This window comes from Pseudorasbora parva, chromosome 25 (assembly GCF_024679245.1).
Source record: "Pseudorasbora parva isolate DD20220531a chromosome 25, ASM2467924v1, whole genome shotgun sequence".
Lineage (NCBI taxonomy): Eukaryota > Metazoa > Chordata > Actinopteri > Cypriniformes > Gobionidae > Pseudorasbora > Pseudorasbora parva.
This window is the reverse complement of record NC_090196.1, coordinates 2,865,718-2,937,806: the sequence shown is the minus strand read 5'-3', so window position 1 is coordinate 2,937,806 and position 72,089 is coordinate 2,865,718. Positions and strand designations below refer to the sequence as shown.

At 41.7% G+C, this 72,089-nt stretch overlaps 7 gene segments (V, D, J or C); 2 read left to right on the top strand and 5 right to left on the bottom strand.

Moving 5' to 3' along the window:
• Positions 1 to 19,808: 19,808 nt before the first annotated feature.
• Positions 19,809 to 20,306, bottom strand: LOC137065464 (immunoglobulin kappa variable 3-20-like). The segment is given in 2 exon segments: positions 19,809 to 20,125; positions 20,223 to 20,306. Coding segments are annotated over 2 exon segments (366 nt in total).
• A 17,140-nt stretch (positions 20,307 to 37,446) lies between these two features.
• On the bottom strand, positions 37,447 to 37,936 carry LOC137064417 (immunoglobulin kappa variable 1-9-like). The segment is given in 2 exon segments: positions 37,447 to 37,754; positions 37,852 to 37,936. Coding segments are annotated over 2 exon segments (357 nt in total).
• Positions 37,937 to 43,962: 6,026 nt separating this feature from the next.
• On the bottom strand, positions 43,963 to 44,654 carry LOC137065582 (immunoglobulin kappa variable 3-11-like). The segment is given in 2 exon segments: positions 43,963 to 44,471; positions 44,569 to 44,654. Coding segments are annotated over 2 exon segments (375 nt in total).
• Positions 44,655 to 45,517: 863 nt separating this feature from the next.
• LOC137064385 (immunoglobulin lambda constant 7-like) lies at positions 45,518 to 47,256 on the top strand. The segment is given in 3 exon segments: positions 45,518 to 45,553; positions 45,764 to 45,812; positions 46,934 to 47,256. Coding segments are annotated over 3 exon segments (408 nt in total).
• Positions 47,257 to 63,953: 16,697 nt separating this feature from the next.
• On the bottom strand, positions 63,954 to 64,526 carry LOC137064628 (immunoglobulin kappa variable 1-8-like). The segment is given in 2 exon segments: positions 63,954 to 64,337; positions 64,428 to 64,526. Coding segments are annotated over 2 exon segments (375 nt in total).
• Positions 64,527 to 66,033: 1,507 nt separating this feature from the next.
• Positions 66,034 to 67,761, top strand: LOC137064326 (immunoglobulin lambda constant 7-like). The segment is given in 3 exon segments: positions 66,034 to 66,069; positions 66,280 to 66,328; positions 67,439 to 67,761. Coding segments are annotated over 3 exon segments (408 nt in total).
• A 2,538-nt stretch (positions 67,762 to 70,299) lies between these two features.
• Positions 70,300 to 70,796, bottom strand: LOC137065577 (immunoglobulin kappa variable 1-9-like). The segment is given in 2 exon segments: positions 70,300 to 70,613; positions 70,711 to 70,796. Coding segments are annotated over 2 exon segments (363 nt in total).
• Between the last annotated feature and the right edge of the window lie 1,293 nt (positions 70,797 to 72,089).

Genomic DNA, 72,089 nt, shown 5'->3' with positions numbered 1-72,089 from the left:
GTCTCCACAGAACACAGGAAGGTTATTCAGACCCGTCAGAGAAGCAGCGGCATCGCTCTCTAAGAGATGGTGTGGACTTTAAGGACAACACTCTCCTGGCAGTTGAGTTGTGAATTTGTTTAACTTTATGATGAATTTGAACTGTGCAATCCCCTGGGTACATCGCGAAACAAACACAAATTGTGTAGTGTGTACTGGATTCTGAATAACTTGCCACCAGGCTTATTCAATATACAGTTTGTACAGTATAAAAACTATTACGTCTGCGGAGAGTCCCCACAAATATAGTGAACCAGACGTGTGTGTGTGTGTGTGTGTGTGTGTGTGTGTGTGTGTGTGTGTGTGTGTGTGTGTGTGTGTGAGTGTGTGTGTGTGTGTGTGTGTGTGTGTGTGTATAAGTGTGTGTTTTGTGTTTCTGCTGTTCCCGGTCTTCTCTCACTTTCCTGCTCATTTTCCCCTCTGTCTTGCAGGAACCAGTCTTCATTTTCTCATACTCTATCCCAGCTGCAGATTGGAGGCGGGACAGAATACATAAAGCTTTGCCAGTGTGGTTCTTTATCCCAACTGATCCAGATGGCCAAAAGATTTGCTGCTCAGAGGGCATTGCAATTGATTTTGGAAGAGAGTGAAGCTTTTGGGAATGAAGAGATGGGGTGGCGAACGCTGGTCCTGGAGATCCACAGTCCTGCGTAGTTTTGCTTCAACCCTAATCAAACACACCTGAACAAGCTAAGCAAGGCCTGAAGGGCTACTAGAAAGCTACAGGCAGGTGAGTTTGATCAGGGTTGAGCTGAACTCTTCAGGACTGAGGCTCTCCAGGACCGGCTGTAGAGGAAGAGCTTTCAGAGCGTGAGGATCACATGTCTGAACATTCAGATGGTGCGTCTCAATCAGCTCCCTAGTTCAGTAGTCAGGGCACTGATCAGGAAGTTAGCCCATTGACTTGTGTCCTGATCAGTGCCCTGACTACTGAACTAGGGAGCTGATTGAGACGCACCCAGAGTCTGACAGTGAGTTTGAAGAAGAGGATGAGATTGAGCATCAGCTCGTTCCAAAACCAAGAAGAGCTTCACCTTTCACTCTGTCCTCCTCCTGTCTGGGCCTGCTGTGTGTGTGTGTGTGTGTGTGTGTGTGTGTGTGTGTGTGTGTGGCCTGAATGGGTAACATTTCTAATGAATTTCAAATAAATAATAATAATAGTAGTTAATAATAATAGTTATAAAAAAAACATTGCTTCATTTGTATATTTGTTAAATTATTTCCACAAATATCTTACATTTTATAAATGTTATTAAATATTATAGTTGATTTTCTTGTTTATCACATTTTATAAAAAATAAAATAAAAAAAGTAGCACTTTAATACCTAAATGTGATCTAACAAAGGTAAGGGGCGGATGTTAACCACATATGCTGTTTATATTGCTTGTAATTGGGATGAAGTAAACATCTGTTGAGTATTTTAACATGAAATAGTTTGATTGTGTTGAATTAAATACCCAGAAATGCAGCGGGTCCACCAGACCCACGAACACTGGCTGAAGAACAAAAATATGAACACCACACAAGGGTTAATGAATAAACGGGACTTTTGCAATTTTCAGAGCTTGGGGAATAATTCCGGATTGAAATGATAAAGAGATTACATAAGTAAGAGGTTGAATAATATGATCAATGGTCTCCTTGAGGAGGATACTCTTAATGCCATCGTGGCCACGGGCTGAGTTTTCTAAAGAAAAAATATCTCGGACCTCCTGTGTAGTTGGGTTATCACGATTAGGGAGGGAAGAGTACCGCCCGTTTATTAGGCTACATGGATCATTATCAGTCTTCTGGATATTGTGTGCTAAATCAGAATCAATTTTGGTAAAAAACAATGACTGAAGCCATCAGCTATATGAGTGGGGTCTGATAGACACCTATCATAATCCCTCATCTCTGTGGGTGCAGAGGGCTTCCTATTACCACACAGCACCTGATTTATAAAGTTCCAGGTTGATTTAATGTCATTAGAGACACGATTAAACTGGTCTGCATAAAACTTTTCTTTAGTCGCCTTAATTAAGCTTGTGAATTGGGTCCTACATTTTTTGTATGTTTCTATGCGGAGTGGGCTTGGTGACAGACTCACGATACAACCGATTTTTCTTTCTAGATAGTTTCCTCAGTTCACTCAGTATTTTTGTCTTGTTTCTAGTCCAGACGTCTAAAAATTCTTAAAACAAGAAGTATTTACTAGACAACCAAAAGTAATTTTCTTGTTTTGGGGAAAAATAACTCAAAATGAAGAGAGTTTTTGATTAAAATAAGATAAATAATCTGCCAGTGCGGTGAGAAAAATAATCTTAAAACAACATTATTTTTTCCCCAAAACAAGAAAATTACTTTTGCGTGTCTAGTAAATACTTCTTGTTTTAAGAATTTTTAGATGTTTGGACTACTGTAGAAACAAGACAAAAATACTAAATAAGAAAAGTGTTTTTTGCAGTGCGTTCATAGAGAGAATATTCACACAAACCATAGCTATGTGTTGGAAACGTCCCTGGTTACGACTGTAACCTTAGTTCCCTGAGAACAGGGAACGAGACGCTGCGTCAGCTGACGCTATGGGGAACGCCTCCAGCGTGACCGGTGTCTGAAACGTTTATCCAATCACATCAGTCCTACTGACCGGCGACAGCCTCTGACGTCATAGACGTGCGACCAGGAAGTATAAAAGGGCGCCTTGCAAACACAACCGCATTCAATTCGTCTGAAGGGACTGTTTGCAGGCAGGCCCCGAGGCATGGCAAAAGTGACGCAGCGTCTCGTTCCCTGTTCTCAGGGAACTAAGGTTACAGTCGTAACCAGGGACGTTCCCTTTCGAAAGGGAACTCGAGCTGCGTCAGCTGACGCTATGGGGAACGATATACCCACGCCGCCATGCCGAGGGGAGTGCATGCCTACTGGCAGTGACCACTGTCAGGACAAGCAAATTCAACTGAAATGCCTGAACCACTCCCCCTCTGGTCACATTAGGCTGTCAGTGACAGCATTCCCTACGGTCATAGCCCGAGCTGTGGCCTTGGGGCACCTTCATGTACCCTACCCCGGCCGCTCAAAGGCCTGGAACCACCTGTTCGACAGAAGGGGTTCCTTTAAGGGAATGTGGCTAGGGGACCCGAGGGCGCCCCAGCCAGTCACTATTCGGGAAGAACTTCACCGAATGCCACCAGGGAGGCTAGACCTGGCGTCACTATGCGGGACGCTTCCGTCTGCCAGCCCAGTCTGTTAACAACAGAGCCTCTGGAAACTCGCCTCTGGAGAGGCATCAAGCTGAGGGACTGCGAACTGGCAGTGTCCGCCTCAGGCCGGAACTCAGAGACGGGCTATCCTGGAGAACAGCGCTCAGCGTAATGCTTTCCCACCCTTGCTAGCGAGGGGAGTCAGCTGCTCAATCCTAGGATCTACCGAGCACATACATTACAGGGGTGCTCAGGAGGCCTGAGAAGGCCTACAGGCTGATCTCACAGGGAGGCCCCGAGGGGCCTACGACCAACTGACCAGGCCCAGGCGGCCGTAAGCTCACAGACAACCCTCCTAAGAGGGGAGCTCTTAAGCCTGCCTGGTAGGTACCATGCTGTAGGCAACCTATGCAGGTCCCTGTCCTGTAAGGACCGCATAGCAGCAGTGTAAACTCGTCGTGCTAGAGTATGCACCTGCCATCAGGTGCTGCCGGCTAGGACCGAAGCCTGACGGCAGGAACCACTAGCTGTCAGCTTGAGTTCCAGTTCTGTGTCTCCTTCCAAGGAACTCGTTCCCCCAGGGAGGCCCCGCAGGGCCTACTACCTGCCAGGCTACTCGTAGCCGGCACTTCGGCCGGGGAACGACCTCAGGGCGGCCTGGTGAGGCCTGCTACCTGATAGCAGATCATGCTAACCGCCCCGGCTAGCAACCATGCTCCCTGCTCACCTTCCGGGGAGGCCTAGCGAGGCCTAACCCCTGTCACCCAGAGGCCGAGGCCCTGGGCCACCCCCTCAGGGGAAGCCCGATGAGGCCTGCTGCAACCCAGCAGGCCCTCCGGGAGGCCTGGTGAGGCCTGCTACCTGCCATCTGGTGACTGGAGCCCGGGAGCTGTTATCCAGCGCTGGTTCCCTGGAGTACCCCCTCAGGGGAAGCCAGATGAGGCCTGCTGCATCCCAGCAGGCCCTCAGGGAGGCCCCGCGAGGCCTACTACCTATCATCCAGTGACTGAAGCCCAGGAATGACCCCTTGGGGGAAGCCAGACGAGGCTTACTGTTACCACAGCAGGCCCTCAGGGAGGCCTGGTGAGGCCTACTACCTGCCGTCTCGCACCTGAAGCACGGGAATACCCTCTCAAGGGAGGCCCGGCAAGGCCTGCTGCACCCCAGCAGGCCCTCAGGGAGGCCTAGGGAGGCCTACTAACTGGGCTTGTAGCCATGCCAGCGATGAATACTCGCTGGCGGGTCGGATGAATGCTGGCCGCTCCATGTCGGGCTAACCATGGCTGTCTGCTTAGCTGACGAAGCCTGTTGACGAGACAATACTGTTTGTGACAACAAAAGGGAGATTTTTTTTTTTTTTTTTACCATCCCGCACACGGGCCCCGATGTCGTCACTCCAACTAGAAGGCCCGTCGAGGCCTCCTGTTCAGAGACTACTGCCTGGACTGTCCGGGCTGGCTGCTCACAGCTCACAGCTGGCTTCATTCGGAGGCTCACGGGGTCCTCCCTGCGAAGCCCAGTCCTCCGGCAGAACCTACAACACAGACCTAATTGCATCGCCAGAGCGGTGTACTCAACACATTGCTCTTACAACCCCTTTAAGTAAGGGGAGTTCATTCCTTACCACACCAGCCCCGGGGAGACCGCTGCTATTTCCAGCAACCCGCAGTTTCCTCCAAGGCGTCGCCATGGTGATGCTTGGCTTCCCAGGGGAGCATCCAACGCTGGGCCCTCAAGAGGCACACAGGTTGTGCGTGTCGCTCACCCCGAGCCCTACGAAAGGTGGAGCAAAAAAACACAGAGCAAATTATTGCAATATGCGAATAATGGTTACCACAGTCCCACATCCCTTGGATGGGGTAAAAGTATTTGGCCCAGGTGACCCACAAACCTTACTTACCGCCTTACAGGCTAGGTTGCAAAACTATAATGCTCTCACCTTTTCCCATCTGTATTACCGCACCCCCGAGCGCAGACCCGGGGGCGGGCCCTGGCCAGGCGACTCTCACATGAGAGGGGGCTGAATAGGGGTTTTTATCATCCTGTAAAAACACAGCCTAAGCTATCTGCCTGTATACCAGTCTCTGCTAAGGCTGCCACCATAGCAACTTAACGTCCCAAGCCCATATCTCGAGGGTTGGGTACACATATCTTCGTTCGTGTGTTAGCCTACTCACCCTCGCGCTTACTTACGTCCGCAGGGGTTAATGCTACAACACTTGCCCTCCGGTGGCCCGGAGCTTTTAGCCGAACCGCTAGGGACACCCACACTCGCTTAGTTTCCCTCTTGAAACAATTTTCCGCGAAAATGAGCGGTAACCGCTCTCAACGCACTGAGAGAACACACCAAGTAACATGTTTACTTTACTGGCTTAACGTGACGGCTACTCTCCACTAGCGAGGCTAGCTCTCACCAGCCGTCTCACGGCTTCCTTAAATAAATCGTTCCGGCCACCAAACGGGGACACCGTACAACACACCCTCGGCGGGGAGCACACAGCATTTTAAGAACATAAAACGTCCCTCATACTGAGGCTTACCCGCTGTCCACCGGCGCGTGATGACATCCGTGCACAGGCATATACTCACAGTATCCATTGCGCGGACCCCGAGGGTTGTTTCCCGATGAGGCGTCCAACGCTGAATCTTCCTCCTCATGCCCACTCAGGGAAGCGATCGAGTTTACTCAGACGACTCCTTTCACACAAGGAAAACGCCACTTTTCCGCTTCTAGTGCTTATGATAACTTCTCTATAAGCTCATAAACGAAAGCACCCCAAACCTGACGGGGGCGCCTGCTCACCAGACCAGACGGGCCGTCAGAGTCTCACGTCCGCTCATCATTGGCCCCGCCCGGCCTGATGTCAAGCGCCAAGGAAAAGGGTGGAAGGAAAGGCTCACCTACTACCTCCGCTTCGCCCTCGTAGGCGGAGTTTCCCCCCGCCTACGCTGGTTCCGGTCTTCGGCACCGGCACCCTTCCTCCAGTTCCGGGTGTCCCGCCTCTTTTGCGCCCTACTCCGCCATGGAGGGGGCGCCCGAGAGGCCACGCTCGCTCGTTGGTCTTGTCTCCGGTCCTCAGACCGTGACGTACCAGGGACACCCGCCTGCCTGGGCGCGGCCCCGGACCTCAGTGGGATGCAGGTTTTAAAAGCCGCTGAGCGCGCCTTCGCCTCTCTAAACCTTCCCACCACCGCCTCGACGGAGGTGCCGAAGAGCTCAGAGGGCGAAACCGGGGCATCGAGGAGAAAGGACCTCTCTTTCCCCCCGATGTCCGCAAGGTTCAGCCACAGATGTCTCTCCGTGGCCACCATAGCCGCCATCGACCGTCCGATGGCGACTGCTGTTTGCTTGGTGGCCCGGAGAGCTAAATCTGTGGTGCGGCGGAGCTCAGCCATCGCCTCAGGGGGTAGGCCACCCTGGCGTTCCCCCTGATCGAGGTCCCTCAGCAGGTCGGCTTGGTAAGCCTGCAACACCGCCATGGTGTGCAGCGCCGCCGCCGCCTGACCTGCTGACGTGTACGCCCTGCCGTTTAACCGTGAGGTCGTTCTCAACGGCTTAGACGGCAGGGTGGGAGTTCTCAATGTCGATGCCCGGCCGGATGCGAGATAGTTCGCAAACGTCTCATCAACCGGCGGCATCGACACGTACCCCGCCTCGGCCACTCCCTCCACATCAGCGAAATTCGCCCGCTGATGGCGGAATAAGCGAGCCGAGAACGGGGTTCTCCATGCCCCCGCGATCTGCTCGTGGAGATCGGGGAGGAATGGAAGGCTCCCAAGAGCCGGGGGGTTATGGCCGGAGAGAAACCGATCGTCCAGGCGATTTGGACGAGCGGCTTCTCCCCTAGCGCGCCGCCACGGCAACTGTAGCCGCCCGGCGGCCCGCTCCACAACCTCCAACAGCTCCCCGTACACGGGGCAGGATGGCTGGGAGGGTTCGGCCTCGGCCGCTTCACCACCCTCCACTTCCATCCCTTGCTGATGCGGGAGCTCCTCGGCCGACGATAAGGAGGAGTTATCACCCAACTCCTCCTCCGGCGGCCGCCCCTCGTGATCTGGCCCTTCGCCGAGCACAACCTCCGTCTCTAGACGGCGGGCCAGATCCAGCTGGGAGCCCCAGGACATAAGTCGCCGCTCGGCCTCGGCCGAAGCGGGACCACTCCCAGCCGCTGGACCCTCTTCCCTCGAGAAGAGGGCCAGACGAGAGCGGAGCGTCTTCAGTGACAGACGCTCACAGTTCGCACAGGAGGCACTTTCCTCCAGAACCTCCCGTGCGTGCTCCTCACCCAGGCAGAACACGCAGAGTGTGTGTGTGTCCTCAGGTGTGAGGAACCTGGGACACGGGTCTGCACACTTTCTGAAGCCGTGCTTTGACTTGTGCGTGCGCTTAGACATGATGCTTTTTTTCTCGAATCAGACAAACAGTCCCTGAAGACGAATTGGCTGCGGTTGTGTTTGCAAGGCGCCCTTTTATACTTCCTGGTCGCACGTCTATGACGTCAGAGGCTGTCGCCGGTCAGTAGGACTGATGTGATTGGATAAACGTTTCAGACACCGGTCACGCTGGAGGCGTTCCCCATAGCGTCAGCTGACGCAGCTCGAGTTCCCTTTCGAAAGGGAACATAATTAGTCCGACCGAACAGCAAACGTACCCGTTTCCCTGAAGTCATCAGTTTTATGATCCACTTCTTTAATCACGAGTTTTTCTTATTCTGGGCAGACCGGAGGCTAACATGTGAATATTTAACTTGAATTAATTAGATCTAAATTTGAGCAATACAGTTTGGTCAACCTGAATATATTTGATCTGAAATTCTGTAAGTTGATACATTTTTATTGTATCTGAATTTTTGAGCATTGAAAAATATTCATCGATATTCAGGTTTTGAGAGGTAAACTCGAATTTAGATTAAATAAATTAATATAAACTTTAGAAACTTTTCTCAACTCTGCCATTGTGTTGTGTGTGATGGTCCATCAGCAGCTGCAGTATCTCTCAGCTGTATCAGTGCAGTCACTGTGACGTCTGACTGACACAGGTTTTTGTACGACTCTTTATCACTGTGTGAACACACAGCTACTAGGACAGTGTACACTCTGACAGTAATAATCTCCTGTATCTTCAGTCTGGACTCCACTGATGGTCAGAGTGAAATCACTGCCAGATCCACTGCCACTGAATCTAGATGGAGCTCCAGTATAACGGCTTGATGCGTAATATATGAGGAGTTTAGGAGCTTCTCCAGGTTTCTGCTGATACCAGGCTAAACGATTACCATAAGTATCAGTATAATACACACTACTGCTGGTTTTACAGTTTATTCTGACGTCTTGTCCTGGTTGAGCTGTTATTGATGGACTCTGAGTTACTGTGTACTGTCCTCTACACTCTGAAAGAAAACAGAAATGAAAATTACATATATTTTACAAGTTAAAGGAATGATTAATCCTGAATAGTTTAGTACAAACCTTGAATAAAGAGTGAAATGGTCCAGATGAAGATGATGATGGTGTTCATTGTTGTTCTTGTGTCTTGTGTGATGATGAAGATTGTGTTCTGTTCTGCTCTCAGTCATGAAGTGTTAAACTCACAGCACTATAAACACTCTCAGACTGAAGCATGTGCTGACAATGCAAAGAAGTGGGCAGGATTTACAACAGCTTGTGCTCAGAACACACTCACACACACTAGAGTTACACAATGATCATTTCCATTCTGACTAATGTTATTTGAGTTAGTTCAGTAGTTTTATTTGTATTGTGACTGAAAGAATCCAAAATAATCAAAGATATTTTGATATTTTTCTTTGAACAAAGACATTTGTTTTACTGTGTTCCACCCCCCTCTCTCTTATCAGTGGGGCTGTTTGGGATTCCTAAAGACAAAGAGATGTTGAGGGCCTGTAGGCCAAATGGTGCCACACCTGTAGTACAGTGGGGGAAGTCTGGTCTGACTGGTCAGTTTGAATGTCTCAGGGTTTCAGTCACATGGTCAAGGGATGGATAAAAGAAGATTACAACTGTTGCTCGAGGTCTTCTTCCTCTGACGGTCTCTCTTTTCCCCTGGGGGTCTCTTTCCTCTGACGCTGTCTTTTTCTCTGGCTGTCTCTTCTAGGGTCTTCTTTGGCTCTTCTCTTTGCTCTCTCTTTTTCTCTCTCTTTCTATCTTTCTATCTCTTTCTATCTCTCTCTATCTCTCAGGTAACATTCTAAACATGCTGGGTACGATTAATGGTATAAGTTTTATCATCTCATTCATCTATTTTGTAACTATTTTAAGTGTAACCATAACCGGATTTTGTCATTAAATTCTTTCAATTATAAATGATTTGCTAACTAGTTTTGGTTTGGTATTGACTTTGAAGTGCTCGCTATTGCAATACAATATAGTCACATTAAAGCAGCGCTCTCCCACATATTTTGCTATTGTAACTGCGCTTATTTCCGTCATTGGTATAAGTTGCAGTGGGTGGTTATAGACAAGAAATGTGCAGTTTTCTACCATCACGCTGATAACGTTTCTTTAGTCGTTCGGCAACCCTGCAGTCAGAACCACTGTAGGCGATCCACCCTTACATGACTCCTGAGGGTTTTAATGGTATTCTTATCCGTACTTTGTGTTGTTTTTAATGAAAAGAAGAAAAAAATTGAGAACATAATTTACATTGCTTTATTTTTTTGTAAGGTAAAATAAATAAAATAATTATTTGTAGTAAAATAAACTCATGTTAAACTCATAAACTCTTGCTCATGTTTGAGCAAATTACTCTTATACACAAAACAAATGAATGTAAAACAAATGAAATGAACAATCTTGTCCTGTAAAAGAGCATACAGTGGTGTAGAGCAACATGGCTGGGGATGCAGGAAGGCTGCAAAAGGACACACAGTGTTTATCCATTCTTCTGGAGAAAGATGAACATATTTACATTTGATCATGGACCCATGTCCACTTGATTTAGTTAATTCTGTGTGGTTAGAGCTCCATGATAAATTGATAATCCATATCTCCCATGATTCTGAAGAAAAATTACACCAGGGGTTTTCAAACTTTATAATGCCAAGGACCCCCAAATATGATGAACCTTTTTGAGGGTAAATACAACATATTGTTTTCCATCTTAAATTGGTTATTAATGTTTGATGTATAAACCTGAAGAAGAACATTTTCAATTAAAAAATGATTTGTATACAACTTTCACAATAAATGCATGCATGTGTACATACTATGTTAAGAAAACAATATATATAAAAAAGGGGGACTATGAGAAAAAGTCACTAGAGACACAAAGCAAACAATTCATACAGAAAGCATATACAATTCTGGATTGTATACGGCAAGAAAAGAGAGAAACATTTAGAAATGAACCAATTAGAATATTTGGTAGACTTGATCCATTTTGGCTTTGTCTTTATTCTGTGAAATTTTCTGGGGACCCCTTAGAACCTTCTGGAGGACCCCTGGGGGTCCCCGGACCCCAGTTTGAAAACACCTGAATTAGACAACTAAAAAGAACACGTAATTTACTATAGTACGGCTGATTCATTCAAGAATGAGGCAGTCGTCTATGAACAGGTCATAGGTCCGATTCATTCAAACACTGAATCATTCAGTAACACACACTGTTGCTGTGAGACGCGTTACGGTTCTGCTGTGATCTGTGTTTGGAACTATTTTCGCTGCTGAAATTGAACAAAAACAGTCAATATTGCATCTACAATGTAAGTGACTTTATGTTAATCAATTGTTAAGGAAGGGTCATATGATGCTGGATGGTTTTCAGACGGTTGGTTGCGAAACAGATTTACTTCACTTTTCAGAAAAGCTAAGGCTGAATTTTATTTATCTGAAACCACAGAGAATCTAAAAGACCCAAAAAAGTTTTGGAAAACTGTTAAGTCGTTATCTACACGACTAAACCAACAGGTTTACCATTATCTTTAGTTAAGAATGGTGTGTCTATATCTGACAAAGTAGAAATGTTAAATTGTTTTAATGAGCGTTTTGTATCATCTGGGTGTTTGTTTAATTCTGTTGCCCCTATAGTGTCGGAGTCGATAAATTATACTTTTATTACTGCCAAAACTTTCAATTTTAACCTGTTCTCTGTTGCTGATGTTCATAAAGCCCTGAAACAATTAAATCCTCGAAAACCTGCTGGCCCAGATCACTTAGAGCCTTTCTTTTTAAAATTAGCTGCAGATATCCTAGCTGAAATCAGACTCATCTTGACTGAGGCCCCGTCCACACGGAGACGCGTTTAGCTGTATACGTATACATTTTGTACCGTATCAGCGTTTCGTCCACATGGATCTGGCGTTTTAGAAGCATGCATCCGATATTTTTCGAAACCGGGTTAAGGGATACAACTACGGGCACTGGGCATGCGCACATCAATATCGCCTCATTTAATGACCGTATCTGCATTGTTGTAAGGGTATGTTTTGGGTTGGGGTAGGTGTAGGCATTAATAAAACACATCTGTTAAGGAGCAAATGTATTTATTGTTATTTTATTGTGAGATTTCGCCTCACCTCCGACCACTGCTATACCCCTGCTAGCCACGACTCTTCTTCTCTGTTTTTAGTGTATTTCTGTGGCAGAATTACAGCGCCACACACTGGCCTGGCATGCAAACTACATCGTTTTTAGTCCGTTTTTGTAATCTCGTGTGGACGCAGATATTTCTTGAAACGAGAAAAAAAAAAGATCGTTTTTGGAAAGCGCTGGCTTCGTGTGGACAGGGCCTGAGTCCCCACTCAGGCTGAACCTCTGACTCATCTTTTTAATCGTTCACTAAGTCACAAACACAATGCCAATGGTTTGGAAGTCTGCATATGCTTTACCACTTTTGAAAGGAGGTGACCCTACCTTGCCAGATAATTACAGACCCATTTCCAAACTCTCAGCGTTGGCCAGAGTATTGGGATCTTTGGTTGGTGAACAGGTGAAGGAGTATTTAAATAATCGGTCAATTTTATCTAAGTATCAATCTGGTTTTAGGAAAAAACACAGCACTACCACTGCTGCTATAAAAGTAATTGATGATATAGTCAAAGCAAACAGAGTAATTATTTATTGCAATATGTTTTTAATGTTTTTATCTGGTAAAAAAAAATGATACAATAGGCTACATAGCTTAAAGGGCTACTTCAGCGCTGGGAAGATGAATCTGTATTTAAACTGGGTCATCAATGTAGTAGAAATGTGAAATTATTTTTGAATTTGGTGCCTTCTAGACTGAGAAAAGACAGAAAATGTATTTTTGTCTCATGGGGATGAAAGACTACAATTCCCAGAATGCTTCGCTGCCCTGTGAGGCCATTCCCAAAGCCACCGCTACTAGATTACTGTGACTGAGTTCAGAAAGTACAAATAAATACTGAACATGCGTGTTCAATATAACGATCGAGTTGCCGCGTGAGTCTCACAGCAGACTCAGATTAGGAGTCAGATTACATTTAACGTCATAAATGAGTTGATGAGCTCTCGTGATGAGAGCTGAGGTAATCGCGACCACGTTCGCGGCATACATTCACAACGAGTTTTCAGTTCATGCCTTTGGAATCTTAACTTTCATAGAAATTAATTTGAGAAGTTAAAACACTTACATTGCTTAGCTTCCGTTTAAATTAATGCCTGCAGCTGAGCTGTGCTGTAAGTGTGGTCTCCATTCCCCATGCACCAGTTGAAAACATGCGGAAATGGCTCCCTCTGCTGGCTGTAGTCTTTAGCCTCTGGGCAATCATTCCTCTCGTGACGCAAATATCGTCAATTTGCGTCACGAGAGGAATTTTTCCAGAAATAAAATGCATAAATCTCTTGTCTCAGGGGGATATAAGAGGGGGGAGCACGATCATTTGAATATATTCCAGGGTTTCTACTGATACAAAGCCATATGCTAATCGCTGAAGTAACCCTTTAATTACTTTTACATCTTTGAATGAAAATCGCCTATAGCCTAAAAGGACAACTTTTAGATTGATGTGAACGACAAGTAGGAATAATTCTCAGAATGCTTGTGGATTAAACATCTCTGATGACGTTCATTGCCATGGATTTTATCAGGTTTACAAGAAAAGGTAGGATATATGGATATAATTGCGAACTGTTACTACTGATTGTATGCGTGATCGCACGCTGTCACGGCATTCGAGTATCCACTCCACTCCACTCCATCCACACATGCAGGAGCGTGGGACTGGGGTCATATACGGAAGTGATATGTTTTGGAAGATGGCGCTGTTTTGGGGCGACAAGCAGCTTTAGCTCGTGTCTGTGTTATTGTGTTTTAAAACGTCTTTCAGGGTCTTAATTCCCATCTGCGGTGTGCTGTTTAATGTTGTCTGTTTCATGAACATTTGCTGAGTATGTGAGGAATGGAAGTCACTTTTTTTTTTCGCCCTGCTTTTAGTGACTGTTTTAAACTTTGTTTGGAGCAACCAGCACACACTCCAATACACCCGTGAATTTTTACTGGGATTACAATGGTCCTATCCTGCCGTGATAGACTTCAACATCAATTCACTGACTGGGAATCTGCCACTGGAATTACTTAATGGTAGAAACAGTAACTTTACAAAACAAGGCCAAACCAGAAAGCGGGGGAAAAGGGGTGGTGTGAAACAGCGAACCAGGAAGCTAATGAGCTGAGGAGGGAAAAGCCTGTCAGAAAACAGGTGAAGGTCTGGACTGAGGACAGCTCTTCAGCGCTACAAGCCTGCTTTGAGTGTACAGACTGGACAGTGTTTCAGGACTCCTGTTCTGATATTGATGAACTTACTGACGTTGTCAGCAGTTACATCTCTTTTTGCAAAGACTCTGTTCTCACGAGTAAGGAAGTCATGGTGTATCCAAACAACAAACAGTGGATCTCTAAGGACATTAAAGATTTGCTAATTAAACGAAAAACTGTTTTTAATGAAGGTGATGCGAATGCAGAGAGGACTTTGAGAAAAGAGATCAGGGCTGAAATTAAAAAAGCAAAATTAAGGTATAAGGAAAAAATTGAGGCAGATTTGAGAAGTAATAATTTAAAGAAAACCTGGAATGGTATGAAAACATTGATTGGGTCTAATGAGAAAGCCAACAGAGTTGTCCTGGATGGTTTTTCATCTGATAAACATTTGGCTGACGAATTTAATGTATTTTATTCTCGATTTAACAATTCAGAGTTTGATAGTGAAATGGAAGGTATCAGGGCTATCACACAGGCAGTTCCATCCTTTACAGTTGACAGTAGTACTGTGGCTAACATTTTCAGGCACACTAGATCAAAAAGTCCAGGGCCAGATGATATTTGTGGGCAATTACTAAGAACATGTGCTGATCAACTCTGTCATATCTTTCAGTTCATTTTTAATTTGTCCTTATCACTACAAAGAGTCCCTAGAAGTTGGAAGCATTCTATTATCGTGCCTATAGACAAGTGCAGCTCCCCAAAATCTTTGAATGATTTTAGACCTGTAGCCTTGACCTCACTGGTTATGAAAAGCTTTGAGAAAATTATCAAAGAGGCTGTTCTACTGCAGGTTGGAGATCAGTTAGATCCACTGCAGTTTGCATACAGGTCTGGCAGGGGTGTGGAGGATGCTGTGATCACACTACTGCACTTTATTTTTAGCCATCTAGATAGAGTAAAGACTCATGTCAGACTTTTATTTGTTGATTTTACATCTGCTTTTAACACCATTCAGCCTTTTCTGCTCGCTGAGAGACTGATTGTGGATTTTAACCTTGATTTGAATTTGGTAGGCTGGTTATTGGATTTTTTTAACAGATAGATCCCAAAGTGTGAGGGCCAATAGCACTCTATCTGAAGTCACTTTTACATCGACTGGTTCCCCCCAAGGTTGCTGTCTATCCCCTCTCCTGTACATCCTGTACACAAACCAGTGTCGCAGTTTGTACCAGGATAGATACATACTTAAATTTGCTGATGATTCTGTCATTGTCAGCCTGCTATCAGGGAATGAGCGGGACCATGGGCCAGTCCTTAGTGACTTTGTAGAGTGGTGCGATAGTTCCTTTTTACAGCTGAATGTATCTAAAACTAAGGACATGGTCATTGACTTTCGCAGGACACCGCCTCCTTTTACAGTCACGGTTATTAAAGGTACGGACATTGAGCTCGTGGAGACATACAAATATCTTGGAGTCATTTTAGACAACAAACTGTGCTTTGAACCTTTGGTTGATGCTGTCTCAAAGAAAATCCAACAAAGACTGTACTTTCTTAGGAAAATGAACACTTTTAATGTTTCTTCAGAAATGATGACTCTGTTTTATCGTGCTTTCATTGAATCGGTTTTATCCTTTTGCATAGCTGCTTGGTTTGGAAGCCTCTCCCTGACAAATAAAAACAGACTTGGTAGTCTGGTAAAAGTGGCGAGTAAGATTTCCAGGAGAAGTCAGGCTCAACCCGGGGAGTTATATAAAAAACAGGTCCAGAGGAAAGTTAGAGTCATAGCTCATTCACAGGATCATCCCCTAAGAACAGAGTTTGCGCTTTTGCCCTCTGAGCGGCGCTATCGAGCTTCTAGTTGCAGAACAAAGAGGATGCAAATATCTTTTATTCCATCAGCTGTGCGGCATCTTAATGGTACTTAGTACTTTATAATAACTTGTACAAGTTGCATTTTTGCATTTGATTGTGCTCTGTATTTTATTTATTTATTTGCACATTATGTACATTGGGCGCTATTGTGAATTCCTTCTCTGCTGGCTGATCTTTGTTGATGAATGTTGTTGTATGTTTATGTGTTTATGTGGAGCATTGCTGCAAATCCAATTTCCCCTTGTGGGACAATAAAGGTACTTTGACTTTGACTTTGACTTTGGGGGGATAAAGGGTACTGAGTAACCAGGGCCCGAGGCAGGGAAGTCCGTTTTCTATACATACACATACATGGTACGGGGGCCCAGCAAGATGGTTTGTACCCAGGGCCCAAAATTTGGTGCTACGCCACTGCACACATGCAAATGTTTTAATTAATGTCATTTTTATTTAATTGAAATGCACTTGTCTTTGCCTTTGTTTGTGTGTGTTTTTGTGATTGTGTGATTTAATTTGTACTGCTATCTTGGCCAGGTCTCTCTTGAAAAAGAGATTCTATATCTCAATGAGACTAACTTGGTTAAATAAAGGTTAAATAAAAATATATATATATTTTTTTTTATCAGTGTCATTTTTTTCAATCGTGATGGTATGCTATTCAGGAAAACGTCTCGGGTTATGTCTATAACCCTTGTTCCTTGAGAGGGAACGAGACACTGCGTCGTGAAACGACTCTTTTGGGGAACGCCCACAGTGTGACGCATCTGAAGCATGAATGAAACTAAGACCCATCCTGATTGGTGCTACGTTATGACGTAGTAAGTGACGGCATACCCGGAAGTATAAAGGGACGCGCATCACAATAGCGCTAGCTTTTCGCGATGAAGCAAATCACTCCCAGGCATGGAGAGGCGTGGCAAGGCGACGCAGTGTCTCGTTCCCTCTCAGGGAACAAGGGTTATAGACATAATCCGAGACGTTCCCTTCTCGAGGGAACTCCCACTACGTTGTGAAACGACTCTTTTGGGGAACGAGTACCCACTATGCCACAACGATCCATGCCTGCCCTAGTGTGAAGCTGGAACCCAGGCACACTTAGGACGAGAGCACCCTAGCGTCTGGCGTCGCAGGAAGGTGCAGACTATAAAACCTAATGAAAGGGGTAGCCCAACCGGCTGCCTCACAGATCTCCTGAAGCGGGACCCCCATTTGAAGGGCCCGAGAAGAGGCCATGCCCCTTGTGGAATGCGCTCTCAAGGCCAAAGGTGAAGGCAAGCCGCGCACCTGATAGGCCAAGGCAATAGCCTGGACGGTCCAATTACTGACCGTCTGCTCGGTCACGGGTAATCAACCCAAGAGGAGGAGGGTGTAGTTCCTGACAGCTGGAGCGACAGAGAAATGAGAAGTGTCAGATGGCTGTTACGGGTGTTGGATGCAGCAGAGATGAGGAGATCCAGGACTTCAACAAAACGGCCTTATTTAAACAAGACTTAGAACATAACATCACCCACCATAATATAACGTGTAACTAAATCTAGAGTAACATAACCTAAGAGCAGACAAAGAGTGACTGAACAGGGGAGAACTAAATACCAACACTGATGACTAACTAAAGGAGGGGGACAGGTGACACCGATGACAATTAACTAAACACAGCTGACAGGAACTAAACTGATGAGGGTAACTATGGGAACAGACAAGTGGCGGGAAACGGAGAACAAAGGAACATGTGAGAACTCAAAGCAAGAACCACAGGGAGAAAAACACAACCGAAACAGACCATACATGTAACAATGGCCACATAAAATGAGCATTACAAAAACAGAACAAAGCTATAAAGGACAAAATTAACCCCCAGAATGACTGGATGACATTCACATAAATCAATATAAAAATTACTTCAGGAAAATTTCGAATAGAAAATGAAATAAATGACCATGTGGAAATATTTTGTCTTGAATGTGACACCTAAACCCGACCAGTCAGGCAGAGGAGGAGAACGATGAGGAGATTAGATCGACGAGGAAGCGCACTAAAAAAGGGTTTTGTTAGAAATTATGTGTTTCTCATTCTCAACTACGTTATACATTTGAAATATAAAATTGGTTCAAATTGGGCCTGAAATTTGAGACATCAATGTCTATGAATAATGTTTGCAGAATTAACGGATTCGGACGAGAGTGTCAGGGGTAATGTTTTCACTTAATTAATTTACAATTCCAGTTTCTAAATGAATCAGATTCTTTAAGATTATATATTTTTGGAGATGGATATTCTTAGTCTTACATTATTTCCTCTGTAGAGGCGTTAAGCTACCACCCTTCCCTACTACACCAAGGAAGCTGCAGCCCATTGAGGACACCAACATGTTGCTCAATACGTGTGAGTACTGATGACAACTGAAGAAGCTTGATAATGTAGAAGGAAATCCAAGGCACTCTTCTTTAGAAAATTATAAAAAGCCTTTATTAAACTGGCTATTTCATGATAGAAAGTATAAAAGCCATGTGAGAAAAAACCAACCCACGCGTAGCGGCCCAAACAGCCTTCTTCAGGGTATGTATTACAATTAACCAATTTACTCTTTTATAGATGCTGATCAGAAACACCTGAATGACAAATCACATGCACATACAGAGAAGGTCCACTAGGAGGTTACATAGCAACGAAAGGCATATCATAAAAAGGAGCTGAAATCTATTGCAATTAACGAATGTCTTTATGTTATACCTCTTGTCTGTCTTAAAATTACAGAATTCTTTGCCATCTTTAATGTTAGAACAATGGTTACAAGACCCACATTTATAAGTACCTTTTAATTGTCTGTCAAGCCAAGTGGTCTGTTTTTGAGCAGGAAGATGACTAGATACTAGCCTATCTCGTAGAGTTGGAGCCCTCTTGAAACTAATTTTTGGAGATGCAGAAAACACTTCTCTAAGAACAGGATCACTTTAAATGAGATTCCAATTTGAGTGTATACTCCTTTTTATGGGATTGGCTAAAGAGATATATGCTGTCACAAAATAAGCCTGATTATGTGAACAGGATCGTTTTGTCTTCTTCTCGAATAGCTCTGGTCTAGAAATACACTCGGCTTTCTTATAAGCATTTTGTACAATTTCTGTGATAGCCCCTTTCTAAAATTCGATTGGACAGGATTTTAGCTGGCACTTCATATTCATTATCGGTATCACAAATCCGTCTAAGACGTTGGAACTGGCCAAAAGGTATATTATTTTTTAGCCAATTTGGATGGAAACAATCTGCTTTCAACATAGTGTTCCTATCTGTTGTTTTACGATATACAGTAGTATGGAGTTTCCCATCTTTGCCAATAGAAATGGTTAGATCTGAAGAGTTAATCGCCGTTTTGGAATGTTCCATGCTCAGTTTTATATTCCTATCATTGTTGTTCAAGTGATCATAAAATTGTAACAATTCATTATAAGAGCCACCCCAAATCATGATAATGTGTTGTGTACTAATGATAATGATAACTTTTAACATTAGTCACAGGCTCATTCATGTGTTTTAGCCCATGAAGATGGAGCGATGTCTGGCCAATGGGAGCGTGCAGACTAAAAATAAGAATTATTATTATTAATTATTATTATTTAGAAAAATAAAGAAGAGGATATGAAACAGATAAACAGTACATTGTCCACTGTCAGTGTCTGAAGCCTCTGGACTGCTGAGATCGTCCTTGACTCGGTTAGAGAGGAAGAGCTCCAAGAGTTCAATCCACAAAACTATTAATGATACGCTGGATTCAGAAAACAGGTCACGTCTGTGAGCAGCTGTGTTTGTGTGAATGTATGAGGGGGAGAGAGTCTGAAGCAGAGACTAATTATGGGATATAAGATTGTGTTACATGTTCACTTCCATCATCATAACTAAATAAAGTGTGTGAAAGGTTTGATCCCCCATTGTGTTGTGTGTGATGGTCCATCAGCAGCTGCAGTATCTCTCAGCTGTATCAGTGCAGTCACTGTGACGTCTGACTGACACAGGTTTTTGTACGACTCTTTATCACTGTGTGAACACCCTAGTGCTGCCTGGATAGTGAAAACTCTGACAGTAATAATCTCCTGTATCTTCAGTCTGGACTCCACTGATGGTCAGAGTGAAATCACTGCCAGATCCACTGCCACTAAATCTAGATGGAGTTCCAGTATAACGGTTGTTTATATAATAAATCAGGAGTTTAGGAGCTTCTCCAGGTTTCTGCTGATACCAGGCTAAGTAGTTGCTGTATATTCCTACATCTATATGACACTCTATTGAAGCTGTTTGACCTTGTTGGACAGTTTTAACTTCAGGTTGAGTCAGAGTGACTCCTCTGGATCCTGAAGAAGAGAAAAGAAAATCAATCAGTGTTTAAAACTACTATCATCATATACTTTTACAAGAACACCAAAACCAGAGTCAACATGTTTGTCTTACCTTGAATAAAGAGTGAAATGGTCCAGATGAAGATGATGATGGTGTTCATTGTTGTTCTTGTGTCTTGTGTGATGATGAAGATTGTGTTCTGTTCTGCTCTCAGTCATGAAGTGTTAAACTCACAGCACTATAAACACTCTCAGACTGAAGCATGTGCTGACAATGCAAAGAAGTGGGCAGGATTTACAACAGCTTGTGCTCAGAACACACTCACACACACTAGAGTTACACAATGATCATTTCCATTCTGACTAATGTTATTTGAGTTAGTTCAGTAGTTTTATTTGTATTGTGACTCCTGAGACACTGAGGATGTGCAGATGAACGTCCATCTCTGTGTCCATATTCAGTCATGTGACCATCATCACTGCTACACTTCCACTAGATGAACCGCCATCACTAAAGTCAGATCATGAATCATGAGTCTGTTCAGAAAGTATCAGGACTGATTGTGAATCTCTAATCAGAGTTCATGGTGTCACTCCATCTATCATGAAGCCTCATGTGTCTGAAATCATCAGATGGAGAAGAAACAGGCTGTTAAAGATGGAGACATATTAGAGCTTGTTCACGTTTCATGATCTTGTGTGGAGATTCATAACCAGTCCAGATACTTTTATAACAGACCTTGAATATGAAAACATGCTTGACTGTGGAGAACATGCAAAATACCTTTTCTATTTCCATTGTTGACACTTTCTATTGACTTTGGCTATAATATTCAATAAACTCATGATTTGAGCAGATTTTCACTGAAGATTGAAGTCTGAAGCTGCAGGTTTTTCTGTCAATCCTGAAGATTGAGCTGCATATGAAGAACAGAAGCATCATTATGAGAAACTCCACAACATCATCCATGATCAAAGAGGTCAAAGGTCACCTCAGAGGTCACGGCTCATCAAATATATTTCTTTAAACAGTGTTATATCAGAAATCATTGAGTCAATCTGAATGAGTGAGTGTTGAGAAGAGCTGAGGAGCTTCTAATATCAGTGTGTTGAAGTGTTGTTTCTCTCTCTCTGCTGGAGTGTGTGTTCACTCGAGTGGAATAGAGGTTTTTGTACGAGCGTTTCATTAGATTGTATCACTGTGGTGGACATTCAGTGGAGGAACCAAACTGGTGATTAAATGTAAGTCTTTTTAATTCCTTATTTAAAAATACAGTTTAGATTTCAGAAAGTGTTTTACAGTCGAAACAAGAACAACTTTTATTAATGATAATGATTATTAGATATTGTGCTGAAACTTTACTTGAAGCCTTTATGTATAATGCATTATAAAGATATTCATAATGGAGATTATAATGCCTTATATCTTTTCATAAATAATTGTAGCCAAAGTTAAAATGCATTATAATATTTGCAAATTCCTTGTTGCGTCTGAAATTGGTTGTTTGTCGTGAGTTTTAATGTATTATAATTTCTAAAGGTGTAACAATGAATAGATAATATTATAATGTGTTATAACTGTGGTTACAATTATTCATGAGATCATATATGCATTATAATGTGTTTAACAGTTCATAATTAATGCATTAAATACTTTTATAATGCATTGTGTATAAAGGCTTTAAGTGTTTCTGATATTGTGTAATAATTATTTAATCTGAATCAATGATATTGTCATGTTTATACATTCAGAAGAACGGCATTATTCCTTTCAACAACAAAATCTAAACATATTTCCATAAAGCGTCTCACTATGAGTTTATTGAGTTTATTACAGGTTTGTTTTCCTTCATTTATTTCTACACTGAGTTCATATATAGTTCATCTTTTATTGTAGATATCATACATGGAGAAAAGAGATTTGACATCAGAATGTAAATGTTGTACTTTCTGTCGTTCAGTCAATGATACTGAATCTCTTTTGCTCATGTTGTGATTATAATTCAGTGCTTTATAATACAAACACAATTTATGTGTGACTTTTAATTCTGTTTGAAATTGAGTTGAATATCTCAGTAAAATGTAAGAACTTTATGTTGTGAGTTAAAAACTGCTGTAATGAAATCAGTCGGTGTATTACAATGTTCAGTTTGATTGATGAGGTTTGATGTAAATGTATATAGTGATTGTGTCGTTTGTATATTGTATATATATATATATATCAGCTGTAGTGATGTTGAAGGACATGAAGGATCAGATTGTGAGTGTGATTTGTCCTGCTGTTGAAATGCTGTGAATGAAAGTGCAGTGTGTGTTCTTTGTGTTTGTGAATGTGTTGTGTTTGTCTCCTGCAGCTGGTCCCACAGTGAAGCCCTCAGTGTCTCTGCTGCCGCCCTCTTCTCTGCAGATCTCTGGAGACTCAGCCGCACTGCTCTGCCTGCTCAGCTCTTACTCTCCACAGGGGGCGCTGGTGAGCTGGACACTGGACGGGTCAGAGGTCACCGAGGGGGTTCTGACCAGCGCAGAGAGCCAGCAGGACGATGGCCGCTACAGCCGCAGTAGCGTCCTGACCCTCAGCAAAGCACGCTGGGAAGAGGGAGAGGTGTACGTCTGCAGAGTAACACATGATGGAGCTCCTCCTCATGAGGTCTCGTTCCACAAGAGCTCTGAGTGCTGATGTTTCTCTCCTGAAGATGAGCCGTATCTGAGTGTCCTGTGTCAGGCAGGATTCACATGAGTCTAGTGCTGCAGCTGTAGTGATTTACAACTCAATACTGAAAGAGAGCTCGCGTGTGTCAAAGCACTGTGTGATCTTTCAATCTGCTGTGTTTGCTGCAACATTCAATAAAGCTTCTCAACAAGTTCACTTTGTGTCTGACAACATCATTCAACTAACAGATGAAGATGCAGGTGCTTTTCAGAAGGTTGATGTAGCAGTAAATGTCAAATAAAGCTCTTGGGGTTTGAACATGGTCTCTGGAGACAGAGCTGCTCTATTCTGAGAGGATCACAATCACTCCACCCTGACAATGCAAATGGGATTTTCAGTCTCACTCTTTGATTGGTTACAGGATCTGGACTGGAACAGACCACTTTCACTTCTGCTACACATTTACATTTACAGAAGGGGCTGAACTTTAATATATACAAATATAATAAATCCAAATCAAGAATCAGCCGTTGTGACAGTAATTGTGTAAGAATGTAAATCTTTCTGTGGTCAAATGGAAAGCATCTCGTCCAGACAGCAGAAGAGACTGAATGCAGTCTGTTCAGTTTGATTGACAGGGATCATATATTACACCTAAAACATGATGATCATATTAAAACACTGACTCATTCTCTTCATAAACACAGATTGATGTTGATTGTAATGATATAGTGTTATTAGTGTGTGTGCTGTGATCAGTGTTGTGTGTGATTGTGTTGTTCCTGATATCATGGTGACATTGATACAATGTTGAGTTTTGATCCAAACCATCATTTTGGTTGAGGTTGATATTTCAGTGTTTAAAGTGTGTTGGATCAGCACTGAACATCTGATGAAAGTCGACACACACACACACACAGGTGGAGACAGTGGCCGTTTCTCAATATGTGTTCTTGTCTGGACTTGTGTTCTGCAATTTATCAACAGAAATAACAGAGCCTCTGCTTTTAAACAAAAACGTTTTATTTTAGCTTCATGCGTTCTTTTTTTTTATATCAACACTTTTTGGCAAGTTTCTTAAAAAGCAACATTTTGAGCAAAAATCTTAGAAAATCTCAAATCAAAGACTCCACCCAGATGTGATTCAGAGCGATGATCAAACACCGATGGAGTTGATTGAGTCCATCAACATCCCAAAACCTCAGTCCTAGAGCTCGTCCTGGGCCAACACTTCATTCAGTAACATTAGGCAGTTTTGATTTATATGTGGTTTAATGTTGACGTACACATCTTCTTACATATGAAAATCGCTTATGAACATGTAGCAGGATGAGTTATGTCATCTTATTGGTTGGTTGGAGTGTATAGTTGGTGGACCAATTGAGTGATAGTAACTGCACTATTTAAGGACCCTTATTTTGACACGTATGTGTGTGTGACTTGGGGTGCTTCTCTCTCCCTCTCCTTGGCATTTCCGGTCCCATTCCATTTTTCTATTCAGGTATGTAGAGTGTTTGTTTGTGTAGTGATGTATACATCACAAGGCTAATATGCGCTATTTCTAGAGTGGAGCTGGTGGCGTTTGGCATTGCCAAACCCCCTGGTCCTCAGCCACCACTGTAAGGGTCTCATGTGGAGCAGGCCAACGATATCACGCTGAGTGCTGTTGCCATGAGACCCAGCGGTCTCTGGAACTGCTGCACAGTGAGGCTGTGGCCTAGCTTCCCTCTGGAGACCGCCGCCAGTATGGACTCAATATACCCAATATATACTCAAGGCCCATACAACTCCCAGGAACATAGTCTGCTGGGAGGGCAACAACACGCTTTCTGGAGGCATAACCATGCACCAAGATACTCTACTAGGGGAACCAGCCTCTCAAGGCTGCTCTCTGGTACCCACCGAGCCTCCTGCCAGACCCCTGAAGCCGCCACCCGGCAGAGCTTAGTTGGGCTAAGACTAAGACTCCACCTCCGGGTGGAGCTGCCATTCCTCAGCCCCCGCCTCGACAGTACAGGTCCTTCTCAAAAAAGTAGCATATTGTGTTTTTCCATAATGTAATGATAAAAATTAAACTTTCATATATTTTAGATTCATTGCACACCAACTGAAATATTTCAGGTCTTTTATTGTTTTAATTAGGGATGTCCCGATCAGGTTTTTTTGCCCTCGAGTCTGAGTCCGAGTCATTTGATTTTGAGTATCTGCCGATACCGAGTCCCGATCCGATACTTCTATAATACATAAAAAAAGAATAAAGAAGAGCGAAAAAACAACCAGGATGTTCCTTATTTTTTATTTTATTCACCTTATTATAACATTCAACAACTCTAACAAACAGAGCACTTCTGTGAGGTAGCCTGAACAATCAAGTAATAAATAACAAATTCTTCACTTTTGGATTTTAGTGCTACAGTAAATATAAAAAAGTCCGGGACCGGAGTTGCAGATACAGAACAATTAATTATGTTGGTGTGAAATAAACAGTTATGGAAATTAAATTAAATTAAATTAAATAATCTGCTCCCGAAAAAAAAATCCCGAAAAAAGTCTGTTAGTGCCTCAGTGACAACTTCACTCAGAGAAGACGTCGATCTCAGCTGTCAATCATGACATCACACAGCCGTTTTTATAGCATCAAATAACTAACTAAAACTAAACTTATTTAAAAAACGAACACTTGACATGAAATCATTGTGATGATAACTGCCTTCAATGACATAAATCAACTTTGGGGAAAAAAATATTTGAAGTGTAATTTGACTGAAGTGTAATTAACAATGCTTTTCAGGTTTTTATAGGTCTAACATTAGTTTTTAGGTAGATAAATTGAATAAAGTAGGCTAATCAAATGTAAAATAGCTGCATATTTAACTGTTTAAATTAAAGACTAATCCTTACAAAAGCTATTCAATCAAGAGCAGTGGGTGACGTTTGACATTAAACAGACAGCAGTAAAGGCTACTGCCCCTTTAAGACCTAATGGAAGGCTCTGCGTCGTCTTTCTCGACTGTATAAAGTCCTCTTAAGGCATATTCAGACTATGTCTGCTTGGATACTCATCAAGATGGACATGCTAACATACTTCTTGTGTGAGTTGGTCCGTTTAAGTGCAAGTCTTGAAAGAGAACTCAATATTTGCGCGCTGTGAGACGAGTGCAAGCTTTCGGATGATGCACAGAGACAGATCAGCGCACGCGTTCTCATTCGCGTCTTCTGGCGAATATACACGGGCGATATTAGCGCTGTTGTAATATTTCACCGAGGAGCCAGCACGTGTATCCATCTACAGAAACATACATAAAGCATTATTTTCAAGTTACAACCCATATTATTGATGCGTCATCATGCTCAGCTCACCCCAGAATATGCATTATATTCGAGTCCTGATCGGGATGTAACGTCCGATTCCGATCGAGTCTGAAATCACGTGATCGGATCGGGACATTCCTAGTTTTAATACTGATGATTTTGGCACACAGCTCATGAAAATCCAAAATTCCTATCTCAAAAAATTAGCATATTTCATCCGACCAATAAAAGAAAAGTGGTTTTAATACAAAAAAAGTCAACCTTCAAATAATGATGTTCAGTTCTGCACTCAACACTTGGTGGGGAATTCTTTAGCAGAAATGACTGCTTCAGTGCGGCGTGGCGTGGAGGCGATCAGCCTGTGGCACTGCTGAGGTGTTCTGGAGGCCCAGGATGCTTCGATAGCGGCCTTAAGCTCATCCAGAGTGTTGGGTCTCGCGTCTCTCAACTTTCTCTTCACAATATCCCACAGATTCTCTATGGGGTTCAGGTCAGGAGAGTTGGCAGGCCAATTGAGCACAGTAATACCATGGTCAGTAAACCATTTACCAGTGGTTTTGTCACTGTGAGCAGGTGCCAGGTCGTGCTGAAAAACCAAATCTTTATCTCCATAAAGCTTTTCAGCAGATGGAAGCATGAAGTGCTCCAAAATCTCCTGCTAGCTAGCTGCATTGACCCTGCCCTTGATAAAACACAGTGGACCAACACCAGCAGCTGACATGGCACCCCAGACCATCACTGACTGTGGGGACTTGACACTGGACTTCAGGCATTTGGGCATTTCCTTCTCCCCAGTCTTCCTCCAGACTCTGGAACCTTGATTTCCGAATGACATGCAAAATTTGCTTTCATCCAAAAAAAGTACTTTGGACCACTGAGCGTCCAGTGCTGCTTCTCTGTAGCTCAGGTCAGGTGCTTCTGTCGCTGTTTCTGGTTTAAAAGTGTCTTGACCTGGGGAATGCGGCACCTGTAGCCCATTTCCTGCTCACGCCTGTGCACGGTGGCTCTGGATGTTTCTCCTCCAGACTCAGTCCACTGCTTCCGCAGGTCCCCCAAGGTCTGGAATCTGTCCTTCTCCACAATCTTCCTCAGGGTCCGCTCACCTCTTCTCGTTGTGCAGCGTTTTTTGCCACACTTTTTCCTTCCCACAGACTTCCCACTGAGGTGCCTTGATACAGCACTCTGGGAACAGCCTATTCGTTCAGAAATGTCTTTTTGTGTCTTCCCCTCTCGCTTGAGGGTGTCAATGATGGCCTTCTGGACAGCAGTCAGGTCGGCAGTCTTACCCATGATTGCGGTTTTGAGTAATGAACCAGGCTGGGAGTTTTTAAAAGCCTCAGGAATCTTTTGCAGGTGTTTAGAGTTAATTAGTTGATTCAGATGATTAGGTTAATTGCTCGTTTAGAGAACCGCTTCATGATATGCTAATTTTTTGAGATAGGAATTTTGGGTTTTCGTGAGCTGTATGCCAAAATCATCAGTATTAAAACAATAAAAGACCTGAAATATTTCAGTTGTTGTGCAATGAATCTAAAATATATGAAAGTTTAATTTTTATCATTACATTATGGAAAATAATGAACTTTATCACAATATGCTAATTTTTTGAGAAGGACCTGTATTACACCTAAAACATGATGATCATATTAAAACACTGACTCATTCTCTTCATAAACACAGATTGATGTTGATTGTAATGATATAGTGTTATTAGTGTCTGTGCTGTGATCAGTGTTGTGTGTGATTGTGTTGTTCCTGATATCATGGTGACATTGATACAATGTTGAGTTTTGATCCAAACCCTCATTTTGGTTGAGGTTGATATTTCAGTGTTTAAAGTGTGTTGGATCATCACTGAACATCTGATGAAAGTCGACACACACACACACACACACACACACACACACACACACACACACACACACACACACACACACGGGTGGAGACAGTGGCCGTTTCTCAAAATGTGTTCTTGTCTGGACTCGTGTTCTGGTGTTCTTGTGGATTGTAATCATAATGTAATGTTAATGTAAATCCCCGGAGGAGTTCTTGATCCGTCCCTTTTATCGAGGACCCATCGAGAGGAGACTTGTGTGGACTTCAGACAGACCGGTATCCCAGAATGGATCTCACACCAATCAGCAAGCGTCAATAGCGGATGAGAAAAGCTGAGTCCTGCATAATTAAAAATACTACTGTTATTGTGTCACAAAATGTAGTTTTAAGAGTATATCAGACGAGAATGTAGTTGTTTAAAGCTCAAATCTGTGGTTTATTGATAAAGAGAGCGCTTATTTGAACATTTAATCTGCCGAGTTGTGAGATCCAGTGGATCACCAGACGTTCAGCGCTCGATACCCCGCTGAGAGCAGCCTTACCTAAGCTAGTCCTTCTGGCATTTGCCGCTGGCTCTGAAGTCTCTGTAGTGGTTAAACATGAGATACATCTAACTGCTGATCTTTGGTCTCATGAGTCTATCATTTGTTCCCTGGCTAATCGTTCTGGCTGAGGGCAAAGTGAAGTGGCATTGGACAGGTCAAATGAGAAGAACGGTCCTTGAAAACAACGCTGGTGTCCAGGTGTTACACACAGAGGGACACAGAGAACAGATGATGGAATAATAACAGCGTTTATTGAAGAAACAGGTAGAGAGCGGCTCAGGTGAGTTCAGAGGAATGCAGAGGATCACTGGGTAATACTACTCTTATTGCTTGCAGATGGCGATGGAGATCAGAGGATTGGAGCGAAGGAGACGTTAGAGACAGAACGAGGAGACACACTGGAGACAGAACGAGGAGACACACTGGGGACAGAACGAGGAGACACACTCGAGACAGAACGAGGAGATACACTGGAGACAGAACGAGGAGACACACCGGAGACAGAATGAGGAGACACACTGGGGACAGAATGAGGAGACACACTGGAGACAGAACGAGGAGACACAATGGAGACAGAACGAGGAGACACACTGGAGACAGAACGAGGAGACACACCGGAGACAGAACGAGGAGACACACTGGAGACAGAACGAGGATACACACTGGAGACAGAACGAGGAGACACACTGGAGACAGAACGAGGAGACACACTGGAGACAGAACGAGGAGACACACTGGAGACAGAATGAGGAGACACCGGAGACAGAACTAGGAGACACACTGGGGACAGAACGAGGAGACACACTGGGGACAGAACGAGGAGACACACTGGAGACAGAACGAGGAGACACACCGGAGACAGAACGAGGAGACACACCAGAGACAGAACGAGGAGACACACTGGAGACAGAACGAGGAGACACACCTGAGACAGAACGAGGAGACACACCGGAGACAGAACGAGGAGACACACCGGAGACAGAACGAGGAGACACACTGGAGACAGAACGAGGAGACACACCGGAGACAGAAAGAGGAGACACACTGGAGACAGAACGAGGAGACACACCGGAGACAGAACGAGGAGACACACCAGAGACAGAACGAGGAGACACACTGGAGACAGAACGAGGAGACACACTGGAGACAGAACGAGGAGACACACCGGAGACAGAACGAGGAGACACACCGGAGACAGAACGAGGAGACACACTGGAGACAGAACGAGGAGACACACTGGAGACAGAACGAGGAGACACACTGGAGACAGAACGAGGAGACACACCGGAGACAGAACGAGGAGACACACTAGAGACAGAACGAGGAGACACACTGGAGACAGAACGAGGAGACACACTGGAGACAGAACGAGGAGACACACCGGAGACAGAACGAGGAGACACACCGGAGACAGAACGAGGAGACACACTGGAGAGTTGGAGTATCGTGGAAGAGTCCTTGAGGTTAGCATAAGCTTGAGGTGTGAACGAGACCGGACAGTGACTGAGAGTGAGTGTGAGCTTCAGTGCTGGCAGTGATTGCGGTGATGATGAGCTGAAGGTGTGTGTGATCAGTGGTCTGGAGATGGACTGCGCTACAACACCAGGTGGCGCTGCAGAACTTTCTCAAAGTAGGACGACCTCTAGGGGTTAATGTTAATACATTTATTATTATCTTCTTACAGGTCCATCTAATCTGTTCATTTTTATGTCATCATTTAAGTATTTGATTTGTTGTGAGATCCAGTGGATCACCAGACGTTCAGTGCTCGTTACCCCGCTGAGAGCAGCCTTACCTCAGCTAGTCCTTCTGGCGTTTGCCGCTGGCACTGAAGTCTCTGTAGTGGTTAAACATGAGATACATCTAACTGCTGATCTTTGGTCTCATGAGTCTATCATTTGTTCCCTGGCTAATCGTTCTGGCTGAGGGCAAAGTGAAGTGGCATTGGACAGGTCAAATGAGAAGAACGGTCCTTGAAAACAACGCTGGTGTCCAGGTGTTACACACAGAGGGACACAGAGAACAGATGATGGAATAATAACAGCGTTTATTGAAGAAACAGGTAGAGAGCGGCTCAGGTGAGTTCAGATGAATGCAGAGGATCACTGGGTAATACTACTCTTATTGCTTGCAGATGGCGATGGAGATCAGAGGATTGGAGCGAAGGAGACGTTAGAGACAGAACGAGGAGACACACTGGAGACAGAACGAGGAGACACACTGGGGACAGAACGAGGAGACACACTCGAGACAGAACGAGGAGATACACTGGAGACAGAACGAGGAGACACACCGGAGACAGAATGAGGAGACACACTGGGGACAGAATGAGGAGACACACTGGAGACAGAACGAGGAGACACAATGGAGACAGAACGAGGAGACACACTGGAGACAGAACGAGGAGACACACCGGAGACAGAACGAGGAGACACACTGGAGACAGAACGAGGATACACACTGGAGACAGAACGAGGAGACACACTGGAGACAGAACGAGGAGACACACTGGAGACAGAACGAGGAGACACACTGGAGACAGAACGAGGAGACACACTGGAGACAGAACGAGGAGACACCGGAGACAGAACTAGGAGACACACTGGGGACAGAACGAGGAGACACACTGGGGACAGAACGAGGAGACACACTGGAGACAGAACGAGGAGACACACCGGAGACAGAACGAGGAGACACACCAGAGACAGAACGAGGAGACACACTGGAGACAGAACGAGGAGACACACCGGAGACAGAAAGAGGAGACACACTGGAGACAGAACGAGGAGACACACCGGAGACAGAACGAGGAGACACACCAGAGACAGAACGAGGAGACACACCGGAGACAGAACGAGGAGACACACTGGAGACAGAACGAGGAGACACACCGGAGACAGAACGAGGAGACACACTAGAGACAGAACGAGGAGACACACCGGAGACAGAACGAGGAGACACACCTGAGACAGAACGAGGAGACACACCGGAGACAGAACGAGGAGACACACCGGAGACAGAACGAGGAGACACACTGGAGAGTTGGAGTATCGTGGAAGAGTCCTTGAGGTTAGCATAAGCTTGAGGTGTGAACGAGACCGGACAGTGACTGAGAGTGAGTGTGAGCTTCAGTGCTGGCAGTGATTGCGGTGATGATGAGCTGAAGGTGTGTGTGATCAGTGGTCTGGAGATGGACTGCGCTACAACACCAGGTGGCGCTGCAGAACTTTCTCAAAGTAGGACGACCTCTAGGGGTTAATGTTAATACATTTATTATTATCTTCTTACAGGTCCATCTAATCTGTTCATTTTTATGTCATCATTTAAGTATTTGATTTGTTGTGAGATCCAGTGGATCACCAGACGTTCAGTGCTCGTTACCCCGCTGAGAGCAGCCTTACCTCAGCTAGTCCTTCTGGCGTTTGCCGCTGGCACTGATGTCTCTGTAGTGGTTAAACATGAGATACATCTAACTGCTGATCTTTGGTCTCATGAGTCTATCATTTGTTCCCTGGCTAATCGTTCTGGCTGAGGGCAAAGTGAAGTGGCATTGGACAGGTCAAATGAGAAGAACGGTCCTTGAAAACAACGCTGGTGTCCAGGTGTTACACACAGAGGGACACAGAGAACAGATGATGGAATAATAACAGCGTTTATTGAAGAAACAGGTAGAGAGCGGCTCAGGTGAGTTCAGATGAATGCAGAGGATCACTGGGTAATACTACTCTTATTGCTTGCAGATGGCGATGGAGATCAGAGGATTGGAGCGAAGGAGACGTTAGAGACAGAACGAGGAGACACACTGGAGACAGAACGAGGAGACACACTGGAGACAGAACGAGGAGACACACCGGAGACAGAACGAGGAGACTCACTGGAGACAGAACGAGGAGACACACTGGAGACAGAACGAGGAGACACACTGGAGACAGAACGAGGAGACACACTGGAGACAGAACGAGGAGACACAATGGAGACAGAACGAGGAGACACACCGGAGACAGAACGAGGAGACTCACTGGGGACAGAACGAGGAGACACACTGGAGACAGAACGAGGAGACACAATGGAGACAGAACGAGGAGACACACCGGAGAAAGAACGAGGAGACTCACTGGGGACAGAACGAGGAGACACACTGGAGACAGAACGAGGAGACACACCGGAGACAGAACGAGGAGACACACTGGAGACAGAACGAGGAGACTCACTGGAGACAGAACGAGGAGACACACTGGAGACAGAACGAGGAGACACACCGGAGACAGAACGAGGAGACACACCGGAGACAGAACGAGGAGACACACCGGAGACAGAAAGAGGAGACACACCGGAGACAGAACGAGGAGACACACTGGAGACAGAACGAGGAGACACACCGGAGACAGAACGAGGAGACTCACTGGAGACAGAACGAGGAGACACACCAGAGACAGAACGAGGAGACACACCGGAGACAGAACGAGGAGACACACTGGAGACAGAACGAGGAGACACACCGGAGACAGAAAGAGGAGACACACCGGAGACAGAACGAGGAGACACACCAGAGACAGAACGAGGAGACACACCGGAGACAGAACGAGGAGACTCACTGGAGACAGAACGAGGAGACACACTGGAGACAGAACGAGGAGACACACTGGAGACAGAACGAGGAGACACACCGGAGACAGAACGAGGAGACACACCGGAGACAGAACGAGGAGACACACTGGAGACAGAACGAGGAGACACACCGGAGACAGAACGAGGAGACACACTGGAGACACACTGGAGACAGAACGAGGAGACTCACTGGAGACAGAACGAGGAGACACACTGGAGACAGAACTAGGAGACACACTGGGGACAGAACGAGGAGACACACTGGAGAGTTGGAGTATCGTGGAAGAGTCCTTGAGGTTAGCATAAGCTTGAGGTGTGAACGAGACCGGACAGTGACTGAGAGTGAGTGTGAGCTTCAGTGCTGGCAGTCATTGCGGTGATGATGAGCTGAAGGTGTGTGTGATCAGTGCTCTGGAGATGGACTGCGCTACAACACCAGGCGGCGCTGCAGAACTTTCTCAAAGTAGGACGACCTCTAGGGGTTAATGTTAATACATTTATTATTATCTTCTTACAGGTCCATCTAATCTGTTCATTTTTATGTCATCATTTAAGTATTTGATTTGTTGTGAGATCCAGTGGATCACCAGACGTTCAGCGCTCGTTACCCCGCTGAGAGCAGCCTTACCTCAGCTAGTCCTTCTGGCGTTTGCCGCTGGCTCTGAAATCTCTGTAGTGGTTAAACATGAGATACATCTAACTGCTGATCTTTGGTCTCATGAGTCTATCATTTGTTCCCTGGCTAATCGTTCTGGCTGAGGGCAAAGTGAAGTGGCATTGGACAGGTCAAATGAGAAGAACGGTCCTTGAAAACAACGCTGGTGTCCAGGTGTTACACACAGAGGGACACAGAGAACAGATGATGGAATAATAACAGCGTTTATTGAAGAAACAGGTAGAGAGCGGCTCAGGTGAGTTCAGATGAATGCAGAGGATCACTGGGTAATACTACTCTTATTGCTTGCAGATGGCGATGGAGATCAGAGGATTGGAGCGAAGGAGACGTTAGAGACAGAACGAGGAGACACACTGGAGACAGAACGAGGAGACACACTGGAGACAGAACGAGGAGACACACCGGAGACAGAACGAGGAGACACACCGGAGACAGAACGAGGAGACACACTGGAGACAGAACGAGGAGACACACTGGAGACAGAACGAGGAGACTCACTGGAGACAGAACGAGGAGACACTGGAGACAGAACGAGGAGACACACCGGAGACAGAACGAGGAGACACACTGGAGACAGAACGAGGAGACACAATGGAGACAGAACGAGGAGACACACTGGAGACAGAACGAGGACACACATTGGAGACAGAATGAGGAGACTCACTGCAGACAGAACGAGGAGACACACTGGAGACAGAATGAGGAGACTCACTGGAGACAGAACGAGGAGACACACCGGAGACAGAACGAGGAGACACACCGGAGACAGAACGAGGAGACTCACTGGAGACAGAACGAGGAGACACACTGGAGACAGAATGAGGAGACTCACTGGAGACAGAACGAGGAGACACACTGGAGACAGAATGAGGAGACTCACTGGAGACAGAACGAGGAGACTCACTGGAGACAGAACGAGGAGACACACTGGAGACAGAACGAGGAGACTCACTGGAGACAGAACAAGGAGACTCACTGGAGACAGAACGAGGAGACTCACTGGAGACAGAACGAGGAGACTCACTGGAGACAGAACGAGGAGACTCACTGGAGACAGAACGAGGACACACACTGGAGACAGAGCGAGGAGACTCACTGGAGACAGAACGAGGAGACTCACTGGAGACAGAACGAGGACACACACTGGAGACAGAACGAGGAGACACACTGGAGACAGAACGAGGAGACACACTGGAGACAGAACGAGGACACACACTGGAGACAGAATGAGGAGACTCACTGGAGACAGAACGAGGAGACTCACTGGAGACAGAACGAGGAGACACACCGGAGACAGAACGAGGAGACACACCGGAGACAGAACGAGGACACACACTGGAGACAGAACGAGGAGACTCACTGGAGACAGAACGAGGAGACACACTGGAGACAGAATGAGGAGACACACTAGAGACAGAACGAGGAGACACACCGGAGACAGAACGAGGAGACACACTGGAGACAGGACGAGGAGACACAATGGAGACAGAACGAGGAGACACACTGGGGACAGAACGAGGAGACACACTGGAGACAGAACGAGGAGACACACCGGAGACAGAACGAGGAGACTCACTGGAGACAGAACGAGGAGACACACTGGAGACAGAACGAGGAGACACACCGGAGACAGAACGAGGAGACACACTGGAGACAGAACGAGGAGACACACTGGAGACAGAACGAGGAGACACACTGGAGACAGAATGAGGAGACACCGGAGACAGAACGAGGAGACACACCGGAGACAGAACGAGGAGACTCACTGGAGACAGAACTAGGAGACTCACTGGAGACAGAACGAGGACACACTGGAGACAGAACGAGGACACACACTGGAGACAGAATGAGGAGACTCACTGGAGACAGAACGAGGAGACTCACTGGAGACAGAACGAGGAGACACACTGGAGACAGAACGAGGACACACACTGGAGACAGAACGAGGAGACTCACTGGAGACAGAACGAGGAGACACACTGGAGACAGAATGAGGACACACACTGGAGACAGAACGAGGAGACACCGGAGACAGAACGAGGAGACACACTGGAGACAGAACGAGGAGACACACTGGAGACAGAACGAGGAGACACACTGGAGACAGAACGAGGAGACACCGGAGACAGAACGAGGAGACACACCGGAGACAGAACGAGGAGACTCACTGGAGACAGAACTAGGAGACTCACTGGAGACAGAACGAGGACACACTGGAGACAGAACGAGGACACACACTGGAGACAGAACGAGGAGACTCACTGGAGACAGAACGAGGACACACTGGAGACAGAACGAGGACACACACTGGAGACAGAATGAGGAGACTCACTAGAGACAGAACGAGGAGACTCACTGGAGACAGAACGAGGAGACACACTGGAGACAGAACGAGGAGACACACCGGAGACAGAACGAGGAGACTCACTGGAGACAGAACGAGGAGACTCACTGGGGACAGAACGAGGAGACACACTGGAGACAGAACGAGGAGACACACTAGAGACAGAACGAGGAGACACACTGGAGACAGAACGAGGAGACACACTGGAGACAGAACGAGGAGACACCGGAGACAGAACTAGGAGACACACCGGAGACAGAACTAGGAGACACACTGGAGAGTTGGAGTATCGTGGAAGAGTCCTTGAGGTTAGCATAAGCTTGAGGTGTGAACGAGACCGGACAGTGACTGAGAGTGAGTGTGAGCTTCAGTGCTGGCAGTGACTGCGGTGATGATGAGCTGAAGGTGTGTGTGATCAGTGGTCTGGAGATGGACTGCGCTGTAACACCAGGTGGCGCTGCAGAACTTTCTCAAAGTAGGACGACCTCTAGGGGTTAATGTTAATACATTTATTATTATCTTCTTACAGGTCCATCTAATCTGTTCATTTTATGTCATCATTTAAGTATTTCATTTAATATTGTCTATTATGTACACTTATATGTATTTTTATGCAAGATACTGTTTGGGCCTCATCACACACCCGACACAAGTGTGTTTTGCTAGTTTCAGACCGACACAGTTAACCAATCAGCTGCTCTGTAGATGATGATGCGATCGCTTCTTAACGAGTTAAAGACCGGCGCCATCTAGAGGCTCATGACAGAACTAGCTCAATATTTTCTTTCTATTGTTTGTTTTCTTATAATATTATTATTGTGTTATATTTCATTTTTGTATTGTGTTGAGTGTGATGGTCCATCAGCAGCTGCAGTATCTCTCAGCTATGGGTGGATACTCATTATTCAAACCATTAAATAGTCAAGCTATTATTTCAACAAATGTTTGCACCTGAAGACAATATATATATATATATATATATATATATATATATATATATATATATATATATATATATATATATATATATATATATATATATATATATATATATATGTGTGTGTGTGTGTGTGTGTGTGTGTGTGTGTGTGTGTAACATAGGAATGTAAATCTTTCTGTGGTCAAATGGAAAGAGAGCCTGTTAGCCTTTAAAAAATGAAGGGTAGTGGGACTGAAACAAAGACTAATTATGGGATATAAGATTGTGGTACATGCATACATCATAATAACTAAATAAAGTGTGTGAAAGGTTTGATCCCCCATTGTGTTGTGTGTGATGGTCCATCAGCAGCTGCAGTATCTCTCAGCTGTATCAGTGCAGTCACTGTGACGTCTGACTGACACAGGTTTTTGTACGACTCTTTATCACTGTGTGAACACTGGACCACTGTGTAAACTCAGACAGTAATAATCTCCTGTATCTTCAGTCTGGACTCCACTGATGGTCAGAGTGAAATCACTGCCAGATCCACTGCCACTGAATCTAGATGGAGCTCCAGTATAAAGGCTGTTTATGTAATAAATCAGGAGTTTAGGAGCTTCTCCAGGTTTCTGCTGATACCAGGCTAAGTAGCTGCCGTATATTCCTACATCTATATGACACTCTATTGAAGCTGTTTGACCCTGTTGGAAAGTTTTAACTTCAGGTTGAGTCAGAGTGACTCCTCTGGATCCTGAAGAAGAGAAAAGAAAATCAATCAGTGTTTAAAACTACTATCATCATCTACTTTTACAAGAACACCAAAACCAGAGTCAACATGTTTGTCTTACCTTGAATAAAGAGTGAAATGGTCCAGATGAAGATGATGATGGTGTTCATTGTTGTTCTTGTGTCTTGTGTGATGATGAAGATTGTGTTCTGTTCTGCTCTCAGTCATGAAGTGTTAAACTCACAGCACTATAAACACTCTCAGACTGAAGCATGTGCTGACAATGCAAAGAAGTGGGCAGGATTTACAACAGCTTGAGCTCAGAACACACTCACACACACTAGAGTTACACAATGATCATTTCCATTCTAATGTCATTTTTCTGTATTATCCTCAGCTCCACTCACTAAAGATACCTGCTCCACAATTCAGTTACTCCCTCCAATGCATCTACCAGCTCCGCATCACAATAACCAAATGATTCAGCATCTGTTGAGTCCTGTAGCAGCAATGATACTGCCATCCCCTGAGTCCCGGTCTTGCACTTGGCCTAAAGCCTTTGTTGTGCCACACTATATTGTGCCGAGATGCGGCTCCAGGAGGGAAATGATGAATTCGATGTGAATGGATCTCTCCTTTCTCTTACCCTGAAACTGAGATCTTATAATGAAGGCCTTGCAGGAGAAAAGATTAAGTACACAGCATATCCAAAGGATGATCAGTTTGAAAAAGTTGCTGAGTTCTTGACACAAACCCACCCATGTTTGCGTGAGAAAGGAACTCAGACTGGGTGTTGTGGATGGAAGCACTACATTAAGATCAAGATGATGAACTTCTTCACCAAGCTTGGCTGAGCTGGACACCCAAAGTCTGTCAACTCACTTAAAAACAAACAGAAAGACATGTGGCCCTCTAGTGGGGAAGTACAGAAGTGTAATTAAAGGGATTGACTTTCCTACAGTAAATAATACATTGTAAAAAAAGATTAGTTGACTCAACTAAGCCAAGTCATCTTGTTGTTTGAGTTCATTTGAGTCAACTTATAGTGTCAAGTTTATTACACTTCAAAACACGAGCTGATGCTACATGCAGTTTGTTGACTCAACTTCTTGTATCAACTAAGCTGAACTTGAAAAGATTATTTGAGATAACTTTAAGAGATGTTGGTTGGATTTATTGTATCAAGTTCCTAAAACTGTAAATCAAGTTGGCTCAACATGGCATACATCATTGATACAACTCGCAGTTTGTTGACTCAACTTTTTGTATCAAGTAATGTGGACTGGAAAACATTACTTAAGGCAACTAAAAAAGTTTAACTTATTTTAACAAGTTAGGGCAACATTATTATTTTGTTCTCATGCTCTATTGCCAAGTTACTTGAGTTAACAGAAATTTCTAGATTTCAAAAATTTAAGCAAACTAATATCTACAAAGAATCTACATGAGAATTGGCCTGTCAAACTTAAATATTAACACATGAAAAAATGGATGAAAAGACAATTCAATAAGGACCTTTATCAAAAGCCTAACAAGTCCAACTTCAACCAGCCTTGCTTCAAAATAAGTGCCAATGGATGTCATGATGTCAAAAAAACACCTTCCTTGGGACATGTTAAAAAAATTAGCGTGACACACTTTTGCTTTGGGCTGCTCACAAACTGAAATTACACTGTCCCACACATAAATAATAATATAATACATAAAAATAAGAGCCTTGTCTGAGTTCAACTGAGTCCATTCTGAGTGAACGTGAAGAGTTGCTGCAGTAAATTGCAGAAAGATTTGTAAAAACAAAACAAAATGAAAGCTTTCACACCCTCTTAAACATCCACGCTCTTCCAACTCTTTAAGGGCTGGTAAAAAACTGGAATTACACCGTGTCCTGCTTATAAAAAGAAGAAGATAAAGAGCATCCTTCCCACTCGGTTCATGTTTGTGTAGCAGGGTGAGTAAGTTCCCTCCCCTGTATTTAGAGTGACGGCCTATCAGCATTTGAGACCGGTCTATTTAAAACCCTGTGTCCTACCTGAGGGTGCGTCGTTTCAAGCTCCGCCCCCATGGCGAGGGCGCGCCACCATTCAGTGAGGGAATGTTTGGTCTTCAGCCCTGCGGTGATGTGTGTGTGCAGGCTTTTGTTATGTGTAGGTAAGCTAAATGCTATTGTTTGTCCATGTTAATATGTTGTTTGTGGTAACTCTCGTTCATTCAATTCCAGTGGTTTTAATGCAAACGTGAGCCGCGGTGATTCGTGCTGTGAGTAATTGTACAGCTATGCGTTTCCGTAAAAATCACTCGGTACGTATAATTAACCTTTTTGACTAACGTTTCAATTTAGTGAGCTAACCAATTGTTGTTTTAGCAGGAGAATCAGTTCCTTCACGGACGCTCGGCATAGATGATGCTGGGGTGACGGTCTCTTGCATTAAACGCGTTTGAGCTCGCGCTGCTGTTTTGTTGCTATTACATGTCCGACTGTTTTATTGCCACTCGGTTTTCCTGAAAGTCTGCTGTTACCACAGTTTCATCATTGTGCTGTTCAGTTTTATCATCTTAATAGTAACTGTTTCTGAGATTATCGTCTCTGAGGTCTGAGCGGCCTTGCTGGCCGATCTGTTTCCGCCGACTGCCACCTGTTTGATTCTAGTGGCTGTATATCAGGACTGTGTGTGTTCAGTCAACGTATGTCACCTCACTCTGACTTTGTAACTGGACTGCTAGAAGTCCGAGTGAATGTTAAGTGTGAATTTGTCTTTAATATAATGTAGGGATATTTTCACCTTTTAATTTTGTTTTCTGTTGTTTTTGGTTGGTGTTGTCATTTAATTTGTTAGTTTGTTAATTTGTTTTCTGGATATCGACGTCCTGCTGCCATAGTGTGGTGTTCACACCTAGTGCTGTGTTTTCTTGTATCCAATCTTCACGTGTGGTATGGGTGTGTATTGTATCACGGGAACGTTCTAAATTGGACAGAGGCCCAACCCTCCAGATACTTCCGCTTCTGGCCATTTTGTATTTGTATTGTGTGTGTGTGTGTTGGATGCAGATTGGCGACTCCTGCTCTGAAGTTGTCTTTTATTCAATATTCATACAATAAAGTGGTAATTTTTCATACATGCGACCTGCATCTCTTCACCCATATAGATAACGAACCTGTGGTGTCTTAACAAAAGAGAATTTTCTTGGTATCGTCCCTGGCGAATTTCCAGGGTGGCGTAGTCGCTGAATTAAATCTATAACTCTCCCTTTGGAATGCCACATTTGCTCTACAACATAAAATACAAATTAGTGTCCGCAAGATACATTTCCTCCACAGAGAGCAATAGAGATCTGTTAGAACATGAAATCATAAAAAACTGTCGTGACCCACAGAAGGGCTTTCTTTTCCTCTTACTACATAGTGGACAAATGGCAACAAAATTAGATCACTTCCTCAGGGCCAAATGCAGAAACCTCCTCCTGAGCCATCCGTCTAACTGAGCAGCTTATTCTTCAGAGACTGGACCCTGGGAGTGCACATCTCAGACCCGATTCCCATGAACAGGCGCTGAATCACCTCTAAACTATAGTCAAGGTTCAGCATGTACAGCAGGCCCATCAGGTTCACAGAAGCGTTTGGTTCATCACCGAGATGACGATGGCAACATCGCTGTAGGAAACTGGAAGGGGATCCTTCACATCTTCAACGACCAAAAGGATTCCAATCCCCATTCCCCCGATGACGTCCTCCTCAGGATCTGTTGGCTTCATGGAAAAAACAAAAAAACTAAAAGGTGCCTGTGCTTTAGACATGTTTTGCTATATAGTGTATCCACAGAGGATGCCTGAAATGATATGTGTAACCATCATGCCCATTGAGAACTAGTTTTTGTATCATTGAACAACATTTTGCTGCTTACCTCACATCTCTTCATCAATGTGGAAGGATTTTCCTTCATGTACCATGGCAGTCCCTGCAAAGCTGCTGCTCTCTTCCTTTGGTTTGATGCCTGCAAAAACACAACATGTGAAGATATCAGAACTCTGATTTTTGTCAACCCTCATGACGGAAACTGAGCTTATAGTTCAAAGAGGTAAATTAAACTCTGACCTTCTCACTCACAGGTTTTATTCAACAAACAAACAACAAAGTTTATCTCCATCCTCCCCATCTTACAGAGCCATTTTCTTATTCATTCAGTCTGATCTTACTGATGTCCATTGCCATGAGTCTGGTGAATTCATTGATGATCTGTGTGGAGAACTAACATTACAGTTCTAGTTCAACTTAAACGTCACCTAAATGTTCACATTTCAGCACTACAACTGACATGTTTCAGACATGTGACGAACAGTAGAGACCTGTCTCAAGGTTCATATTTCATTAAAGGAACACTCCACTTTTTTTGAGAATAGGCTTATTTTCCAAGTCCCTTAGAGGTAAACAGTTAAGTTTTACCATTTTTGAATCCATTCAGCTGATCTCTGTATCTGGCGGTAGCACTTTTAGCTTAGCTTAACAGCTGAACAGACTAGGGCAGAAGGAACGAGGAGAGCAGATTCAAACTGGTGAGTCAGAGAAGAGTCAGTTCACACCCAGCAGTAATTCAAAGGAAAAAAAATGTCCGACTTGGATTCAGTCTTCCGACCTTTTGAATTTGACTAACGTAATATGTGTAAGAAATATAATAGTGCTTATTATGAAGACAGCGAGAGCGTGCGCGCTCTGCTCTTTCTCTCTGTCTCTCAGTTAAAGGAACTGTATGTAAGAAATGTATTTCAATGAATCATAAAATGGCCCTGATATGTCACTAGAAATTAAGAAATCGTGTTCATTTCAAACACTTATATCACTGACAGCAGTAGTCCGGCCAGGATATTGGAAGGCTTTAAGATCCAGCAGTTGGCCGGTGCCGGCTGGCCGCTCCCGCTAAAGCAAATCCTGTTACTGCTCGCGATTTGATTTCGGCAGTTTGGGCGGATGCAAATAACGTGATTATTGTTCATGAGTCCAACATTCAGCCATGCACTCTCCCTGAGGGGAACACGTCTTTCACTATTGCAAGTTAATGCAGTTAAATAGAGAGAGAGAAAAAACATTTGATATTAAAGTAACCTGTAGCGTATTCATAAACTCATTATTCAAACGTTTAATTGAAAAATGTGCATTTTAATTTATTCATACGTGGTTGCAACAACATTTATTTAAACATTTTAAGTGCTATTTTTTAAAAATGTTTTATAGGCTGAAATTTGACAATTTTGCCAAAGACCGGTAGAATGCAGTGAGACTAAATAGGGTGTGAGGATGATCTGCAGCTGGTGCGCTGATGGAAACAATGATCAGCCAAGCAGCGGCTCCGCCCCAACACAGACACACACACACACACACACACACACGAGAATGAGACAGCGAGTCCATGAACCGTGACAGGATTGTCCTAGTTCATCCCAAACATCACTTACAGAACTCGGGACTGCTGAGCAGACGTTGCCAACTGGGCAGTCCAGACGAGGCAGAGTTATGAAGCCTCCGGACAGGGAGTCAGGGAAAGAGTGGTCAAGACTTGTGGAAGTGATGTGCTAGTAACCTCTCCTTCTTAGTTATTCATGTTCAATGGTCATTGTTGAGATAGATTGTGTCAATTTGCGTACAAAGAGGTGCTAACCTTTCTTTATTATTATTTGGATGTGTAAGTTTTGTACAAATTACAGGGATAAAGAAGAAACTGCAATTGTTTAATATTTGTAATATCTACAAATGTCCCCATAAAGACAGTAAAACCTGAGACACCAGCCAGCGGTCCCCACTTTTCAAAATGCTTATAAATCATAGAGGATGAGTTTCCTGTGATGGGTAGGTTAAGTGTGTGTGTGTGTGTGTGTGTGTGTGTGTGTGTGTGTGTGTGTGTGTGTGTGTGTGTGTGTGTGTGTGTGTAAGATGGGTAGGTTTAGGGGCAGGAGCGGTGTAGGACAGAATATATGGTTTGTACAGCATAAAAACCATTTCGTCTATGGTGAGCCCCAGAAAGATAGCGCACCAGATGTCTGTGTGTGTGTTTGTGTGTGTGTGTGTGTGTGTGTGTGTGTGTGTGTGTGTGTGTGTGTGTGTGTGTGTGTGTGCAAGATAATACATCACTTGGGACATCACAAATTGCAACCAAAGGGATTGACTTTCCTACTGTAAATAATATAGATATTGTACTGGAAAGTTTTGCAGGGACAAACACCACTCACATGTTCTCCACATTTTAGTAAGAGACATAAGATTGTGTTACATGTTTACTTCCATCATAATAACTAAATAAAGTGTGTGAAAGGTTTGATCCCCCATTGTGTTGTGTGTGATGGTCCATCAGCAGCTGCAGTATCTCTCAGCTGTATCAGTGCAGTCACTGTGACGTCTGACTGACACAGGTTTTTGTACGACTCTTTATCACTGTGTGAACACATACTGACTGTTGATCCAGTGTGCACTCTGACAGTAATAATCTCCTGTATCTTCAGTCTGGACTCCACTGATGGTCAGAGTGAAATCTCGTCCAGTATTTGCTGATCCACTGCCACTGAATCTAGATGGAGTTCCAGTATAACGGTTAGATATCTGATATATGAGGAGTTTAGGAGCTTCTCCAGGTTTCTGCTGATACCAGGCTAAGTAGTTGCTTAATATTCCTACATCTATATGACACTCTATTGAAGCTGTTTGACCCTGTTGGACAGTTTTAACTTCAGGTTGAGTCAGAGTGACTCCTCTGGATCCTGAAGAAGAGAAAAGAAAATCAATCTGTGTTTAAAACTACTATCATCATATACTTTTACAAGAACACCAAAACCAGAGTCAACATGTTTGTCTTACCTTGAATAAAGAGTGAAATGGTCCAGATGAAGATGATGATGGTGTTCATTGTTGTTCTTGTGTCTTGTGTGATGATGAAGATTGTGTTCTGTTCTGCTCTCAGTCATGAAGTGTTAAACTCACAGCACTATAAACACTCTCAGACTGAAGCATGTGCTGACAATGCAAAGAAGTGGGCAGGATTTACAACAGCTTGTGCTCAGAACACACTCACACACTCAACAGAATATTTCACTTTCAGAATAATCAGTGATTAATATAATATAATAAATCATTATACACATTTATTAGTTGTGATATATTTCGTTTATGTTTTTCAGGCTGATGAGACACTAGAGTTGGACTTTATATTGTCATCTATCAGTGGATGAAGCATTTTCAGCTTTCAGTGCCGCTGTAGAAATAATCTACTCACTGTCATGCAGTTTCATTTATATCCAGTGAATGTTTATGATGATATGATGCTATCGAGATAAAGTGAGTCGATTTCAGCTGGTCATGTGATCTCAACATGATGGCCAATATACGGAGAGACAGAAGAAGATTTTTCTAGGCCACTGAAATGATGAGAATCATGAGTGTAGATTAAACATATTTGTCAAACACAATAATGATTATTTCTGTTTGAGTTCAGTTATGTGCTACACCTTTAAGAGCACGCTAACAATGAGAAATCATGAACTAGATAAATCCATTTTACTATATTTAGAGTCAACCAGAAAAAATGTCCATTATGGTCTTTGAAATCAATGTTGACGTGTCGCTATCTGGGGAATATTTTTATGTTGCCTATTTCCCACATGTCTGAAGTTCATCAGGACTCATAATCAGATCATATGAGACTAGATTAAACAATGAGCATCTGAAAGGTTCAGAATTATTGATTATTTATTTGATTTTTCTGTCAATCCTGAAGATTGAGCTGCATATGAAGAACAGAAGCATCATTATGAGAAACTCCACAACATCATCCATGATCAAAGAGGTCAAAGGTCACCTCAGAGGTCACAGCTCATCAAATATATTTCTTTAAACAGTGTTATATCAGAAATCATTGAGTCAATCTGAATGAGTGAGTGTTGAGAAGAGCTGAGGAGCTTCTAATATCAGTGTGTTGAAGTGTTGTTTCTCTCTCTCTGCTGGAGTGTGTGTTCACTCGAGTGGAATAGAGGTTTTTGTACGAGCGTTTCATTAGATTGTATCACTGTGGTGGACATTCGGTGGAGGAACCAAACTGGTGATCGGTAAGTCTGTCTATTTAATTACCGAATAAAAAAATACAGTTTAGATTTCAGAAAGTGTTTTACAGTCGAAACAAGAACAACATTTATTAATGATAATGATTATTAGATATTGTGCTGAAACTTTACTTGAAGCCTTTATGTATAATGCATTATAAAGATATTCATAATGGAGATTATAATGCCTTATATCTTTTCATAAATAATTGTAGCCAAAGTTAAAATGCATTATAATATTTGCAAATTCCTTGTTGCGTCTGAAATTGGTTGTTTGTCGTGAGTTTTAATGTGTTATAATTTCTAAAGGTGTAACAATGAATAGATAATATTATAATGTGTTATAACTGTGGTTACAATTATTCATGAGCTCATACATGCATTATAATGTGTTTAACAATTCATAATTAATGCATTAAATACTTTTATAATGCATTGTGTATAAAGGCTTTAAGTGTTTCTGATATTGTGTAATAATTATTTAATCTGAATCAATGATATTGTCATGTTTATACATTCAGAAGAACGGCATTATTCCTTTCAACAACAAAATCTAAACATATTTCCATAAAGCGTCTCACTATGAGTTTATTGAGTTTATTACAGGTTTGTTTTCCTTCATTTATTTCTACACTGAGTTCATATATAGTTCATCTTTTATTGTAGATATCATACATGGAGAAAAGAGATTTGACATCAGAATGTAAATGTTGTACTTTCTGTCGTTCAGTCAATGATACTGAATCTCTTTTGCTCACGTTGTGATTATAATTCAGTGCTTTATAATACAAACACAATTTATGTGTGACTTTTAATTCTGTTTGAAATTGAGTTGAATATCTCAGTAAAATGTAAGAACTTTATGTTGTGAGTTAAAAACTGCTGTAATGAAATCAGTCGGTGTATTACAATGTTCAGTTTGATTGATGAGGTTTGATGTAAATGTATATAGTGATTGTGTCGTTTGTATATTGTATATATATATATATATATATCAGCTGTAGTGATGTTGAAGGACATGAAGGATCAGATTGTGAGTGTGATTTGTCCTGCTGTTGAAATGCTGTGAATGAAAGTGCAGTGTGTGTTCTTTGTGTTTGTGAATGTGTTGTGTTTGTCTCCTGCAGCTGGTCCCACAGTGAAGCCCTCAGTGTCTCTGCTGCCGCCCTCTTCTCTGCAGATCTCTGGAGACTCAGCCGCACTGCTCTGCCTGCTCAGCTCTTACTCTCCACAGGGGGCGCTGGTGAGCTGGACACTGGACGGGTCAGAGGTCACCGAGGGGGTTCTGACCAGCGCAGAGAGCCAGCAGGACGATGGCCGCTACAGCCGCAGTAGCGTCCTGACCCTCAGCAAAGCACGCTGGGAAGAGGGAGAGGTGTACGTCTGCAGAGTAACACATGATGGAGCTCCTCCTCATGAGGTCTCGTTCCACAAGAGCTCTGAGTGCTGATGTTTCTCTCCTGAAGATGAGCCGTATCTGAGTGTCCTGTGTCAGGCAGGATTCACATGAGTCTAGTGCTGCAGCTGTAGTGATTTACAACTCAATACTGAAAGAGAGCTCGCGTGTGTCAAAGCACTGTGTGATCTTTCAATCTGCTGTGTTTGCTGCAACATTCAATAAAGCTTCTCAACAAGTTCACTTTGTGTCTGACAACATCATTCAAGTAACAGATGAAGATGCAGGTGCTTTTCAGAAGGTTGATGTAGCAGTAAATGTCAAATAAAGCTCTTGGGGTTTGAACATGGTCTCTGGAGACAGAGCTGCTCTATTCTGAGAGGATCACAATCACTCCACCCTGACAATGCAAATGGGATTTTCAGTCTCACTCTTTGATTGGTTACAGGATCTGGACTGGAACAGACCACTTTCACTTCTGCTACACATTTACATTTACAGAAGGGGCTGAACTTTAATATATATAAATATAATATAAATCATTAAAATCATGATCTCAAATCAAGAATCAGCCGTTGTGACAGTAATTGTGTAAGAATGTAAATCTTTCTGTGGTCAAATGGAAAGCATCTCGTCCAGACAGCAGAAGTGACTGAATGCAGTCTGTTCAGTTTGATTGACAGGGATCATATATTACACCTAAAACATGATGATCATATTAAAACACTGACTCATTCTCTTCATAAACACAGATTGATGTTGATTGTAATGATATAGTGTTATTAGTGTGTGTGCTGTGATCAGTGTTGTGTGTGATTGTGTTGTTCCTGATATCATGGTGACATTGATACAATGTTGAGTTTTGATCCAAACCATCATTTTGGTTGAGGTTGATATTTCCGTGTTTAAAGTGTACAGATGATGGACTAATATCAGCGTTTATTGAAGAACCAGGGGTCCGTTGTTCGTTCGTGGCTAACTCAGTTCGCTGGATTTGATTGTTGGCGATCTCCGATTGTTTGGTTCTTTGACGCTCATCCTGGACTTGCTGTCATAGCAACGGCTTATTTCATGTAAACAGGATTAGATGCATCTTGAGCTGATCCTTAAAATCTGTCCCAGCCACTGCTTTAATATCAACAGTTCAATAATAATTGTATTAATAATAATGATAATATAAAAGTTTATTTGAAAATAATATTATAATGTTGTGTAAAAGTTGCGTATAATCCTATAGACACAGTCACTTGATTGAGAGATTTATTTGTGAATTGTGATGGAATAATTTCTTTATAGTTGTATTGGAGGTTTACACACATTGTGCAGTTAGTCTGCGTCGTGCATTAATGTGAGTGATGACGGATATTATGGGATGGCGGATGCAGCTCAAGAGATGCAGATCATTTGATCTTAACTGTTAAGAAACTTTAATTAATACTGCCACGTAACAAATCTACTTCAAATTGAATTAAAAATGAAATTACAACATTGAAATTAAATATAAAGGACCGGTATCCCAGAATGCATCTCACACCAACCAGCAAGCGTCAATAGCGGATGAGAAAGCCTGCATAATTAAAAATACGACTGTTAATGTGTCACAAAATGTAGTTTTAAGAGTATTTAAGGTGAGAATGTAGTTGTTTAAAGCTCAAATCTGTCGTTTATTGATAAAGAGAGCGCTTATTTGAACATTTAATCTGCCGAGTTGTGAGATCCAGTGGAAAATATTACTGTTATCGTGTCACGTAATGCAAGGCCGTAACCATGACTTGAACATTAGGGAGACCAATAAAGACACTGAACAGTGAATTAAACTCTATTATATTATTATTAGTCCCAAGATTGCTCACATTGGTGAATAAATACATTGATCCGCTGTTAATATTGGAGTTCCTAGTGGTCTGGTGGTCTCTATCTGCCCTGATATAGTTTGTTTCTTCTTCATTAAAATCAGAGATGTTCATCAATGATTGTATATTAAGAGCAGGGACACGTCTGAGTTAGATTGACGCGCTTGACTGTGTGTGTGAAGACTGTGCACGAGCCACAAGTTATTAAGCCTACTGTTATTGTGTCCTGCACTGGATAGGTGAAAAATAAAGCCCTTTCTGATCCTCACCACTCACATTTTCTCCACATTTTAGTAAGAGATATAAGATTGTGTTACATGTTCACTTCCATCATAATAACTAAATAAAGTGTGTGAAAGGTTTGATCCCCCATTGTGTTGTGTGTGATGGTCCATCAGCAGCTGCAGTATCTCTCAGCTGTATCAGTGCAGTCACTGTGACGTCTGACTGACACAGGTTTTTGTACGACTCTTTATCACTGTGTGAACACACCACCACTGTGATAACTCTGACAGTAATAATCTCCTGTATCTTCAGTCTGGACTCCACTGATGGTCAGAGTGAAATCACTGCCAGATCCACTGCCACTGAATCTAGATGGAGTTCCAGTATAACGGGTTGTTGCGAAATATATGAGGAGTTTAGGAGCTTCTCCAGGTTTCTGTGAGTACCAGGCTAAACGATTACCATAACTATCAGTATACACACTACTGCTGGTTTTACAGTTTATTCTGACGTCTTGTCCTGGTTGAGCTGTTATTGATGGACTCTGAGTTACTGTGATCTGTCCTCTACACTCTGAAAGAAAACAGAAATGAAAATTACATATATTTTACAAGTTAAAGGAATGATTAATCCTGAATAGTTTAGTACAAACCTTGAATAAAGAGTGAAATGGTCCAGATGAAGATGATGATGGTGTTCATTGTTGTTCTTGTGTCTTGTGTGATGATGAAGATTGTGTTCTGTTCTGCTCTCAGTCATGAAGTGTTAAACTCACAGCACTATAAACACTCTCAGACTGAAGCATGTGCTGACAATGCAAAGAAGTGGGCAGGATTTACAACAGCTTGTGCTCAGAACACACTCACACACACTAGAGTTACACAATGATCATTTCCATTCTGACTAATGTTATTTGAGTTAGTTCAGTAGTTTTATTTGTATTGTGACTGAAAGAATCCAAAATAATCAAAGATATTTTGATATTTTTCTTTGAACAAAGACATTTGTTTTACTGTGTTCCACCCCCCTCTCTCTTATCAGTGGGGCTGTTTGGGATTCCTAAAGACAAAGAGATGTTGAGGGCCTGTAGGCCAAATGGTGCCACACCTGTAGTACAGTGGGGAAAGTCTGGTCTGACTGGTCAGTTTGAATGTCTCAGGGTTTCAGTCACATGGTCAAGGGATGTATAAAAGAAGATTACAACTGTTGCTCGAGGTCTTCTTCCTCTGACGGTCTTTCTTTTCCCCTGGGGGTCTCTTTCCTCTGACGCTGTCTTTTTCTCTGGCTGTCTCTTCTAGGGCCTTCTTTGGCTCTTCTCTTTGCTCTCTCTTTTTCTCTCTCTTTCTATCTTTCTATCTCTCTCTCTCTCTCTCAGGTAACATTCTAAACATGCTGGGTACGATTAATGGTATAAGTTTTATCATCTCATTCATCTATTTTGTAACTATTTTAAGTGTAACCATAACCGGATTTTGTCATTAAATTCTTTCAATTATAAATGATTTGCTAACTAGTTTTGGTTTGGTATTGACTTTGAAGTGCTCGCTATTGCAATACAATATAGTCACATTAAAGCAACGCTCTCCCACATATTTTGCTATTGTAACTGCGCTTATTTCCGTCGTTGGTATAAGTTGCAGTGGGTGGTTATAGACAAGAAATGTGCAGTTTTCTACCATCACGCTGATAACGTTTCTTTAGTCGTTCGGCAACCCTGCAGTCAGAACCACTGTAGGCGATCCACCCTTACATGACTCCTGAGGGTTTTAATGGTATTCTTATCCGTACTTTGTGTTGTTTTTAATGAAAAGAAGAAAAAAATTGAGAACATAATTTACATTGCTTTATTTTTTTGTAAGGTAAAATAAATAAAATAATTATTTGTAGTAAAATAAACTCATGTTAAACTCATAAACTCTTGCTCATGTTTGAGCAAATTACTCTTATACAAAAACAAATGAATGTAAAACAAATGAAATGAACAATCTTGTCCTGTAAAAGAGCATACAGTGGTGTAGAGCAACATGGCTGGGGATGCAGGAAGGCTGCAAAAGGACACACAGTGTTTATCCGTTCTTCTGGAGAAAGATGAACATATTTACATTTGATCATGGACCCATGTCCACTTCATTTAGTTAATTCTGTGTGGTTAGAGCTCCATGATAAATTGATAATCCATATCTCCCATGATTCTGAAGAAAAATTACACCAGGGGTTTTCAAACTTTATAATGCCAAGGACCCCCAAATATGATGAACCTTTTTGAGGGTAAATACAACATATTGTTTTCCATCTTAAATTGGTTATTAATGTTTGATGTATAAACCTGAAGAAGAACATTTTCAATTAAAAAAATGATTTGTATACAACTTTCACAATAAATGCATGCTTGTGTACATACTATGTTAAGAAAACAATATATATAAAAAAGGGGGACTATGAGAAAAAGTCACTAGAGACACAAAGCAAACAATTCATACAGAAAGCATATACAATTCTGGATTGTATACGGCAAGAAAAGAGAGAAACATTTAGAAATGAACCAATTAGAATATTCGGTAGACTTGATCCATTTTGGCTTTGTCTTTATTCTGTGACATTTTCTGGGGACCCCTTAGAACCTTCTGGAGGACCCCTGGGGGTCCCCGGACCCCAGTTTGAAAACACCTGAATTAGACAACTAAAAAGAACACGTAATTTACTATAGTACGGCTGATTCATTCAAGAATGAGGCAGTCGTCTATGAACAGGTCATAGGTCCGATTCATTCAAACACTGAATCATTCAGTAACACACACTGGTGCTGTGAGACGTGTTACGGTTCTGCTGTGATCTGTGTTTGGAACTATTTTCGCTGCTGAAATTGAACAAAAACAGTCAATATTGCATCTACAATGTAAGTGACTTTATGTTAATCAATTGTTAAGGAAGGGTCATATGATGCTGGATGGTTTTCAGACGGTTGGTTGCGAAACAGATTTACTTCACTTTTCAGAAAAGCTAAGGCTGAATTTTATTTATCTGAAACCACAGAGAATCTAAATGACCCAAAAAAGTTTTGGAAAAGTGTTAAGTCGTTATCTACACGACTAAACCAACAGGTTTACCATTATCTTTAGTTAAGAATGGTGTGTCTATATCTGACAAAGTAGAAATGTTAAATTGTTTTAATGAGCGTTTTGTATCATCTGGGTGTTTGTTTAATTCTATTGCCCCTATAGTGTCGGAGTCGATAAATTATACTTTTATTACTGCCAAAACTTTCAATTTTAACCTGTTCTCTGTTGCTGATGTTCATAAAGCCCTGAAACAATTAAATCCTCGAAAACCTGCTGGCCCAGATCACTTAGAGCCTTTCTTTTTAAAATTAGCTGCAGATATCCTAGCTGAAATCGGACTCATCTTGACTGAGGCCCCACTCAGGCTGAACCTCTGACTCATCTTTTTAATCGTTCACTAAGTCACAAACAAAATGCCAATGGTTTGGAAGTCTGCATATGCTTTACCACAAGGGCGTAGGTATGGTCTCAGCTTTGGTGGGGACATCCCACCAGGTTTGCCCAGATTATATAGTCTATTATTTATTACTGAGTATGGAAATGCCCCATAGTATAGGAATTAATACGATTATTAATTTATGAGGCTTTTCGGCCCAATCCAGTACCATAATAATAATAAAACAAAATACTCTTTACTTGCCAAGTTCATAAATGATTTTCAAAACTGATTTGGAAAAAAAACACAACATGCACACAAAATTACTTATTTTCAATATAAAAAAATGATTGTGGACTGGATTTTTTTTTTTACCTCTTATCACATTATTGAGCATGTCAAAGATTAGTAACAACTTTAGATTTGATGCATTGTTAGTTTTTGTACAGGATCAGTTTTTGTTTCTCCCTCATTTACTGTTTGTGGCTGTTTTTGCCCCATTGACTTCCATTATAACCACATTTTTTGATTGTAAAGCCATAATGCTACATAATCATGCCCAATCACTTTTTATATTGAAAATAAGTTATTTTGTGTGTAAGTTTTTTTTTTCAAATCAGTTTTGAATCAGTTTTTGATTCAAATTTTGATTCAGTTTTTGATGGCATTTAAAGAGTGATAGTAGTGATAAGAGTGACAATTAAACAATGACAACAGCTCAACAATAAACATGGAATCAAGTAGGCCTATGCAAGCTTGCAACAGAACACATTTTATAGTATTTTACATTTGATTATTTTATTTATTTCTAAATAACTCTTTAGTAGCCTATATTGGTGCATTTTAAAGGGATGGCTCACCCAAAAATAAAAATTATGCCACCATTTACTCTCCCTCATGATGTTCCAGACCTGTGTGAGTTTCTTTGTTCTGCTGAACACAAAAGAAGATATTTTGAAGAAATGTTGTAACCAGGCTGCTTTGGGGGCACCATTTCCTTCCATGGTAGGAGTTCAACATAACAGAAATGCATACAGGTTTGGAACAACTTGAGGGTGAGGAAATTGTCAGATTTTTACTTTTTTGGTGCACTGTCTCTTTAAGCAGTCATTTCGAACCAGCACTTTACTGACAAAAATGTTCTGAAATTCAAAAATTAAATTAAATTTTCTATAATAATTTACTATTATGAATATATTATTATGCAATTATTTGTCCCATTTTTATCTAAAATTTTTTTTAATCAAACTTTATATGACAGGATTATTTATTATTAATATAGCCTATAGCTAAATTATACATATTAATAACATTAATTAGGCTATAATCTATTAATTAACCAGTCTAATGTCTAGAAAAATAAGTCTGCCAAGCTTTGATAATGTATGGAATATTATATTAATATATTATCCATTAAATGGCCTACCTAGAAGCACGGATGTGTCCGTCATCGCTGCTGCTTTCAGTCAGACAGTCTGAGACACTGAAATGCTTCTCTGCAAAGGGTGCAGTTTGTCTTGGGTTCATCGTAAGTTACTGGACAGACTCACTGATACCTTTTTTTCTATTCAGCCCTATATCTGGAAATCCTCTAGCGTTTAAACGGTGGACGCGAGCTCGACATGTTTTTTAAAAAACCGCGCAAGTTTACAGCGCATGTTCTCGAGACTCCGTCACCATGGCAGCAGCAAAGCCGCTAAAACCCAAGCTTGTGCATCGCGTCCCGGTTTGATACGGCGGGACGCGTCATTTTGCTTGTAAATACGGGACCATATATAGCAGCAGGAAGGAGTTTGCTAAAATATTGGTGGGGACAATTTTGCCGTCTTAAAGGGGGGGTGAAATGCTGTTTCATGCATACTGATCTTTTTACACTGTTAAAGACTTGGAATCCCATACTAAACATAGACAAAGTTTCAAAAGTTAAGGTGGACGTTTGATGGGAGTATTTCTTTGTCAAAAATACTACTTCCGGTTAGTCATAAGTTTCGGCAAGTTTTTTGAGATCATGCGTCCCCTTTTGACGTTAATGGGGGCGGAATTTCCTTGTATGGGCCTTACGGACAATTCTACCGGAAGAGCGTGAGAGAGAGAGAGGGAGAGAGAGAGAGAGAGGGAGAGAGAGAGGGAGAGAGCGAAAGCAACAGGCTACGCCCATCAAAGCGCTGGCTTGTAGGATGCTGAACAGGTGATGTGCACATAACAATGTCACCAAAAAAGTGCGTTTTTGGTTGCCAGACCAAGACAGTCCTGCACAGATTCCCCAAAACCCCGCGTTAAGGCAACAGTGGATGGAATTTGCTTTTCCGGATCAGCAACTGAGTTGCGCGAATGTTTATATCTGTTCGCTGCATTTCGGTGCCGACTGTTTCATAAACAAGGCCCAGCTCGACGCCGGATTTTCCGATCGCCTAATGCTGAAGGATGGAGCAGTCCCAACGATAAAGGTCCCAACGTTAGAACCGCAGGCGGTGAGTGAGACTGCTTCAAATGTCTGTGTTTTTGCCTATGCTCATCAAGTAGCCCAAACATGATCACGTATAGTTAATTGATCAATGGAGCATGCGATGTGTAGTGCGTGTACATTTGTTTAGCTGGCCACTATATGTGTAACTTTATGTTTGTGTATTGTAAAAGCACTCCAAACAACAATACACAAAGAGTGGGGAAATATGTTGAACTAAATAAGCGCGCTCCTTCATTTAAATGCGCTACTATTCCGTGTCTTTCAATGTAAACACTAACTTAGCCTGCCGTGCAAAACCAGTCCGCTTACTGTCTACACAAACCACGCGTAAACACACACACACACGTGCACAACTGCACTTCCCACATGTACACCTTCAAAGACAAAAATACGACGATATAATTCAAGTATAAATATGTAAATAACACAAGCCGCTAAGCATATTATATAGTTAGTGTATAACTTGTACCACATAGAGACGTCCTGCTCTAGTCGTTTTTGCTGCTGCTCCTGTTCAACTGCAGCCTCTGGGTCTGATTCCGGATCATAGATGTATGGCTGTATCTGATTAAAAGCCATATTTTTATTTTGAAAATAAAGTTTTTTTCCCGCTGTTAGGGATGACACAGCTTTACGACGCACTCGACTCAACACAATAGCAGCGGCGAGCACACGTCATTATTTAGCTCCGCCCACACGACACGCCCCCACCCGCTCGGCTTTTTTCGGAAAGACTCGGAACAGCGCATCTTTCTTATATAATTATAAAAAAAATAAAGACTTTTCGGAGATATGCAGGATGCAATGCTACTCTATAGGTACTCAAGATTGACATGACACTGACTGAAACTGAGTGTTTCACCCCCCCTTTAAAATGTTGATTGGGACTAGTACCTAGCGTCCCCCCCTAAACCTACGCCCATGCTTTACCACTTTTGAAAGGAGGTGACCCTACCTTACCAGATAATTACAGACCCATTTCCAAACTCTCAGCGTTGGCCAAAGTATTGGGATCTTTGGTTGGTGAACAGGTGAAGGAGTATTTAAATAATCGGTCAATTTGATCTAAGTATCAATCTGGTTTTAGGAAAAAACACAGCACTACCACTGCTGCTATAAAAGTAATTAATGATATAGTCAAAGCGCTGGATGAAAAGAAACACTGTGTGTCTCTGTTTATTGATTTGCCCAAGGCTTTTGACACAGTAGACCATAGCATACTAGTTCAGAGACTGATCAGTATACTGCCCTCCAAAGGCTAAAGACCTTAACTCACTGGAGTGTGGAACGGAGAAAAATGACTTTAAAGATTTTTTTGTTGTCCAGCCAAATTAGTTATAGGTAGGACACTGGAAATCTGGCATTTAGATGTTTTAGTAATGAAAATTATCTACATACACTTATTTATTAATTTTTTTAACTCAAACTTGACTTTTGAATCCTATTTTGAAGTTACTGCACTCTGCCTTTGTATTGTCTGCAAACAATGAGGAGTCATGCCAAGGCAAAAGGCAGTAACTTCCATATTATCAATATTTGGTTGCTGATCACCATTTACAAAATCAATATAGTAACAGCTGTATAAAATCTAATGATCATGGCAATTATTTTGGATGATTTACAATTAATTGTAGCCATCTTCTTATTACCATCATGTGCTTTGGTTGCATTCTGATGCCATTATTAAGGACACAATACGTCTTGTAAAGAGTATCTTCATTGGTGTGCAGCAAAACTTACAGGTTGATAGGTGACACTGAATTATATGAACAAGACAAGATTATTTCTAATGAGTAAACATTTGCATATATAATGCAAAGATATAAAAAATAGAACAAATAACAAATCATGTAAAAATGCATGGGATTGGAATAAGATAAATAGCAAATAGTGCCGCTGGTTAATCAAGGGTTAAGTCTGGCTATCTCGCTCTAATGACAGCGCTGACTGGATCGGATTGGCCAATCATAGGCTAAACAGAGTAATTATTTATTGCAATATGTTTTTAATGTTTTAATCTAGTGAAAAAATGATACAATAGGCTACATAGCTTAATTACTTTTACATCTTTGAATGAAAATCGCCTAGCCTAAAAGGACAACTTTTAGATTGAGGTCTACTCTTGTTTTTATTAAATATACCTGACTATGACCTTGTTAATATGTAACTGCAAACATATTTTGTAGCTACTTTATCTTTGCAAAAAAATAATAATTACATTTTCAATTTTAAGTTTAATCAAATTTTTCAAATATAACCTGACAATACAAACTTGCCTGTTTAGAATATTTTTGTGTGCAATGTCAATCTATTTGATAATTTTTTTCTTCAACAATATGAACAATATGAAAATTAAATTAGCATAATATGCATTATATATATAAAAGTGGGACAAAAGTAACAAGTGTTACTTTCGTCCCGACAGGAAGTCCTGACATTTAAACACGATTTACTTTCATACTGAAAAACTCTGAAAAGACAAACCTTCAGGATGTGTAACAGCAATAAATAATCTGTAGAGTGATCATTACTGCGACACATGAAACGAGAAACACAGCTTGCAATTGGAAAAAAAAGTACCGCTTCAGTAATTTACTTTTCGTACTCGAAAACTATATTTCGGATCCAAACGCGGGAAACGATGACGAAAATCACTTGACTTGAGAAAATCACTTTGTTACTTAAGTCCCGCGTTACTTTCGCCCCGGTTCTCCTCTACACAGACTACACCGTAACTTAAACGCGGCAAACTTTAATAGACAGTAAAACAAAGGCGGGACACCATAACTGCATGTCGGTACCGTAACTTAATTTGGACGCATGGCTAAACAAAGGCAGAGTACCGTAACTCAGTTTGAGCGGTCCAAAACAAAGGCAAAGAGCGGTAACTGCTGTTACGGTGTTCTGCCTTGGCTTCTCCTGGGCTTTTGGAAGTTACTGTTAAGACAATCCATAATTTTCTCGAAAAAACAATATAATTGACTAACGATATTTATCCACATGATAAAGGAGGTCTTGAATGTCCCAAAAATGTCAATAACTCATTTGACCAAAAACGAAGTTACGGCCTTTTGCCTTTGCACGGCAGTATAGGCATGTCTCAGCGCTCTGTGGGCGGGTTTATCAACTGCCTTGCTGACAGGACTCAAGCTACGCAAGTTGATGGCCTAACGTCAAAATATGTATCAATCTGGGCTCCATTCTTGGGCCACTTTTATTCACCATTTATATAAACTGATTAGGGGAAAATGTCCAACATTCATTTTTCCATTTTAATGCAGATGATGCAGTTATTTTTTGTTGTGCAACTACCATTAAGAAGGCGTATGAACTGCTTTCAGTAGAGTGCAAGCTCAGCTTTATCAATTAAAGCTTGTGCTTAATGCAGAGAAGACCAAAGTAATGGTCTTTTCAAACTCAAGGAAATTTGAAAATGAGTCAGACCTGAATATTTTTACTGATCAGGGTAGTTCCATCTTATTAATATTTAGGATTTTCAATTGATGATGACCTTTTTTTTAAGCTTCATTTACAGAATCTAGAAAAAGTTGAAATTGAAACTAGGTTTTTTCTTTAGAAACAAATCTTGTTTGACTTTTTCTGCCAGAAAAAGGCTAGTCGATGCCACATTTCTATCTATGATTGATTATGGTGATCTGTTGTATATGAATACTCCATCAAAGTGTCTTCAGATGTTGGACTCTGTGTTTCATGGCGCTTTAAGATTTATTTTGAATTGTAGACCCCTCACTCATCACTGTACACTTTACTCCACAGTGAATTTGCCCTCTTTGTCAAGTCGCCGGCTTACTCACCTTTATATCTTTATATATAAGGGTATCATAGGCAGGCTACCAGGTTACATATCTGATTTATTTTCTTTTACACAGAATACTTATGGTTTACGGTCCCAGAAAATTATTTAATTTGATGTACCTAAAGCCAGGACCGAGATGTTCAAAAAAGCTTCCATGTTCGTTGAACCTTCAAATTGTAATGACCTACAGAAAACACTTAAACTTCAGACGTCTAATTTCCTTAAATGAGTTTAAAGGTTATGTTAAATCTATAGAACATGACTCCATCCACACATGCAAATGTTTTAATTAATGTCATTTTGATTTAATTGAAATGCACTTGTCTTTGCCTTTGTTTGTGTTTTTGTGATTGTGTGATTTAATTTGTACTGCTATCTTGGCCAGGTCTCTCTTGAAAAAGAGATTCTATATCTCAATGAGATTAACCTGGTTAAATACATTTTGAATCAGTGTCATTTTCAATCGTGACGGTATGCTATTCAGGAAAACAGCACTCGTGTGATGTTGCTTAACTGTATCATATGGTATAAATATAAAACACCACAATTTGTCATTTTAACTGCTTATGTTAACTGAGTTTCTTTGTGTGAGAGACACTCACTTATTTTCAATATCTCTCTGCGCAAGCGTCCACAGATATAACGTTAGACCACAGACCGTAAAATATAGACCTACCGCTGCTCGTATGTGAACAAATCACACACGGCGGTGTTGATGGATGATTTAGTCTTGGCAGCAGTTAGTTACAGAGTTCAGGAACCGTTAAACAGAAATAAATTAATATTATTATTACTGATAAAGTTACCGGGTACCAGACATTTTCTCACCGTTTCTCAACTCCCAGCACACAGACATACACGTGCACACAGACATACACACACAAACACACACACACACACCTGTGAAACTGTCGTTGTGCTGTAGCTTACGTCAGCGGTGCATTATTCTCTTCCCATCTCACCAACAGTTTAACTCACACATCCTAATGTAGTCAGAGAAGGGTCTCATCTTCACGGACAGCACTGTGGCAGCAGTCATTCAGGTTCCTGGAGACCACCATCTCTCAGGACCTGAAGCGGGACACCCACATTGACTCTATAGTGAAAAAGGCCCAGCAGAGGAAGTTCAACATCCCACAGGAGCGTCTGGCTCAGTTCTCCTCGAGTGTCATTGAGTCTCTTCTATGACTTCTGTAACTCTCTGGATTGGGTCAGCAACCACATCAGACATCAGGAGACGACAGCGAACAGTCCAGACTGTGGAGAGGATTATTGCTTCCCCCTTGCCCAACCTCCAAGATCTCTACATCTCCAGAGTGAGAAAAAGGGCTAATAAAATCAGCTGAAATACATTTGTAAAGCATCTTTTCACCCTGTACAGGTTAATAGAAGAAATAGACACTACAACCATAAACAAACACACACACACACACACACACACACGCTGCTGTTCTCATTAACAATAGATACGATGAGCTGATGGAGATAAAGCCGCAGCAACCATCTGAGCAATCATCATAAGTAAATCATTTGCTGTAACATTGACGTGATCCTTATACTCTTCTTGATAAATGAGAAGCTGTTGAGATGATAAAGAAAGACTGGCGTGCTCTGATGCTGAAATCAACCCAAGAGGAGGAGGGTGTAGTTCCTGACAGCTGGAGCGACAGAGAAATGAGAAGTGTCAGATGGCTGTTACGGGTGTTGGATGCAGCAGAGATGAGGAGATCCAGGACTTCCAAACAAAACGGGCTTTATTTAAAAAAGACTTAGAACATAACATCACCCACCATAATATAACGTGTAACTAAACCTAGAGTAACATAACATAAGAGCGGACAAAGAGTGACTGAACAGGGGAGAACTAAATACCAACACTGATGACTAACTAAAGGAGGGGGACAGGTGACAACGATGACAATTAACTAAACACAGCTGACAGGAACTAAACTGATGAGGGTAACTATGGGAACAGACAAGTGGCGGGAAACGGAGAACAAAGGAACATGTGAGAACTCAAAGCAAGAACCACAGGGAGAAAAACACAACCGAAACAGACCATACATGTAACAATGGCCACATAAAATGAGCATTACAAAAACAGAACAAAGCTATAAAGGACAAAATTAACCCCCAGAATGACTGGATGACATTCACATAAATCAATATAAAAATTACTTCAGGAAAATTTCGAATAGAAAATGAAATAAATGACCATGTGGAAATATTTTGTGTTGAATGTGACACCTAAACCCGACCAGTCAGGCAGAGGAGGAGAACGATGAGGAGATTAGATCGACGAGGAAGCGCACTAAAAAAGGGTTTTGTTAGAAATTATGTGTTTCTCATTCTCAACTACGTTATACATTTGAAATATAAAATTGGTTCAAATTGGGCCTGAAATTTGAGACATCAATGTCTATGAATAATGTTTGCAGAATTAACGGATTCGGACGAGAGTGTCAGGGGTAATGTTTTCACTTAATTAATTTACAATTCCAGTTTCTAAATGAATCAGATTCTTTAAGATTATATATTTTTGGAGATGGATATTCTTAGTCTTACATTATTTCCTCTGTATAGGCGTTAAGCTACCACCCTTCCCTACTACACCAAGGAAGCTGCAGCCCATTGAGGACACCAACATGTTGCTCAATACGTGTGAGTACTGATGACAACTGAAGAAGCTCGATAATGTAGAAGGAAATCCAAGGCACTCTTCTTTAGAAAATTATAAAAAGCCTTTATTAAACTGGCTATTTCATGATAGAAAGTATAAAAGCCATGTGAGAAAAAACCAACCCACGCGTAGCGGCCCAAACAGCCTTCTTCAGGGTATGTATTACAATTAACCAATTTACTCTTTTATAGATGCTGATCAGAAACACCTGAATGACAAATCACATGCACATACAGAGAAGGTCCACTAGGAGGTTACATAGCAACGAAAGGCATATCATAAAAAGGAGCTGAAATCTATTTCTTCATTCAAACCAGGGTGTATTGTGGCCTGTAACTCATATATATATATAAAATGTTTCTCTCTGTAAAAGTAATTGTAATCGGTCACCACCCCGAATGCTCTTTTTGATCATTTCTAAACCCATTAGTCCTTCTGGATTACTATTGTGCACATTTTGAAAATGTTTTGCCATAGGGTAATCTAAATGAGCTTTTCTAATGGCATTTTTATGCTCCGATACTCTGTCTTTGAGACGTCTCTTGGTCCGGCCTACATAAAAACATCCACATTGGCATGATAACCTGTATACCACAAGAGTGGTGTTGCAATTAACGAATGTCTTTATGTTATACCTCTTGTCTGTCTTAAAATTACAGAATTCTTTGCCATCTTTAATGTTAGAACAATGGTTACAAGACCCACATTTATAAGTACCTTTTAATTGTCTGTTAAGCCAAGTGGTCTGTTTTTGAGCAGGAAGATGACTAGATACTAGCCTATCTCGTAGAGTTGGAGCCCTCTTGAAACTAATTTTTGGAGATGCAGAAAACACTTCTCTAAGAACAGGATCACTTTTAATGAGATTCCAATTTGAGTGTATACTCCTTTTTATGGGATTGGCTAAAGAGCTATATTCTGTCACTAAATAAGCCTGATTAGTGAACAGGATCGTTTTGTCTTCTTCTCGAATAGCTCTGGTCTAGAAATACACTCGGCTTTCTTATAAGCATTTTGTACAATTTCTGTGTGATAGCCCCTTTCTAAAAATCGATTGGACAGGATTTTAGCTTGCACTTCATATTCATTATCGGTATCACAAATCCGTCTAAGACGTTGAAACTGGCCAAAAGGTAAATTATTTTTTAGCCAATTTGGATGGAAACGATCTGCTTTCAACATAGTGTTCCTATCTGTTGTTTTACAATATACAGTAGTATGGAGTTTCCCATCTTTGCCAATAGAAATGGTTAGATCTGAAGAGTTAATCGCCGTTTTGGAATGTTCCATGCTCAGTTTTATATTCCTATCATTGTTGTTTAAGTGATCATAAAATTGTAACAATTCATTATAAGAGCCACCCCAAATCATGATAATGTGTTGTGTACTAATGATAATGATAACTTTTAACATTAGTCACAGGCTCATTCATGTGTTTTAGCCCATGAAGATGGAGCGATGTCTGGCCAATGGGAGCGTGCAGACTAAAAATAAGAATTATTATTATTAATTATTATTATTTAGAAAAATAAAGAAGGGGATATGAAACAGATAAACAGTACATTGTCCTTCGTTGAGGTAATGAACACTTTCATCTAGCGCAACAAACACATCCTTACTGTAACGTGATCTGCTTTTAATGTTTCAATTTCTAAATTTTCATGACTCTCAGCAAATTAAAATTAAAGTAATTGTGTCTTCCACAGAAACATTAGAGTTTATTGTCTAGTTTGTAAGGCCAGGATATCTCCAGAAAGAAGAGAAGTAGTGGATTCCAGTAACATGAAGCTCCTGTGAGGACGCTGAACATCTGCTGATGGAGCTGCTCTATTCTGAGAGGAACACAATCACCTGATGATGCAAATATGAGTTTCACTGTCTGACACTTTATTCTCTGAAATGAGTCAGAAGAGTTGGACTAATGGAGAGATGAGGTTTGTTCATGTTCATCAGTTTATAATGAAACACTGTCAGTGTCTGAAGCCTCTGGACTGCTGAGATCGTCCTTGACTCGGTTAGACAGGAAGAGCTCCAAGAGTTCAATCCACAAAACTATTAATGATACGCTGGATTCAGAAAACAGGTCACGTCTGTGAGCAGCTGTGTTTGTGTGAATGTATGAGGGGGAGAGAGTCTGAAACAGAGACTAATTATGGGATATAAGATTGTGTTACATGTTCACTTCCATCATAATAACTAAATAAAGTGTGTGAAAGGTTTGATCCCCCATTGTGTTGTGTGTGATGGTCCATCAGCAGCTGCAGTATCTCTCAGCTGTATCAGTGCAGTCACTGTGACGTCTGACTGACACAGGTTTTTGTACGACTCTTTATCACTGTGTGAACACACCACCACTGTGATAACTCTGACAGTAATAATCTCCTGTATCTTCAGTCTGGACTCCACTGATGGTCAGAGTGAAATCAGTTCCATATCGAGCTCCACTGCCACTGAATCTAGATGGAGTTCCAGACTGGAGGCTGTTTATATAATAAATCAGGAGTTTAGGAGCTTCTCCAGGTTTCTGCTGATACCAAGACACACAGTCACTACAGCCAGAAATGGGCTGACTGGTTTTACAGCTGATTGTAACCTTTTCTCCTTGTTTGACGGATTTTATTGCTGGAGTCTGAGTGACTGTCACTTGTCCCCAGCTCTCTGAAATAAGACATTTATTCATTAATGGTTATTGGTCTGTAAATGAGATGTGATTGTTTATCATGTAAGATATTTATAGAAGATATTTACCCTGAATGCAGAGAGTGAGAGTCCAGATGAAGATGATGATGGTGTTCATTGTTGTTCTTGTGTCTTGTGTGATGATGAAGATTGTGTTCTGTTCTGCTCTCAGTCATGAAGTGTTAAACTCACAGCACTATAAACACTCTCAGACTGAAGCATGTGCTGACAATGCAAAGAAGTGGGCAGGATTTACAACAGCTTGTGCTCAGAACACACTCACACACTCAACAGAATATTTCATTTCAGAATAATCAGTGATTAATATAATATAATAAATCATTATACACATTTATTGTATAATTATTTACACAATTGTATAATGTATTATTATGTTTTATATATGCACGCTTCATCTCAAAGTGTACATGCACTGGATACTATAGACCACGGAGCTCTGAGGTTCATCACTGGTCTTAAAGTCCTCACTCACCACTGTGAACTGAATGAACGTGTTGGATAGTCTTCTCTGTCAACACAGAGACTTCAACACTGGTATGTTTTTATATATAAGGCTATTTTAGGTCTTCTTCCATCCTACCTTCTGACCTACATCAGTGTAAAAGATATTGGGACTTACAATCTTCGGTCCCAGGATCTTGTTCTTCTGCCTGTACCAAATGTTAGAACTGAGCTGGGAAAAGGCCTTTAACTTTGCTGCTCCCTTTGCATGGAACAAGTTACAGAAACATTTGAAACTTAGTAAGCTTGTCTCATTGGTTACTTTTAAGAGGATATTAACCGACTTGGAAGCAGCCGCATCTGGCTGTAGTTGTTCGGCATGATTTGTTAAGGATTTGTGGTCGTTGTATCTGCTATTTTAGTTGTCTTATGTTATTGTGTATTATGTGTTGTATGTATGGTTGTACTGCTGCCTATCTTGGCCAGGACACTCTTGAAAAAGAGATTTTTAATCTCAACGAGTACTTTCCTGGCTAAATAAAGGTGAGAAATTAGTTGTGATATATTTAGTTTTTGTTTTTCAGGCTGATGAGACACTAGAGTTTGACTTTATATTGTCATCTATCAGTGGATGAAGCATTTTCAGCTTTCAGTGCCGCTGTAGAAATAATCTACTCACTGTCATGCAGTTTCATTTATATCCAGTGAATGTTTATGATGATATGATGCTATCAAGATAAAGTGAGTCGATTTCAGCTGGTCATGTGATCTCAACATGATGGCCAATATACGGAGAGACAGAAGAAGATTTTTCTAGGCCACTGAAATGATGAGAATCATGAGTGTAGATTAAACATATTTGTCAAACACAATAATGATTATTTCTGTTTGAGTTCAGTTATGTGCTACACCTTTAAGAGCAGGCTAACAATGAGAAATCATGAACTAGATAAATCCATTTTACTATATTTAGAGTCAACCAGAAAAAATGTCCATTATGGTCTTTGAAATCAATGTTGACGTGTCGCTATCTGGGGAATATTTTTATGTTGCCTATTTCCCACATGTCTGAAGTTCATCAGGACTCATAATCAGATCATATGAGACTAGATTAAACAATGAGCATCTGAAAGGTTCAGAATTAATGATTATTTATTTGATTTTTCTGTGAATCCTGAAGATTGAGCTGCATATGAAGAACAGAAGCATCATTATGAGAAACTCCACAACATCATCCATGATCAAAGAGGTCAAAGGTCACCTCAGAGGTCACAGCTCATCAAATATATTTCTTTAAACAGTGTTATATCAGAAATCATTGAGTCAATCTGAATGAGTGAGTGTTGAGAAGAGCTGAGGAGCTTCTAATATCAGTGTGTTGAAGTGTTGTTTCTCTCTCTCTGCTGGAGTGTGTGTTCACTCGAGTGGAATAGAGGTTTTTGTACGAGCGTTTCATTAGATTGTATCACTGTGGTGGACATTCGGTGGAGGAACCAAACTGGTGATCGGTAAGTCTGTCTATTTAATTACCGAATAAAAAAATACAGTTTAGATTTCAGAAAGTGTTTTACAGTCGAAACAAGAACAACATTTATTAATGATAATGATTATTAGATATTGTGCTGAAACTTTACTTGAAGCCTTTATGTATAATGCATTATAAAGATATTCATAATGGAGATTATAATGCCTTATATCTTTTCATAAATAATTGTAGCCAAAGTTAAAATGCATTATAATATTTGCAAATTCCTTGTTGCGTTGGTTGTTTGTCGTGAGTTTTAATGTATTATAATTTCTAAAGGTGTAACAATGAATAGATAATATTATAATGTGTTATAACTGTGGTAAAATTATTCAGGAGATCATACATGCATTATAATGTGTATAACAATTCATAATTAATGCATTAATACTTTTATAATGCATTTTGTATAAAGGCTTTAAGTGTTTCTGATATTGTGTAATAATTATTTAATCTGAATCAATGATATTGTCATGTTTATACATTCAGAAGAACGGCATTATTCCTTTCAACAACAAAATCTAAACATATTTCCATAAAGCGTCTCACTATGAGTTTATTGAGTTTATTACAGGTTTGTTTTCCTTCATTTATTTCTACACTGAGTTCATATATAGTTCATCTTTTATTGTAGATATCATACATGGAGAAAAGAGATTTGACATCAGAATGTAAATGTTGTACTTTCTGTCGTTCAGTCAATGATACTGAATCTCTTTTGCTCATGTTGTGATTATAATTCAGTGCTTTATAATACAAACACAATTTATGTGTGACTTTTAATTCTGTTTGAAATTGAGTTGAATATCTCAGTAAAATGTAAGAACTTTATGTTGTGAGTTAAAAACTGCTGTAATGAAATCAGTCGGTGTATTACAATGTTCAGTTTGATTGATGAGGTTTGATGTAAATGTATATAGTGATTGTGTAGTTTGTATATTGTATATATATATATATATATCAGCTGTAGTGATGTTGAAGGACATGAAGGATCAGATTGTGAGTGTGATTTGTCCTGCTGTTGAAATGCTGTGAATGAAAGTGCAGTGTGTGTTCTTTGTGTTTGTGAATGTGTTGTGTTTGTCTCCTGCAGCTGGTCCCACAGTGAAGCCCTCAGTGTCTCTGCTGCCGCCCTCTTCTCTGCAGATCTCTGGAGACTCAGCCGCACTGCTCTGCCTGCTCAGCTCTTACTCTCCACAGGGGGCGCTGGTGAGCTGGACACTGGACGGGTCAGAGGTCACCGAGGGGGTTCTGACCAGCGCAGAGAGCCAGCAGGACGATGGCCGCTACAGCCGCAGTAGCGTCCTGACCCTCAGCAAAGCACGCTGGGAAGAGGGAGAGGTGTACGTCTGCAGAGTAACACATGATGGAGCTCCTCCTCATGAGGTCTCGTTCCACAAGAGCTCTGAGTGCTGATGTTTCTCTCCTGAAGATGAGCCGTATCTGAGTGTCCTGTGTCAGGCAGGATTCACATGAGTCTAGTGCTGCAGCTGTAGTGATTTACAACTCAATACTGAAAGAGAGCTCGCGTGTGTCAAAGCACTGTGTGATCTTTCAATCTGCTGTGTTTGCTGCAACATTCAATAAAGCTTCTCAACAAGTTCACTTTGTGTCTGACAACATCATTCAACTAACAGATGAAGATGCAGGTGCTTTTCAGAAGGTTGATGTAGCAGTAAATGTCAAATAAAGCTCTTGGGGTTTGAACATGGTCTCTGGAGACAGAGCTGCTCTATTCTGAGAGGATCACAATCACTCCACCCTGACAATGCAAATGGGATTTTCAGTCTCACTCTTTGATTGGTTACAGGATCTGGACTGGAACAGACCACTTTCACTTCTGCTACACATTTACATTTACAGAAGGGGCTGAACTTTAATATATACAAATATAATAAATCTCAAATCAAGAATTGTCCGTTGTGACAGTAATTGTGTAAGAATGTAAATCTTTCTGTGGTCAAATGGAAAGCATCTCGTCCAGACAGCAGAAGTGACTGAATGCAGTCTGTTCAGTTTGATTGACAGGGATCATATATTACACCTAAAACATGATGATCATATTAAAACACTGACTCTTTCTCTTCATAAACACAGATTGATGTTGACTGTAATGATATAGTGTTATTAGTGTGTGTGCTGTGATCAGTGTTGTGTGTGATTGTGTTGTTCCTGATATCATGGTGACATTGATACAATGTTGAGTCTTGATCCAAACCATCATTTTGGTTGAGGTTGATATTTCAGTGTTTAAAGTGTGTTGGATCAGCACTGAACTTCTGATGAAAGTCCACACACACGCACACACACACGGATGGAGACAGTGGCCGTTTCTCAATATGTGTTCTTGTCTGTACTCGTGTTTAGTGATGGGAAGTTCGGTTGTTTTCCGCAAACCGGTTCTTTCGGACAGTTCGTTTCAGTGAACCGGTTAAAACAAACAGATCACCAGTTCTTTTACGTCCTCATGTAATGATATCATTTCTGTCATCCCGGCAGATGAAATACATTCAAACACATTCATATTGTATTTGTATTCATAACTTGTAATAATTGTCATTCCCTGTAGCTCAACCAGTAGAGTGTGGCGCTAGCAATGCTAAGGTCATGGGTTCGATTCCCAGGGAAAGCAAGAATTGTGTGAGGGACCGAACAGTCAAAGAGAGGCAAATCATAAAAAATAGTTTCCAAAAGAATATTTAATCAATCCAAGCTGTTACAGAAAGATTCAAAACAAAAGAAACTTAAGTCAAAATAATTAAATAAAATATTTCGGCCTATAAAGGAGGTCAACAGAACAAAACTAAACTCAAATAACTTAATATATTTGAAACCAACCTGAACTGACCTCCAAAGAGAACATTTGGGCCACATTTATACCAGTGGACTAATCCATATTAAACACACAGGGGGGAGGGGAGACAAACCACAAACTTAAATCTAAATACAATCAAAATTCACAGGCCAGGCCAATGATCAAAATAAACCTAAACTGCTCTTACATCAATATAGAACCAAAGGAAAGAAACAAGACATTTTCTTAATAAACCTAATATCAAACATCCCATCCCCCCCACAGTCTATCTGTTGATTGGTAGTGGCAAGCGGAACCAAAACGGCAGACGAAGCAGCAGGCCGGACCTTTGCCTGCACGGACAGCGTACCGGAAGTCCCCGCTCACCACCAGCAGCGCCGACTCACCGCAGCTCAATGGTAACTTAAACTCAAAGAAATCAATATTATTGCGTGTACAACCCCCAAATGATGTACTACAACCGCAAATAAATATCTAACTGAAACATTAAGTGTTTTATTATCGAGCTGAAAATTATAAATACTGAATCATTTAGTGAAAGAACAGAAATACTACCCTATAAACTAACTAAGCAGTGTGAGGGTGAGTGCGACATCATCGCTCATTGATGTGTGGCTGCATCGTGGGCCATCACAAATTGAAAAAAAGTGTACCTTAAAATGCAATGTAAGTCGCTTTGGATAAAAGTGTCTGCCAAATGCATTAATGTAATGTTAATGTAAATCCCCGGAGGAGTTCTTGATCCGTCCCTTTTATCGAGGACGCATCGAGAGGAGACTTGTGTGGACTTCAGACAGACCGGTATCCCAGAATGCATCTCACACCAACCAGCAAGCTTCAATAGCGGATGAGAAAGCCTGCATAATTAAAAACACTACTGTTATTGTGTCCTGCACTGGATAGTTGATAAATAAAGCCCTTTCTGATCCTCACCACTCGTATTTTCTCCACATTTTAATAAGAGATATAAGATTGTGTTACATGTTTAATTACATCATAATAACTAAATTAAGTGTGTGAAAGGTTTGATACCCCATTGTGTTGTGTGTGATGGTCCATCAGCAGCTGCAGTATCTCTCAGCTGTATCAGTGCAGTCACTGTGACGTCTGACTGACACAGGTTTTTGTACGACTCTTTATCACTGTGTGAACACTGGACCACTGTGTAAACTCAGACAGTAATAATCTCCTGTATCTTCAGTCTGGACTCCACTGATGGTCAGAGTGAAATCACTGCCATAGTCTGATCCACTGCCACTGAATCTAGATGGAGTTCCTGACTGAAGGGTTCTTATGTAAGAAATCAGGAGTTTAGGAGCTTCTCCAGGTTTCTGCTGATACCAGGCTAAGTAGTTGCTGTATATTCCTACATCTATATGACACTCTATTGAAGCTGTTTGACCCTGTTGGACAGTTTTAACTTCAGGTTGAGTCAGAGTGACTCCTCTGGATCCTGAAGAAGAGAAAAGAAAATCAATCAGTGTTTAAAACTACTATCATCATATACTTTTACAAGAACACCAAAACCAGAGTCAACATGTTTGTCTTACCTTGAATAAAGAGTGAAATGGTCCAGATGAAGATGATGATGGTGTTCATTGTTGTTCTTGTGTCTTGTGTGATGATGAAGATTGTGTTCTGTTCTGCTCTCAGTCATGAAGTGTTAAACTCACAGCACTATAAACACTCTCAGACTGAAGCATGTGCTGACAATGCAAAGAAGTGGGCAGGATTTACAACAGCTTGAGCTCAGAACACACTCACACACACTAGACATTGAAGATTTCACTTTAAGAATAATCCCAGCTAGCAGGGAACGTTCTCAGAAGTTTGGCTAACATTCCCTAAAGTTTGGTTAATGTTCTGAAGAATATATTTGAATATAATGTTTAATGAATATTTTAAGAATGTTTTCTCATTTAAAAAATGTTCCTATAGCGTTAAATGCAAACCAAGATATAACATTTTAACTGCAACATTCAAAGGATGTTTTAGTAATGTTTCTGAGGTAACAAGTTGTACAATGATCTTAAAAAAACATTGTCAAAGTTTCATAATAACAACATTCTCTCCGCCACATTAGGAAACTGTTTTGAGGATATCATTGAGAGATGAGATGTTCAATGTTCTTTATAAATGTTCTTCTAATGTGACAAGTTACAAGAACATTTTACTTGCAACATTTTGAGTGTATTTTGAAAATGTTCTTAAATTGAAGTTTTTATAATGATCTCAATATTATATTGTCCTAATTTTTCATAACAAACAAAGGAAGAACAGTCTCTCCGCCAAATTAAAAATGCACATAACAAAAATGATCACTTTTACATTTTTTTTTGCAGTTTATAATTGTATGTACTTTAGTTAAAAAAATAATTCTACATTTTCTGTAGCACTGTACTGGTGATCTGAAAGATCAAACATGTCCGATAGAAATGGTTCTCGATTCTGCACTGGTGATCTGAAAGATCAAACGTGTCCGATAGAAATGGTTCTCGATTCTGTACTGGTGATCCGAAAGATTGAACGTGTCCGATAGAAACGGTTCTCGATTCTGTACTGGTGATCCGAAAGATTGAACGTGTCCGATAGAAACGGTTCTCGATTCTCTACTGGTGATCCGAAAGATCGAACGTGTCCGATAGAAACGGTTCTCGATTCTGTACTGGTGATCTGAAAGATCAAACATGTCCGATAGAAACGGTTCTCGATTCTGTACTGCTGAACCGAAAGATCGAACGTGTCCGATAGAAACGGTTCTCGATTCTGTACCGGTGATGCGAAAGATCGAACGTGTCCGATAGAAATGGTTCTCGATTCTGTACCGGTGATCCGAAAGATCGAACGTGTCCGATAGAAACGGTTCTCGATTCTGTACCGGTGATCCGGAAGATCGAACATGTCCGATAGAAACGGTTCTCGATTCTGT